At 34.7% G+C, this 60,948-nt stretch overlaps 4 protein-coding genes across 8 annotated transcripts; 2 read left to right on the forward strand and 2 right to left on the reverse strand.

Moving 5' to 3' along the window:
* Positions 1 to 4,416: 4,416 nt before the first annotated feature.
* Positions 4,417 to 6,202, reverse strand: LOC115965621 (LOB domain-containing protein 40-like). Of its 2 annotated transcripts, none has more exons than XM_031084884.1 (3): positions 5,903 to 6,202; positions 4,975 to 5,264; positions 4,417 to 4,905 (listed from the first exon to the last, which is right to left on the reverse strand). In XM_031084884.1, the coding sequence occupies exons 1-3, from the start codon at positions 6,090 to 6,092 to the stop codon at positions 4,609 to 4,611; spliced, it is 777 nt and encodes a 258-aa protein (XP_030940744.1). In that variant the 5' UTR covers positions 6,093 to 6,202; the 3' UTR covers positions 4,417 to 4,608. The 2 variants fall into 2 exon arrangements, with proteins under 2 accessions (XP_030940744.1, XP_030940743.1); XM_031084883.1 differs by having other exon boundaries at positions 4,417 to 4,877; positions 4,947 to 5,264.
* Positions 6,203 to 26,516: 20,314 nt separating this feature from the next.
* On the forward strand, positions 26,517 to 37,536 carry LOC115962978 (kinesin-like protein KIN-14C). Of its 4 annotated transcripts, none has more exons than XM_031081860.1 (22): positions 26,517 to 26,602; positions 28,013 to 28,216; positions 28,307 to 28,464; positions 28,564 to 28,674; positions 28,991 to 29,210; positions 29,489 to 29,619; positions 29,726 to 29,824; positions 30,403 to 30,480; positions 30,566 to 30,658; positions 30,851 to 30,880; positions 31,140 to 31,481; positions 31,558 to 31,639; positions 31,722 to 31,817; positions 31,903 to 32,082; positions 32,279 to 32,385; positions 32,473 to 32,651; positions 32,796 to 32,960; positions 33,050 to 33,303; positions 33,452 to 33,615; positions 35,561 to 36,048; positions 37,045 to 37,154; positions 37,238 to 37,536. In XM_031081860.1, the coding sequence occupies exons 2-22, from the start codon at positions 28,102 to 28,104 to the stop codon at positions 37,276 to 37,278; spliced, it is 3,243 nt and encodes a 1,080-aa protein (XP_030937720.1). In that variant the 5' UTR covers positions 26,517 to 26,602; positions 28,013 to 28,101; the 3' UTR covers positions 37,279 to 37,536. The 4 variants fall into 4 exon arrangements, with proteins under 4 accessions (XP_030937720.1, XP_030937722.1, XP_030937721.1 ...); XM_031081862.1 differs by having other exon boundaries at positions 29,741 to 29,824; XM_031081861.1 differs by lacking the exon at positions 26,517 to 26,602 and adding an exon at positions 27,739 to 27,860.
* Positions 37,537 to 46,811: 9,275 nt separating this feature from the next.
* Positions 46,812 to 47,234, forward strand: LOC115964557. Its single transcript, XM_031083844.1, has one exon. The coding sequence runs from the start codon at positions 46,812 to 46,814 to the stop codon at positions 47,232 to 47,234; it is 423 nt and encodes a 140-aa protein (XP_030939704.1).
* Positions 47,235 to 48,626: 1,392 nt separating this feature from the next.
* Positions 48,627 to 51,091, reverse strand: LOC115965520. The gene is made up of 4 exons (XM_031084764.1): positions 50,830 to 51,091; positions 50,076 to 50,326; positions 49,884 to 49,947; positions 48,627 to 49,365 (listed from the first exon to the last, which is right to left on the reverse strand). The coding sequence occupies exons 2-4, from the start codon at positions 50,246 to 50,248 to the stop codon at positions 49,087 to 49,089; spliced, it is 516 nt and encodes a 171-aa protein (XP_030940624.1). The 5' UTR covers positions 50,249 to 50,326; positions 50,830 to 51,091; the 3' UTR covers positions 48,627 to 49,086.
* Positions 51,092 to 60,948: the final 9,857 nt, after the last annotated feature.

The following is a 60,948-nucleotide window of genomic DNA, read 5'->3' on the forward strand; positions in this document are numbered from 1 at the left end:
TTCCTAGCCAGCCTAATATTAAAAAAAAAAAAAACATTATTTTGTTTTTATTTTGGTCTTTGTCGGTAGATGATTGCATCTTAATGTATTAAGAAACAACAATTTTATGTATTTATAATTTTTTCATATTATATGGATGCTTATTTGGAGTTTTTTTTTTCTTTATACTCCAGCCTTCGCTAGCTTAAAATCCTAGGTCTGTCCCTGGTTTGAAACAATTGAAAATGAGGAACCAATGGGGGCTTAGTCAAATATTTCCCAAATTATACATAAATCAAGCTAACTCTTTTCCCCAACTAAAGCAAATATGAACTAAACATCAATTTAGCACCCTGGAGGTCCATAGCCTCATCTTTAAGCCTAAAAACCAATCACTATGGACACTTAAAAGGCTACTATAAAACTCTTCATTCAGCTTAAAATAAAGCCAACCAGGTTTTACCCTTAGGGCTGAAACTTTAGAGCAAAAGTCCATTCAACTAGCTAACATTCTCATAATTTTGAAATCAGGGGGTGGAAATATGGATACAAAGAAACCTTCTTTCTCTTCCTCACGACCATAGTTTTCAAACCCAGATTGGACCGTACAGTCCGACCCGGTTAACCATGAACCTCTCATCAATCCGGTTCTTTTAACTCTAAGAACTGTTCTATGCAAAAAAAACATGAAACCATTCGAACTTTGGTTGAATCACCCGGGTCTGAAAACCGTCCATGGTTTTCATAGTTCAAATCAAAGCATTAAAAAAAAATTGTCGAACCTCCTTCTTCTTGCGTGTCTCTCTATTACTCTTTTTATTCTTTCTCTTTCCGCTCTCAAATCTTCCATTTCGTGTCTCTTCATAAACTTTGGATCTTTTTTCACAAGATAGAGAAGAGAGGGCAAGATGAGATAGAGGAAATGAAAGAAGTTGTTGATGTTAGGTTCTAAGACTTTAGGAACTAATGTATTAGAAGTTCAATTTGTAATGTGTTGACAAACCATTAACTAAACATAGAGTCTAAGTTTAGGCTTACTCAAAATGTGTTTACTTGTAAAATTGGAATCGAATGATTACAGTAATTATTGGACTAAATCTGCAAGGCTCAATTGATTGAAAATTAGACTTGATCGATTGAACCACATGCAAATTTATTTTTCTGCAAAAATTCCAATTCAGCCCAAGCCCGTTTGATGTGTAAGGTTTTGTGTTTTACTCCAAGTGTAAAAAGAAAAAACCCTAACTACGTTTTAGAAGTCTTTTTGAGTGTTGTGTGTTGAATCTTTTGTGAGATCTAGAGGTGTTTACCTTCATACACACATATAGAGTTGTCAAGATCAAGATTCGGTTCAAGAACTTGATGATCTCTTCAGTTGCTGCATAAAGAATTTTAAAGAAGGTATGAAACCTTTAAGTGGAGTCTGAAGTCACAAGTATGAGAACTTGTGGTTGCAGTGAATCAAAGAAAGAAGTAGTTCGTGGACTCGAAACTGTCATGTGGTCGTGGTAGTAAGTTTTCTACTCGAGATAGTAATAGGATGTTAGTGGTCTAAGTTCTATTACACACACATAGAGTTGTCAAGATCAAGATTCAGTTCAAGAACTTGATGATCTCTTCAGTTGCTGCATAAAGAATTTTAAAGAAGGTATGAAACCTTTAAGTGGAGTCTGAAGTCACAAGTATAAGAACTTGTGGTTGCAGTGAATCAAAGAAAGAAGTAGTTCGTGGACTCGAAATTGTCATGTGGTCGTGGTAGTAAATTTTCTACTCGAGATAATAATAGGATGTTAGTGGTCTAAGTTCTATTGTACAAACTTCAATTCTTTCATAATGGATTTATTTTACCTTGAGGATAGTTAGGTTAAATCATTTCTAGATTTTTTACCGATTAGGTTTTCCTAAGTTATCATATCGTTGTGTGCTTTATATTTCCGCATTATTTACATGATATGATTTTATTGTGTTAATCTAAAATTGAATAATTTATCTAAGTAATTACTTGACTAAATAACTAGGTTAAACAATTTGTGTTAAAAGGTCTAAAAATGTACAGTTGACAAAAAAAAAGGGGGAGGAGGCGGGGGTAGAAGGAAGAAGGAAGAAAATAATTGAAATTCACAAGCACACGACGGAGGATGCTCAAGTGAAGAGAAGAATAGAAATTCAAAGTTGGCATCTGAAACTTTCAAAGAAAGGAGTAAAGAGAAGGTTTGAACTATAAAATGCCAACTTTGAAGCACTTTGCGTGGAGGAGGTGCTGCCAACACATTCTTGGAGGTTGAGCACCTTCATTTTATATTAACACTCTTTACTTTCCTTTATTTGCTTTATTGGTCTGTCCTCCCACCAAAACAAGAGACTCCTTGGTTAGGAAAAAATATCCCAGATATAATAATGGGTTAAAAATTTAAGACTATCATACTTTTTTAAAAAAATAAAAACAGAATATTTATTTATGTTTGCTTAAAATTTAAAATTTCTTATAAGTTCCAGTTAGTTTAACTGGTAAAGTCTCTGATAGTTGTATAAGAGATCTGGGGTTCAATCCTCGCCTACACCAAAAACTGATTGGTGTCTTGATCTGATAATAAAAGGTTATCATCAGAAGCAGATGTCATAAGTTGAAACTCTCTCAAAATTTTTTTTTTTAAATTTCTTGTTTATCTTGTGAAAGTTATGATATGAAAAATACATTTGTAAGACAAATTTTTATATTTATTTGGATTATTTTAGTCAAATTTTCAATTTTATTAATTTTATTTTTTTATTTATATTTAAAATAATTATTATATTAATTATGATGTTATCACGGTCCGACTTCAGTTTGACCTTGGTCCGACCTTAAAAACCTTGAACATCTCCCTTTTACGATTCTTTGAATGATCTAGGTTTGAAAACCATGCTCACGACTTTCTCAATTTCCTCTTCTCGCTAACTATGGGACGAGGTTTTAGACCTATTGTTTTTATACATTTTTCTACACTTTTATTATTAAACTTTAGAGTAAAGGCCCATTCAACCAGGATACATTTTCACATTTCTGAAGTTTGGGGTGGAAATATGGATACATGAGAACCTTTTTTCTCTTCCTCACGACCTCTCTCAATTTATTCTTCTCGCTGACTGTGGGTCGAAATTTTGGACCCGTGTTATTTTTATGCATTTTTCAACATTTTAGTTATTGGCATTTTGATTTCTCACCATTAGCCTCTATTCACTAAATATTGGAATTTTGAGCTTGATACTCTCACAAATAATCACTTCTAAAGAATCCCATGAGATATTTGGGCCATTCTCACATTTTTTGCTCTTGTCGCAAAATGTCCCCTACAATCACTTAATAGTAGTGGGTTTCAAAGTGAATTTAGATGAGGATTAGTTATTTTTTTAGCTAATAGTTATTTGAAGTCAAATGGAACTAATGGGTTGTTTGAAAGAGTTTTATGGGAGTTGAACATGGAATAGTGAGAATTGAAATGTGCATTTGTATTTGAGAAAAGTAAAATGTCATCAATCATTTTTTTTAATTATTTTTTGACAAGTAGAGTTGTTTTGATTCTTTTGAAGGCACAAGCTAGTGAGAGAGTGATCCTATTTTGTAGGAAAAGTTTTGGGTGAAGTTAGAGATGTATTTTTATCAGAGAAATGATATGTCTACAACATTTTTACAACAAATCATAAGTGGCAGGTTGTTACTGGTTGTTATTGTTTGAGCAAAAAAGTAATTTTAGTGTTAGTTTCAAATTTGAACCAATAACAACTAACCACATGTGATTTGTTGTAAAAATGTTGTAGACGTAGCATCTCTCTTTTTATCAAGTTGTCCCCAAGAGTGGTCCTATTTTATAGGCAAAGTTTTGGGTAAAGTTATTGATGTATTTTTATCAAGTTGCCCCCAACTTTTATTCCTACTTAAACGTAGGGTGTAAAAGTATTTTTGAACCATATAAAAATCAAGTTCAAGAAATAGAATTTTATAAGGAATTTTGTGACGTTATTGACCATTTTCCTAAAACATTTGTAGGAGAAATCATTGGTTATTGAATGTGATATTTTAACCTTAAAATCCATATAAAAAAAGGTAACCTATTATAGACAATATAAATACTCATAATTCCTGTAAAATTTCAAGACAATCAAAGATTAATAACCAAATCATCATTTAAATGTTTAAAATTTCAATTTTTATAGTTTAAAATTATGCATTAAATATGATTTTATGAATAAAATAGTAAATAACATCCGATTGATTTTAAATTTTTTTGACATGTGTGTTAATAACATAAAAAAAACACGTAATCCAATAGTATATTTTCAAAATTTTAAATAATGCTTAACATGAACACAACCCAAGAAAATAAATCTATCATTTCTAAAAAATAATTTATATTTTAGAGAGAGAAAATCCAATTTGTATTATAATTTTCGGTAACATCTCTTGTCTACAAACATCTCTTGCCTATAATATACAATTTCAGCCATGAAGTCCCAAGAAACGTAAATTACCCCAAAAAAAAAAAAAAAAAAAAAAAAAAGACTTCATCTATGCTACCAATCTCACTTTTTTATACTCTCTCTAAAAAAAAAAAAAATCACTTTTTTATACATGGACTGAGCCGCTCTTTGCTAATCAAGCGGGTAGAACAAGGCCACATCCACCTTACACGTCTCCCTATCCCAATTCCCAAGGCCCAAACTGAGATCCAAATCCAACTCCACGTCACTACCATCGGCTCGTTCCTCAGACTTAGCCAGCGAAGCCTCCACAGTCTCAGCCGAAACACAGTCAGTCTCAGCCTCAGCTCCTCCTCCACAACTCCGATTCTCACTCGTCCCCAACTCATCATCACGACTCATCTTCTTCACCGGCCCACCTAACTCGTTCCACGTGACACCAGCCAACTCGTCACTCACAGACTCCACCTTCGGCATGTGCTTCGCAGCAGCCGAGCTCTTCGTGACACCAGCCAACTCGTCACTCACAGACTCCACCTTCGGCATGTGCTTCGCAGCAGCCGAGCTCTTCTTGAACCGGCTCCTCCGAGACTTAACCTTGTGAAGCTGATCGGACGGTCTCTGTATCTCCTCCTTGGACACGTGGCGTATATCGCAGGCTTTGAAAGCCGACTCCGAAGAGACTTGCGTGATGGGCAAGCCTTTAAGAACGGCTTCGACGGCGGCTTGGCAGAGCTGCCAGCTCCCGGACCATAGCAACCCGGTTGAACCGTAAATCGGGTTGACTATTCTCCCACAAGCTTCATATAGCAAAGACTTGAATATTGCTGTAACCATCACAAAAATACAAAGAAAAAGAAACATTACATTTCAGCAAACAAATGCAAAACAATAATATTATATAAACGCAACTTTTTTTATAACAAATTTCATAACTGATAAAGTGGTTAACGGTTAATTTCAAGTCGACCATTTTAATCGCAACACAACCCTATTATGAGTACATAAATATTAGTTGTGTCCGCCAGTTAGGTTGAGTTTGAATTGCACTGAAAAATAAAAGTTGGAGCGTTTGTCATTTTTTTTGTAAGTCACGTGCACGGTTCACAGGACGCACCAGTACGAAAAAAAATATTATATTAAATAAAATTGGATCCTATGTTACTATTTACATATTTAAAAATTATTTTATTACAGTATTTTCAGTTTTTAATTATAAATAATATCTAAACAAATCTTTTGATTATATTTGGCTTAAACTCGAGTTCTCATTTTTTAATTTTTTTTTAAATCTTCATTTTTTCAATATATTTTTAAGAAAAAGTTAGATGAGTTGTTTTTAAATGAATACTTTGATCAACTACTGTCAACAACTGTGAAATTTATTGTAAAAATTGTTGTGTGGCCAAGTAAAAACGAATTTGGATTAATAGAAAAGGTGAGATTAAGAAGATTGAATACAAACCTGGACGAAGATGTTCGGGGCCGGCATTGATGAGATTGATGAGGCCGGCTCGACCATAGAACTTGGCTAAGAAAAAAGTGGCGTTGGCTTGGGATTCAGGGGTTTTGATCCATTGAAGGCAGGGTCTAATGGTGCAGCTATCGCTGCAGCCTTTGCGAAGGATTCGACAGCCGTTACAACTCAAACGCATGATTGGTAATGGGGGGCTTTGTTTGTGAAGCAAGAAAATGGGGTGAGAAAATATAGGAGTTTTTTGGTGTGGGATCTGTGTGTGAAGGCCTTTTGTAAGTGAGGAGTGAGAAAGAGAGGACGTGGGTTTGTAATGGGGGCCGCAGTTGTTTTTCCAAGAAAATGGTATTTTAGGCTAACCCTGGTTTTTTGTTTTTTAAAATCAAAATTCTCACTGCTTTTAGTCTTAGGATTAGATAATGATATGCTCTAAGTGTGAAAAGTATCTTGGCACCGGCTTTAGGATTTTCTCATTGACTCGTTGCCATTGCAAAAATATTTTTAATGATTAGAGAAAGACTTAGACTACCTTGATTTTTCAATTTTATATATTTCATAATATATATATGTGTCAATTAGCAGGGTAAATTTTTAAAGGACGAATTATGTCCCAGCTTTTTTTTTTTTTTTTTTTTTTTGAGGAAACCATGTAAAATACTTTTATTCAAATAAGCCTAATAAATCGGCTTGAAGTACATCACGAAATTGTGGGGAAATATCCTACATTATGAAATTATGTCCCAACTTGAAATATTATTTATGGATAAGGATTATTTGACAACAGTTGTAGAAGTTTCTGTTGAATTGATAGTTTCCAAGTTGGCATGCACGTATAAGAAAATTTTTATTTAAAAAAAAAAAAAAAAAGCATATTCAAGGACTCTTTTAAGTCATTTCTATTTTCGCTCAAAATTTGTAAACAATGTGCAAAACTTATTCCTTTTTTTGACTGAAGGAGATAGAGTGCAAAACTTATTCTAGAAGAAAGAAGAAATCTTTTTTTATTACATGCTTCTAGATCTTATTTTAGGATTTTATCAAAAAAAAAAAATTTAATCTTATTTTAGGGATTTATTTAATGGAGGTGGGACATCCTAGCTATTGAATTATTGAACAGAAATCCCAACAGAGAGACGATGATTGAGGGAAAAAATATATATACTAGATACATAGATATCCAAATGATTGTGATCATTTTTCATTTAAGTCTAGTATCTAATATCTAGTTGTACTGAACTCGGATGATAATAGATATCCAAAAGTAGATACTAGATACATATCATTTAAGTCTATATCCATATTTACTTCTATATTTATATCTATTTTCAAGTCATTTAAGTCATAAACTTTAAATAAAACTCTTAAATTTAAAAAAAAAAATTTTAACGTTTCTCGTTATCATATAAATTTTTTTTTCTTTTTAAATCAACCCATAAGTGTAGCAAGACGCAGACTCAAGCCAAGTCCTAAAATAATATTTTATGCGAATTGGCTTTATGGGAGGGGGTTAATGCGGTCAATTCGAATTGTGAGGTACAGCTACTGTAAGGCGTTGATAAAGAGGTAACAGCCATGCAAAACGGTCCAAAAAACACAACAACACAGCATGCAAGCAAGACGTGTCAAAACGTACGTTAGTCAAAGTGCTGACGAGTCGCCACGTAGTTGGCACAACTCCCTTTGATATTTACGAGTAAAACCATACGCGCATTATTACTCACGCGCCACTCACGACCCCACAAAGACGAAAGAGGAGCGAACACGCGCACTCGTCGAGACAAGCGCGTGGATTAAGGTTACGCCGACGTGGCCACGAATAGCGCAGCCCTTGTGTTGTCTCACTCCCGGTTTTGTGGAAGCTGAAAGGATGTGGTTTGATGGTAAAGTGAGTACTATGGGCGCCCGTTGGACTTGGCCTCTGGTTTTTGATCTCACATGCTTATCCAACAACCGTGGAGCAAACGTTTCCTTGACTTCTAAGGATTCTTTGGGGTTTTTCTTTATGTTAACTACTATTCTTCCGTGACCAAATCATGTCCCATTACCTTCTTCTTTTTATTGTTAATCCATTACTTAATAAAGTCAATAAAGTAAACAAAGCAAGAAAATTATATTTGATAAAAAAACAAAGAAACAATATTTTTCCCAATAAATTATAGGTTCAAATACTTGGTGGTAGGAAAAAAAAAAGTTATATTAGTGCTGGGCCTTCATGAAACACAAGTTTGTTAATTGAATGATTGTCCAGACAAAATCCAATGAAGGTGGGTTTGAGACCTAGAATGCAATAACAAAGATGTTTCTCCTTCTAAGGTCACCGACGTGGTGCCAGTCAATGAGCCTCTAATGATAAAGTCAACGTTGTGAGAGAGAGATATAAGAGCATTAATATTAGTGGTACTAAAAAGCCATATTGCTATTTTTAGCACCACAAATCACAAAAGTGAGACTGTAATGGTGGAGTTATTGCTAAAAGATTTGGCTTCTTAGTTACAGTGCATAGTCATTTGCACATTTTTGACTGTACACTATAGCTCAAGAGCTAAACCAATATATTATATTTTATTGCTCCCTCCAATTAAATAATATTTCTTTCTTTCTTTTTTCTTGTTGCCATTTTCTTCTCGTTGGCTCTCTCTCTCTCTCTCCTTTCCTTTTTCTTTTTTTTTTTCTCTTCCTCACTCTCGCCGACCTAAGCCCCTACCCAACACTAGCATAAGTTGCTAGGTTTCTTAGAGTGGATTTCTTGGTGTGGTGGCATGGGTTTCTCGGCGAGGGATTCTCATTATGGTGGAGTGGTTGCGTTGGTGGTGGGGTTCGTGGGTCAGTGTGGCCACGGTGGTGGTGGATGTGGGTGGCAGTGGGTATGGGTTTGTGGGTGGTGGTGGTGGTGGGTTGTTGATTGTTTCGATTGGACCATTATTTTGATTCGTGGGTTGATTTTTTCTGTTGGTTTTTTTTTTTTTTTTTCCTCCTATTGGTTGTTAATTTTTTGGTTAACCTTAAGATTGCCGTGATAGTGGTTGTGGTTTGGAGGTGCCGTGATGGTGGCTGTGATGGTGGTGGTAATTGATTTATGGTAGTAGGTTTGGTGGCTTGAAGAGAGGGAGAAGAGACAAAGAAGGAGAGTGGGTTTGGTGGCAATTTGGCTTGGTTTTGCGAGTTTGTCTAGGTTTTGTGGTGGCTGGGTTTCGTGGGTCAATGGTAGTGTGGTTGTGTTGGCTGTGATTTGTGAGGTGGTTTTTGGCTAATTTGGGTTTTTGGCAGTGGTTGTTCCTGGCTGGCAGTGGTTGTGGTTTGCGTTATTGATAAGTTTGTGTTGTGTTTTTTGGCAATGATTTTTTTTTTAATTGTAGTGGATATATTATTTTATTGTAATGGATATATTATTTTATTGTGTTGTTTATATTATATTATTGTGTTAAAAGCTAAAATAAAACTACTAATATTGGGTGTTTTGTAAAGTAAGAAAGTAAAATAGATAAAATAGTTTTTTGTGGTGCCAAATAGCTAAATTTATAGCTCCATCAATGTTGATGCTCTAATAAGAACAAAGAATGTATTTCAGTGCGTATATGTACCTTCTCTTGGTTCTAAGGTGATCTATATAGATCTATATCTTTCTAGCCGTTGGAGGCCTTCAATAGTGGCTTTAATGCCTTTGGTAACGCCCCTGATGGCTTAATGAGGTGATTTGATTATCTTACCAATGGTCATGTATACACGTGCGTCCATTGGTAATGGCTCATGCATTAAATGCGTGTTTATGGCGTTTTGGTTGTCCAATGATTGCTTTGGATGATATGAATTTATTTGTTCTTTAGGCCCAAATTAGATTAGGTAACATATTACCACATATGTTTTGTTGTGAAGATTTTGTAGGTGTAAAATTACTCATAATTAGCTTATGTCTAGATTTTTACAGAAATAAAACTTTTCTTAGGTAAATTACAATTAACACCCCCTAAGGTTTGTCCTAATGTCAATTAGATTCAAGACTTTTCAAAACTAACCAATTTGGTCCCTAATCACCATGGGAGAGATGAGAAAAATGAATAACAGTTTAAGGTCCAAGTTGGGTTCAAGGACCAAGTTAATCAATTTTGAAAAGTTTTGGACATGGTTGACATTAATCCAACCTTTGGGGTGTTAATTATATTTACCAATTCTTAAATTAGCTTTTTTCGATGAACTTATTTTGATTTTGATTTTTTTTTTTTTTTAAGTTAGATTTGAGCTTATGAATCGAACTTACTACAATTGAGCAACATATTTACAACATCTATGAATGACATGGAAAGAACATGTGTGAAAATATCCTTAAGTTCCTGCACCGCGATCAGCTCCAATATCAAGTTTGCAATGCTAAACTCTTGTGAACTCAACTTCATTATTACTGCCTGGATGGTTGATGCAACAGACTTGAAATATGTGTCGTAAGGCTATGTTTGGTAGACTGTAATAGATACTGTAATATAATAGTTATTCCTATAATTTAACTATTCAATAATTTGGTTATGTTTTTATTATAGGGAATAGTCGTTCCTTATGAATAGCTATTCTTTAAAATGAGGAATAACTATTCATCTCTGAAGGGGTTGCATTAATTTTTAAAATGAATATATTTCCAAATAAACAAACTTTTCTTATGTATTTAACAATTTTGAAAATAAAAAATCATAAAAAAAATAACCAATCTCTCTTTCAAATTTATAAAATATTATTTTTTAGGAAATATAATTATATGAGTAAGATATTTCCTAAAATATATCTTAAGTTTGATTTAAAATGTTTTCATTCCATTGTCTTCGGGATTTTATTATTGTGTTGTTACCAAATAAATGAATAGTAATAAGTATTACGTTACAGCACCTTGTATTATTTGTAATACATATTCCTATTCCTATGTAATTACTATCACAGTCTACCAAACGTGCCTTAAATTTGAAAATCTTAAATTCCGTCAATTATACTATCATTTTATGAGATTTTCAAGATGTTTCATTTGTTAACAAACTATAATAGGAAAATTTTGACACCGCTTTTATGGGAAATTTAAAAAGTTGTCAACAACATTTGCAATTTTATCATTCTTCCAATAAAATATTTCTAAATATAGATCCTAAACCAATGCTCTTAAGGCATTGGTTAACATTTCCCTTATATATAAAGTATCACTCTTACCTGGGTGTTTGAGACATACATCTAACTATCTAAGAGAGATCCAACTTGCAACCTCTAGCTCATTACCACCACAAGTTGCTTACCAAAAACAATTTTGTTATTTTTGTTATTCAAATTATTACAATAAATTAAATTATATATTAAAGATTACTACTTAAATGATGAATATGGATGGTTCAAAATCAATGAAATGCAGTTAACTATACATTTGGTCTAAATTTGATGAGAAGTAGAGAATAATGTGATAACAATGAGAGGTTTAATTTTTACTTTGGGTAGGAAGAGGAGAGTTATTTAGTTGTTTTCCAAGCTTTTTTGTTGTTATGAATTATGGTGTCTTTAGCATGAGTACGTATGAAAACTTGATAAAATTTAACTAAAAGGGAGTGTATATAAGCTAAAATTGTCTAGTTTATCAATTTAGAAGTAATTACACACCCCTCCCTTAAGGTTTGGGGAAATGACACTCTACCCCAAACTTAAAGAGAAAAAACAGTTTCCCCTTTTAACATCCAATTGACTAAACTTTATTAAATTAATATTAAAAATGTTGGAACGCCAGGAACAAGTTTTATTTTGAACCAGTCCAAGTTCATCCGAAGCTTATTATTGAAGGTGCTTGTGGTCTGTTGGAAGAGTAACAAAGACTTATGGTTGCACAGAGATGATGGTTTTTCTGATATGAGTATATTGATGGGTTGAAGCTCTTTCTTTTTTCTTGCCTTTCTGTATGTGGGGCATTTTTTGGGGACATCACAGTCTGTTGTTGTACGTTCACCCAATGCTGGTTTTTTATACACCAAAACCAATTTATTTACTTTTATTTGTTTTTCTCTTATTAATAAAATTTTATTGTCTTAGTTCCAAAAAAAATTAAAAATTAAAAATGTTGCATACTAACCTACCCATTTGTTTAAGGAGAGGTTTCCAAAATTATCTTATTTCATAATTAAAATTTATTGTTTTAAAATTTTAAATAAAGTGTGTGGGGGTTAGTTAGTCAAGAGGTACTATTAAGGCTATACAAATTGGGCCTATGGCCCAATCCAAGGACATTAACTAATCCGAGAATGGGGGCCAGTTAGTCAGGAGGTACTATTAAGGCTATACAAATTGGGCCTATGGTCCAATCCGAGGACATTAACTAATCTGAGAATGGCCAAATGAGGTTATAATAGGAATGGTATAAAGAGAAAAATAAAGATAATACGAGATAAGTCCAACACACGTCTGAGGAGAAAAGCCATCTCGGGAACAAGGATTCGAGGTTAGTAAGAGTGTCATATCACCCTAGACCTTCTTCAAAGTTACATCACAACTAGGAGTTAGACGTTGGACAAGGGGTAAGTAAAGGGAGGCAACAAATATCTTCAAAAGCTACTATCTCCACATTAAATGCATCCCAACTAACTCTCTGGCCGCATTAATGTGGAGGTGATACCTAAACAGTAATCAAGCAGCCTTACAGCTACTATTTGATAGTTCTGGGAGGTGTTGGATGGGACAAGAAGGAGCTCCTAGAATCCAAACTACAAGTGTATGGTAAGGATAACACTAAGATTGTAATATATAGCACGGGAAGGTGACCTAAAAGAGGGATCAAGAAAAAATCATAAAATCTAGGTGATAACATTGTGGATTCTTGTAACTGTGTTCATCATCAAGATATTATAAGATAAGTTTCTCAAGTTGGGCCGAGGATAGATTTTCTTACTTTACTTGTGCTTAACAATCTTAATTCAGCAGTTTTATGGTCCATCTTTTAGAATAAAACTAGTTCTTTCACCCACGCTCTATAAATTCATTGTTTGGACTTGTTGGGTTTAAACCCAATCCCATACTAGGTCTAATCCAAATACTGTCCTTACTATTGTGGGGGTCAGTTAGTCAGGAGGTACTATTAAGGCTGTACGAATTGGGCTTATAGCCCAATCCGAGGACATAAACTAATCTGAGAATGGCCAAATGAGGTTATAATGGGAATGGTATAAAGAGAAAAATAAAGATACTACGAGATAAGTCCAACACACATCCGAGAAGAAAAGCCATCTCGGGAACAAGGATCCAAGGTCAGTAAGAGTGTCATATCACCTTAGACCTTCTTCAAAGTTACATCACAACTATGAGTTGGACGTTGGATAAGGGGTAAGTAAAGGGAGGCAACAAATATCTTCAAAAGCTGCTACCTCCACATTAAATGCCTCCCAACTAACTTTCTGGCCGCATTAATGTGGAGGTGATACCTGAACAGTAACCAAGCAGCCTTACAGCTACTATTTGATGGTTCTAGGAGGTGTTGGATGGGACAAGAAGCTCCTAGAATCCAAACTACACGTGTATGGTAGGGATAACACCAAGATTGTAATATATAGCACAGGAAGGTGACCTAAAAGGGGGATCGAGAAAAAATCATAAAATTTAGGCGATAACATTGTGGATTCTTGTAACTGTGTTCATCATCAAGATATTATAAGATAAGTTTCTTAGGCTGGGCCAATGACAGATTTTTTTACTTTACTTGTGCTTAACAATCTTAATTCAACAATTTTTATGGTCCATCTTTTAGAGTAGAACTAGTTCTTTCATCCACACTCTATAAATTCATTGTTTGGGCTTGTTGGGCTTAAACCTAATCCTATACTGGGTCTAATCCAAATACTGTCCTTACAATTGGCACCGTCTGTGGAAAGAGCTTGACCTATTCTGAAAGAGATTTGGATGCGTTGTCTAAGATAGAAGAATCAGGTCCACAACAAGCAACAACAAGTCCACACCAAGTGGATACTAATTTATACCAGGCAGAATCAAGGGGATCCCAACATGGTAATTCGCATAGGTGCCTTGAACAGAGAGGGGATCATGAGGGAAGTATGCACACAACTCATACCAATAAAAATCAATCTCGAGGGAAGAGCCATGTTTCCCATGCAAAGGATAATAGAGACATGCAACGTGAAATCGATGAATTGAAGAGGGAATTGCGTCACGCTCGGCGAAGACATTCGTCACCCAGCTCCGAGCCGTCCTCTGAGGAGACAGATGGTGCTAGTTATAGATGGAGATCTAGAACTCCACCCAGCGAGACTTTCTCCTATGACGAGGAGTACCACCATAGACGTAGATACAAGAGCCCGCCTCGCAAAGGCTTGGGGAGTGATGCCATGAACATGGCGCTGAGTCAAGTTTCTTAATCACCCTTCACACGAAACATAGAAGGTGCGAGTCTTCCTCGATGATTCCATCAACCCACGTTCACCATTTATAATTGTCGAATAAATCCAGTAGAACATGTCAGCTATTTCAGTCAAAGGATGGCCGTTCACTCCAAAGATGATGCCTTGATGTGTAAGGTCTTTCCATCAAGTTTGGGTCCAATGGCGATGAGGTGGTTCAACGGTTTAAAGGCGAACTCTATTGACTCCTTTAAGAAACTCACCCGGGCCTTTAGTGCTCGTTTTATTACTTGTAGCAGGGTTCCTCAGCCTTTGGGATCCCTATTATCTATGTCCATGCGGGAGGGTGAGACTCTGAAAGCCTACTCAGATAGATACTGGGAGATGTTTAACGAAATAGAAGGAGAGTACAATGATGTGGCCATTAGCACTTTTAAGGCTGGTCTTCCAGCCGAGCATGATTTGTGGAAATTACTAACCGGTAAACCTGTTACCAGTGTACGTCAACTAATGGATCAGATTGACAAGTACAGAAGGGTAGAAGAAGACTAACTGTAGGGGAAAGGAAAGGCTAAGGTAATCCCTTAGGAGAGAAGGGATTTCAGGTCGAATCGGTACAATAATAACCGACCTTGGAAAGACTTTGTTGGGCAGCCAGGATCTGCCAACACCCAGGTGGTTAATGCTGTGTTTCGAGAGCCAGTACAACAGGTGCTGGAGAAGATTAAGAATGAGCCGTTCTTCAAATGGCCAAACAAGATGGCAGGAGATCCTATGAGACGCAACCAGAATCTTTATTACCAATATCATCAGGATCATGGGCATACCACTAAAGATTGTAGAAACTTGTGGGACCATTTATACCAGCTGGTCCGGGAAGGAAAATTGAAGCAACTCCTGTATTATTCTAGTGGACGGGGAAGCCAAACGGGTTCAGAATTCCGGGGAAATGCTTCTTCAAGACTTCCTTTTGGCACAATAAATGTCATATTTGTTGCCCTAGGGAGAACCGGATCTTATCCCTCCAGGGTAATGTCGATATCCCATTACCCAGCCAAGGAGTCTAGTTCAATGCCGAAGAGAAGCAAGATGGGCATCCCATTGGTGTTAGGTTTTTCAGATGAGGACAAACTTGGAACTATACAGCCACATGATGATGTTTTAGTGGTCACACTCAAGATTGGTGGGTACGATGTGAAAAGAGTGATGATTGACTAAGGCAGTGGAGTTGAGATAATGTATCCCAACCTATATAAGGGGCTAAATCTGAAACCTGAAAACTTGATAGCCTACAGTTCTCCTTGGGTGAGCTTTGAAGGTAAAATGGTCGTTCCGAAAGGTTAGATCAAATTACCCGTGCAAACTGGTCCAGATGTGGTAAAGGTGGACTTTATTGTTGTAGATGCTTTCTCTCCCTACATGGCCACTATGGGCAGACCCTGGCTTCATACCCTGGGGGCTGTCTCCTCTACTCTTCACCAGAAGATGAAGTACCCATCCGGAGGCCAGGTTTTGGAGATAGTAGGAAATCAGTCTACAGCTAGACAATGCCTGGTAGCAGCCATCCAACATCGGCCTGAGGCTGAAATCTCGACCACTGCTGATAACGACTTATAGCAATCAGAAACTCCGACGTTGCCCATCAATGGACTAGCTGACGAAGCGAAATGTGAAGATCTAGAGAAGGTAGTCGTTGGCAACGATCTGGAGAAGTTCTTTCAAGTTGGAGCTCAACTGCCTATGCAGGAGAAGGATCAGTTGGTTGAATTCCTTAGGAAAAATGTTGATGTGTTCACATGGAGCGCGTATGAAGCCCCGGGCGTAGATCCAAGTTTCATTTGTCATCATCTGAATGTTAACCCTTCTATTACCCCGAAGATACAGCCACCTCGGTGCCCGTCAAAAGAGCACGCCGAGGCTGTTAGAAATGAAGTAACCAAGCTCAAACAGGCAGGGGCTATCAAGGAAGTTTTCTATTCTCAATGGTTAGCTAACACAGTGGTTGTGAAAAAGAAAACTGGGAAATGGCGTGTGTGTGTGGATTTCACGGATCTCAATAAAGCCTGTCCTAAAGATCCTTTCCCTATGCCTCGAATAGATCAGTTGGTGGATGCGACGGTAGGTCATCCTCGGATGAGCTTTTTAGATGCCTTTCAAGGATATCACCAAATACCATTAGCGTTGAACGATCAGGAAAAGACAGTTTTTGTCACTCCTATTGGAAACTATCACTACAAAGTGATGCCCTTTGGTTTGAAAAATGTAGGGTCTACTTATCAGCAAATGATGACTAAAATGTTCGAACCACAGCTAGGCAGGAGAATTGAAGTCTATATCGATGATATGGTTGTAAAGAGTAAGGTAGCGTTAAGGCACGTGAAAGACCTCACAAACGTCTTTGAAGTTCTGAGGAAGCATAAGTTGCGACTAAATGCATCCAAGTGTTCGTTTGGTGTAAGTTCGGGAAAGTTTTTGGGATACATAATGAGTCACAGGGGAATCGAAGTAAATCCAGATCAGATTAAGGCCATTAATGGCTTACGAGCACTTCGGAATCCTAAGGAGGTCTAGAAACTGACCGGGATGACTGCTGCTTTGAACCGATTTATATCCAGGTCAGCAGATAGGTGCAGACCATTTTTCCTTTTACTGCATAAGTGGAAAGGATTTGAATGGACCAAGGAGTGTGCTTTAGCCTTTCAACAGCTTAAAGAGAACCTGTCTCGACTACCCATCATGTCCAATCCCGAAGTGGATGAGGTTTTGTTTGCTTACCTGGCAGTAGCCTCTCACACGGTAAGTTTTTTTTTTATACGAGTAGACGGTAATATCCAAAGACCAATCTATTACGTAAGCAAGTCGCTTCACAAAGCCGAGGTTCGGTATTTATCACTGGAGAAGGCCATTTTGGCAATAGTGCATGCTACACGGAAACTCCCCTACTATTTTCAGGCGCACACCGTGGTTGTTTTAACTCAATTACCACTCAAATCAATACTTCAGAGCGCAAATTATACCGGGAGGATTGCTAAATGGGACACGATTCTAGGAGCTTTTGACATCAAGTACATGCCTCGTATCTCTGTAAAAGGCCAAGTCCTTGCCGATCTAGTGGTCGAGTTTGCTGGATTTCTTGAAGAAATAGTGCGAAGCAGTATGGCATGGATGAAAAATTAGTTGGCTTAATCTCCGCCCAATACCCTTCGCCTTGGAAAGTTTATGTAGATGGAGCAACAAACTAGCAGGGATCAAGAGTGGGGCTAGTTCTGGTATCCCCTGAAAATATCACCATTGAAAAGTCCTTAAGGTTGGGATTCTCAGCTACAAACAACGAAGCGGAATATGAAGTTTTGTTGATGGGAATGGCGATGGTCCAGAAAATGGGTGAAAAGGTAGTGGAAATGTTCTCAAATTCAAGACTGGTCGTAGGCCAGGTAAAAAAGGAACTGGAAGCCTGGGATACAAAAATGCAAGAATATTTAGGTCAAATTAGGCATATACAAACGAAATTGGAATTCTTTGACTTATCGCATATCCCAAAAGTGGAAATATACATGCAGACTCTTTGGCTACCCTTGCCACTTCCTCGGCACAGAATTTGCCCCGAGTGATAATTGTCAAAGACTTATGCACCCCTACCCCAACAAAGAAAAATTTGCTCCAGATCCATCAAATCAAGCTAGGGTCGAGCTGGATGGATCCTATATTGCTGTTCCTTGAAAGGGATATATTGCTTGAAGAAAAGTCAGAAGCTGAGAAAATACGATGGAAAGCTCCTCAGTTTTGGTTATCCGAGGATAAAAAGCTGTATAAATGTTCTTTTTTCTGGACCATATCCGCTTTGCGTACATCCAAAGGCATCAAAATCACTCCTAGAAGAACTATATGAAGGAATCTGCGGAAGTCACATAGGGGGAAGATCCTTATCTCACCGGGCCATTTCTCAAGAATACTAATGTCCAAGTATGCAAAAGGAGGCACAAGAGTATGTTAAAAAGTGTGATCAATGTCAGAGATTCGCTCCAAACATCCATCAGCTAGGAGGAGTTCTTAACCCTTTTTCCAGCCTTTGGCTGTTTGCTTAATGGGGCTTGGATATTATAGGTCATTTCCCTAAGGCACTGGGAAATAAAAAGTATCTGCTGGTTGGCATAGACTATTTCATCAAGTGGGTCGAAGCTGAACCTTTAACTAATATCAGAAACGTGGATGTCAAAAGGTTTGTTTGGAAGAATATCGTTACTCGATTTGGGGTTCTCCATACCCTCATCTCAGATAATGGCCTTCAATTTGATAGCAAAGCCTTCAGGCAATACTGTTCTGATCTGAGGATAAAGAATAGATATTCCACTCCAGCCTATCTGTAAGGAAATGGGCAAGCTGAAGCTATCAATAAGGTTATAGTAAGCAGACTTAAAAAGAGATTGGATGATGCAAAGGGAAGATGGGTGGAGGAATTGCCGCATGTCCTTTGGACGTATCGAACAACGCCTCACCGGTCAACCGGGGAAACCCCCTTTTCAATGATATACGGGGCCGAGGCTGTAATCCCTCTGGAAACAGGTTTCCCAACGTTAAGAACAAATGCATTTACCCCGGATGACAATGATGGGTTACTAGAAAAAAGTTTGGACTTGATCGAAGAGCGAAAGGAGAATACAATGGTCCAATTGGCCTACTACCAGTATAAGCTCAATCATGTAAAGCTGAGGCCGTTGGCCGTGGGAAATCTGGTACTGAGGAAAGTTTGGGGAACCACCAAGAATCCAGTCTGGGGAAAATTGGGGCCTAATTGGGAAGGACCGTATCAAATAACTTCGGTGGTAGGAATAGGTGCATACTATTTGAAGGATCTAGATGAAAAAACTGTACTCCATCTTTGGAATGTAAACAATCTAAAAAGGTATTATTATTAATAAAAACAATTCTGTTTAGTTTTTCCTTTAATTTATTCTATGTACCATGTGTTTCCCTATCTATTGAAGTATTAAATAGAAAATAAGTTATGTTAGGTTCCTCGGACCACAAACTTAATGGAAATTAATACCCCTTGACATCTATTGAAGTATTAAACAGAAACTAAGTTATGTCAGGTTCCTCGGACCACAAACTTAGTGGAAATTAATACCCCTTGACATCTATTAAAGTATTAAACAGAAACTAAGTTATGTCAGGTTCCTTGAACCACAAACTTAGTGGAAATTAATACCCCTTGAACTGAGTTATGACCAAATTTGTAAGCCAAAGTAAAATCCATGAGCATCACTTAAAGCATTTTAAGGTACCCTGGACTTGCCTGTTATTTAAACGTTTGGATGTTTTCTCAGAGTTGGAAACTTATTAGAATTGATAAATTAAAAGCATGTCTTGATAGTGCTGTGGATTTAACAGTCATAATCTACTCGGATTCTAAGTTAAAATATATAAAACTATGTTTTCCCTCATATCAACAAACTTCGCTCTTCTATGGCATATGGTTATGAACAAAGAACAATTAAAATGAAAATTGCATAAATAAAAGATAAAATAATAATAACCCATGTAAATTTGGAAAGGTAAAGTGTACATCTCATTAAAACTTGTCTTAAAATAAAAAATAAAAAAATAAAAAAGAAAAAAGAAAAGGAATTTCATTACATTAACTATAACTACCCTATATAAAAATAAAGAGTTATGGTTTTAACTTTATTTGGAGCTTGTTCTTGGAGGCTTTGTCAGTTGCTTCAGGAGGAACCACTTTTTCTTTTTCCTTGGGGACCTGTCCAACAGGTATGGTAGTTGAACCTAAAGCCTACTCAAAACTTTGGAAAGCTGCCCCATCCTGAGGAACCTCCGCGGCCTTGTCCGATGAGGTATCTTTAGGAGCTTCAGGCTCTTTGGAATGCTCTTGCTAACTAGGAGGACGAAGATCTTGAGTCTGGGCTTCCTCGGCGGGGTCAGCAACTATAGAAGCCGCCTCATCTTGGCTGGAAGGAAGGTCCGAGGCTTGTATGCCTAAAGGGAAATAGACATTTCCTAGCCTTCTTAGCTCAGAAAAAGCCTCAACCCCAGCTCGGTTGAGAGCTTCTTCCCAAGTCTAAGCACAGTAGGCTCAGTATATGGCAGGGACCTCTGCCCGGAGGGTATCCTCAGTCTCGACCACACCGATGTCGTAGCCATGCTGTTCAGCCTCATCCCTCACCTTCTTGACCTTTATTTTTGCCTTCTCCGCCTCAGCTTTTACTTTTTCGGCCTAATCTTTGAGCCTTTGGGCATCTTCCAGTTGTTTCCTAAGGGTTGCCATTTGTTCCCTGGAAGCAGCATTGGCCTCACACAGACGCTTCCTCTGATCCTCGGCTCGTCTGTGTACGCTCTCTAGAGCCGAGTCAGCACTCTTGCGGGCATGTTCCTCATCAGCCAGCTTTTTCCTCAATTCTACATTGCTTTGATCAGTAATGTTAAGTGTCTGCACAGCTGCTACCCGCCTCTTTCTCTCACCATCCAGTTGTTGGTAGCAGAAGTTGGTTATTTCCTCAAGCCTGAAAGTGGCTTGGATAGCCTAAAAAGAAAAGGGTCAGTAACATAACAAATAATAATAATAATAATTATAAGTAAAAAAAAAAAAAAAAAGAGGGTTAGCATTATACCATGCCCAGATATCTCTTACAATTAAGGAAAACCTCGTTCTTCCTGATATTCCGCAACTCAGCCATATCCTTTGGAAGTAACAAAGCCTCCTTCAAGGCCGAAGTAACATGGCACCCAATACCCCCGTTGAAGTCCCTGAGTGAGGCATCATCTCTCAAGGGCTCACCGCCGAGCATGGGTGCTGGGAGCTAAGCCTGAGACTCCGGAGGCTGAGTATCTGCCCTTTCCACGCCTAGTTATTACGCATGGCTAACTTTTTGCTACTTCGCAGCTTGTTGAGCCTCGTCTTCACGAGTAGGACGAGATCTCCCGGTCTCCACCACATTTTTACCTTTCTGCTCTCTCTTCCTCTTCAAATCAATAGGTTCAGGCCTAGAGGGCAGAGATGGCTGAGGAGGAGGGAAAGGAGATTTGGGAGGAGGAGGAGGAAGTTTGGGCTAGGTGGACTTCCCCAGTGCACCTTTTCCAGGTTGATCTTTTATTAATTCCATCAGACTCCTCTGAGATTTCCTCTGGATACCCATTTCATCTGATATACTCTCGGGGGATAAAGGCTGGTTGAACGCTTCGAATTTGTCCAAGTCTGATACGTCTACGATCCCCTCTGAATCTTCTTTTTCTTCTTCCTCTTCTTCAAGAATGAGTTGGGATAAGGATGCTCCTATTGAAGGGGTGGCAACAAAGAGTGGTTGAGTACGGGGAGTGCCTTCAGGAAGTGGAATACCCTCCAGAACAATGACCCCTTGGTAGGAAACACTGATACGGTAGAGTCGAGGATTGTTGGCTTTTATCACGTACTTTGGGGCTTGGAAGGCAAGAGAAATGGGTGTATACCCGAGAATCAGGTGTGCCTCTCACAGTTGACCATCAGCTTCGTTTACATACACCTCGGCCCGTAAAATCCTATCTAAACTCTCTTTGTTAACTAAACTGAGCTTGGGTTTAGTAGAACTCTTATCTGCAAAATCATTGAATTAAAAAAAAATTTTGTCAGAGACAGGGATGTTGGGAAATAAAAGAGAAATGCAAACCAAGACACATAAATCTACGGCTATACCCCCACCTGGTTTTCCCTCCTTAATTGGACAAGGTAGGCCATCGTGCCATTTCCCAGAAAAGATTAAGAAATCCTCCTTTAAGTTTTTGTTTGAAGTGGGGAGGCACTAGATTAACCTTAGTTCGGGATGCCTTGACTTAAGGTAGTATCCCTGTCCCTTCAGATGGTGTAAGTTGTATACCCAATTCACGTCGTGGTAAGTCAAATTTAGGTTCATTCACTCGTTTAAAGCTTCTATACTCCCCAATACCTTAAACATATTTGGGGCGCACTAAGTGGGAGATAGTCTAAAGAACCTAAGATAGTTCCTAGTAATGGGGCCCATAGGAATGGTCACCCCTCCGTCTATGAAGGCGATCATGGGTATAACCACCTCTCCTGTTTTTCTAGCATCTACCCATTCCCCCTGGGCAGCATATCTCATGCCCACTGTTGGTGGGATCCTATACTTAGCCTTAAAACTTTACATACCCTCCTCGGACTCAACTAAACGTTTGAACTTACCCATTTTTCTAAGAGGTTTTGAAGAAAAATTAACAAGTTTAAAACGAAAACTAAGAAGGTTTAAGAAAACTTACAGGTTTAAAAAAGGGGTCCTCAGACAAATTTCTAGTATTTGTAGAGCACGGGAAGATGAGAGAGAGAGAGACAGGTTCAATGTATGAGATCTAGGACTGTGTGATTGTTGAAAGTAGGAAAAGGAATTGATTTGAAAAGCTATTTATAGTGGCGCAGAAGTTACAAGCGGGAAAGTTCCCGCTCGTAAAACTAGAAAAATCCTCCACCGTTCGATTTGCATCCTACCATTGAACGTGGGGGACAAAGGTACCGCCAAAATTTAATGATGGCACGCTCTGGACGCTGAAACGTCAGGAACGTGCCTTGAGCAGGTAAAAAGGCATTTAGGAGATTAGGAATGCAGAATAAAACCACAAACAAGATGGGTTGAGGACATCAAAATCATCATTTCCTCCCGAGGAATCGAAAAGCAAGATTTTGAGAGGTTATTGTGGGGGCCAGTTAGTCAGGAGATACTATAAAGGCTGTATGAATTGGGCCTATGACCCAATCCGAGGACATTAACTAATCTGAGAATGGCCAAATGAGGATATAATGGGAATGGTATAAAGAGAAAAATAAAGATACTACGAGATAAGTCCAACACACATTCGAGGAGAAAAGCCATCTCGGGAACAAGGATCCGAGGTCAGTAAGAGTGTCATATCACCCTAGACCTTCTTCAAAATTACATCACAACTAGGAGTTGGACGTTGGACAAGGGGTAAGTAAAGGGAGGCAACAAATATCTTCAAAAACTGCTACCTCCACATTAAATGCCTCCCAACTAACTTTCTGACTGCATTAATGTGGAGGTAATACCTGAACAGTGACCAAGCAGCCTTACAACTACTATTTGATGGTTCTAGGAGGTGTTGGATGGGACAAGAAGGAGCTCCTAGAATCCAAACCACACATGTATGGTAAGGATAACACCAAGATTGTAATATATAGCATGGGAAGGTGACCTAAAAGGGGGACTGAGAAAAAAATCATAAAATCTAGGCAATAACATTGTGGATTCTTGTAACTGTGTTCATCATCAAGATATTATAAGATAAGTTTCTCAGGCTGGGCCGAGAACAAATTTTCTTACTTTACTTGTGCTTAACAATCTTAATTCAACAATTTTTATGGTCCATCTTTTAGAGTAGAATTAGTTTTTTCACCCATATTTTATAAATTCATTGTTTGGGCTTTTTGGGTTTAAACCCAATCCCATACTGGGTCTAATCCAAATACTGTCCTTACAAAGTGTATTTTAAAATATTAGTGTGAATTTTTCTTTTCTTTTTCTTTTTTCAAAAACTTATGAAGAAATTTGTCATTACAAATGTTCTGGTATTTGATTTTTCTTTTTCTTTTTTCTAAACTTATCAGTCATTTTTTTACTAACTGTGATTAAACTTATAAAGAGATTCTTATAAAAATTTAGACTATTTCATTACTAATATAAACATAAGAGGATTCTAAATATATATATATATAAACAAATTTGGGGGGTGGGGGGGGAAGTGTTAATTTCTTCAAACCTTAAAGGAGGCGAATGTTTTTTTCCTTCAAGTTTGGGTGGAGTGTCATTCTCACAAACCTCAAGGGAGAGGAGTGTAATAACCCCCATCAATTTATTGCCAATTATTTTAAGTTGTTGCTCTCTCTCTCTCTCTCTCTCTCTCTCTCTCTCTCTCTCTGTGTGTGATAATTTGATAGTTGGAGGATGAAGTATTTGAACAATGGACGTCTCTATTGCAAACAACAGAAAGTGTCAATTAAGTTATAGGACTCCTAACTTTTCCATTTTCTCTTGGATATTTATTAAACTTGCTCTTTCTCTTTCCAATGGATAGTATGAGTGCTAACAGTTTAAAACTTTCAAAAACTTTCATTTGTTTATTTGGTAATTAGCAATTAATATTACCTTTTCTAATTAGTTTGTCACATTTACTTTTTTGAATTAATTGATGATTTTCCCTCTTTAAGAAAAGTAGAATTTTATCTTTCTCAATATGATGAATACTAATCATCTTTACCTTTTTTTTTTTTTTTGAGAAAAATCTATACCAATCATGGTATGTCATATGTATGATTTTATTTTTTATTTTTTTCATTTTAAACTTCAGTTATTTTCAAAGGAAAGTCAAACAAATACATAACAAATTGTAATTGATAAGGATTTATATTATGATATGATCTTATGATCCAATCCACGATATCCTCTCAACCATCCTGTTTTGGATACCGATTTTGAAAGTTGTGATTTAAGAGAGGCAATAGGCAACAGTGATATTAAAATCACAAGAGCAGTCATTTTAGTCTCCCTAAAATAGGGTAAAAGATCAATTTAGGGAATGAACCCCAAAAAATCCTCCCATTGGCTTCCTTACACATAGGCCCGGCAAACAGGTCAAGGTTAATCTAGTTCAGGAAATAAGTGGGCTGTGAACGGGTTGTGTTAGTCAGGTCATGGGCCAACCCATTTTTTTTACATGCAACAAAAAGAAATAACTAAATGTAAAAAAAAATAAAAATATATATATAGTTAAAAAATACATAAATTTTTCAGTTTATACAATTCAAAGGTCACTAATGATATTATCACCATGAAAATTAGGTGAAAGAGATGTTGGTTCATTTGTAGTAGATAAGACTAACAATGGCAAGGATTTCATGGTTTTATTACATAAATTTAAGGTTTAAACTAATACTTTGAGCCTTTTATCACACGAAAGGGTGTTTTTTTTCACGCGAGAGGTGTGGGGGAGAAGAAATACATCAATTTCATTAAATCAAAGATGCCAAATTGGCTTAAACAACATTAAAAATTTCTAGTTGCACTTCTTCCATCCAGAAAAGTAAATTAGGCAAAGAGATTTGCCCTTTTAGCAAGAGAATGCATTACAACTCAATTTCTTTGAAATCTTGTTACTATGTGGTCAAACTAGACATAAAATTTTCTAGTGGTTGTTATTTGATTCAATGTAATCATTACCTTTGGAAGACTATCGTCATGTTACTTTTACTTAGTTTAACATCTTGAGTGATTTAATTTCTATCTTACATGGTCTAATTAAAAATGGGTCTAGTTGTGAGTCAAAAGGGTTGACCTGACCTAACCCGGGAAAAAACAAGTTGAGTATGTGTCAATTCATTTTTACCTCACGTAAAAATTTATTGGGTTCGAGTTGGGCAATTTCCCTCTGGTTCAGGTTCGAATAATGAGTCCAAGTCCAATTTTGCCAGGTTTACCTTAAATCCCCTAAGTTAACATTTTACTATAGGGATGAAATATTGTGCATTCCCCAAATCCATATTTTATTATTTTTTGTGTCTTGGTAATTGATATAAAGAAAAATGGGTGTGTTTGAAAAGTGGAAGAAATAATAATATAGAAATAAAGAAATAATATTTTAATTAATGAAAAGTATAGGATAAATCAAATGATGTGAGAGCTCTAAAAAATAATAAATCTTAAATTGCAAGCTGTTACCGTTATTATTAATGAGCAAAAAAGTAATTTCAGTGATGGGTTCTAGTTAAAACCTCTAACAATTTATCACCTAAAATTTGTTATAAAATTGTTAAGGGCATAACACTTCTCCAAAAATTTAGATAAACCATTGTGAATGTTCTAAGCATCAATACTCATGAGCTAAGACTCCAACATGAATTTTATCCTAACAAAGAAGAAGAAAGAAACCAAGCAAGCTTAAACTCCCACAGTGCCTAGATTTGTTGTCCCCAGCTAATATAGGACCATAGATAGCAGAGAAATTTCCACATTTCACTGACAACAAAGGTATCACAGAACAGGAGACAGAGCGTCACTCTCGGGGTTTGAGACACATGGCAAAGTTCCCAAACTATATGATCGAGACGTAGAGAGTGTTGTGCTCCCATTTTCACGGACCTCTCAATTTTCATTACAATGCCAACGGTACAACGAATACAGAACAATACAGAGCCATAAAAACTCACTAAAATTAAATAGGAAACAAAAGCTGTCTCTCTATATCCTTACGTGACTAACCTTAATTTACCCTCAACATTTATCAACGTGCATAGCTCATAGCTCATACCTTGGGGTTTCCTCAGGTTGGTTTTTGTTTGCATATATATATATTTTTAAATTTCTTTTCATTTTTTGGATGTTAATTGTTTACAAGAATTTATGTGTGCCATTTAGATTTTAATTGTTTCATGAACATTATATTACCTGGTCGTTTTATTGTACATTCTTGGGATCATTGTTTGGTATCTGGGTTTAATGTTTATGCTCTAGTTCGTGTCCATGCATGTGGGGTTGTGACATATTCCTGCTATGAGGGGATGGAGGATGTTGATTTGTTGTGTAAATCTTGAATTGGGTTCATTGTATTTTCAAAATTGTGGGATATAGTCTCTTGGCATTTCAAATGTCTGTTTTATTGTCCAATTCCAAGCTTTTGATGTTTTTTTGGATTTAATCTGGTTGAAGTTTTTTCCCTTTGGAATTGGTTCCTCCATTTTCCCTTTGCAAACGCACATATAAAAATTATTGTGATGTCAAAATATTTCTTGCAATTTGAATTTTGGCTCTATGTGAAACCTTGAGCATCCAATCACCTCTCCAAGAACCTGCAAAAACGGGAGTTTTGTGCTTTGGTTAGGACCTTTTTTTTATGAAACCTTAAACATCCCCAGTTGTGATTCGAGTGCAGCTGTAGCAGTTTTTTAATTTTTTAAAATCTTTTTCCCCTGAAGCTTGTAAAGTTCGTTTACAGCTTGTAGAGTCTTAGCAAATTGAGAGGCCATACTTTGCTTTGCAGTTTCTCTTAATGGTCAGTGTCATACTTTTACTGCAATTATTCAAAGTTCTGTGAAAAAGTTTCTGCCATATGCAGCTGAGGTGAGTTAATTTTCGCTATCAATGACATACATACAAATGCTAAAATGTGCGTACGTGCACATGTTTCTGAGCTTGTCTTTTGAATGGATAGTGGAGAAACCAAAAATCTCAATAAACTTATTAGCTGTGCTATATCTCAACAAGTACTTAGTGCATGACTTAACTATATTCAAAAACCAGTGTTGGTAAAGCAAAATGTTCAAACAAAAGTTTTATGTGTTTGAAAGTTGTAACAAAAGAAGTTTGTGAAATTAAGGGAAATCCATAGACTGTATTCTGCAGAGAGCTTCAGGAAGCAACTGATTCAAAAAAGTGGGAAAGTTTAGTTATTAATGTTCTGACAATAAATTTTATGAGTTTGAGTTAACCAAAAAAAATTGCTATTTATTTGTTTGAGTAAAAGATTTCACTAGCCAAGTTACTGGTAGCAAATCGTTTCATTATGTAGCCTATTGCATCTTCTTGGTATGATTCATACTGTCAACAACATGATTCTTTTTTCTTTTACTTTTTTTTTTTTTTTTTTTTTTTTTTTGGGGGGGGGTGGGGTGGGTGGGGGTGTTTTGACAAGTTGTTTTGAGAGGGGAATGGAAATTTACCATCTTTTCGTATTTCAGGACTTCTTTTGTGAAGCAGTGGAAAATCAAATTTTCCCTGTTTTCATAATCGAGCTCCGACTCTAGATGCCCTGCTTAAGCATCTCACCATGAAATCCACATTGGATCAGTTTACAAAAGAAAATGAAGGGTTTAGCAGCTCAAATGTAGCAGCTAATGGGGATATTTCTGAACAAATAGTAAATAATAATGACGAGGGTGAAGGTAAAGAAAGATGATTTTTCCCTCTTCACTTATTTGCTCATCTTTATTTATAAACTAATTTTTTTTTTCCCTTCTATTTCTTTTTTCCAGCTAAGCAGCGAGCAATATTATTGGAGTGGCTGAATAATACCCTCCCTGATCTAAACTTACCACTAAATGCTTCAGATGAAGACTTGAGAATGTGCTTGATTGATGGTACTATTTTGTGTCGGATCTTGAATATGCTGAGAATTGGTTATGTGAATGAGGTTGTTGAAAACTTTCTAAATTTTTCTTTAACCAAGTCATACTATAAATTGGAAATTGGTTGTTAGGTTTCTAATTCTAACATTCATTTTCCATTACAGGTAGGTGATTCCAATCAGTCAACAGATTTGCGCACACAAAAAATTAAAAGGTTTCTGGCAGCAATGGGAAACTTGGGGATTCCCAGCTTCAAGGAGTCAGACTTAGAGAAGGTATTTAACTAGTAAATGCATACAGACACATGCTTGCTTTGTGATATAGTGATGTACACATAACACGGTATTAGGTTATGAAATTTGAGCAAGTCATAAAATTTGTGCTCTAAGTAAATATGTTGCCATGTGTGAGTGTGTAACGCAAACATTCTATCTTTGTTGTCATATATTGATTCTTACATGTATATCTATAAAAAAAAAAAAAGGAAATCATTCATACAAATGTTATAGTTTCCATTCACTTGTTAGTCTTTGCTTAGAGATCGATCTTACTTTTCTAGCCCCTCTCTCATTTTTGAGTTATATTATGCAGGGCTCTATGAAGAGTGTTATTGATTGCCTTTTAACACTTAGAGCACAATATAAGCCAACTATCACTACAAAATCTAAATCTGGAAGCCCTCGTGGAAGTGGATCTCCACGTGGAACTGGATCTCCACGTGGACAATTTTCTGCTTTGACTGGAGAAGATAGATTGAAGGCTGTCTCTGAGTCTAAACTTCAACGTACTTCGCGTAGTCCTATCATGTCAGGTAAAATTGTTCCCTCTCTATCCCTCTTCCCCCCTCCCCCTGTATGTGTATGTGTAACTATGTGTACATAAGTTTCAAGATTTCACAACTAATCCTCTTTTAGCTTGCACGCTTACAAAATATTGAACATGAATAAATCTCAAGCTGATTTAATGTTGTGTGAACAATGAGTGCAAGTTTCCCTATGCTTAAACATTAGCTATAATATTGGTGTCCTTTTTATCATTCTGTTTTGTTTATTCAAGTAGTTGATGTTCATGATTTTCGGTATCAAACAGAGCCATTTGCTGCAACAGTACATAGTAGTGGAGGACATAAGTTCCATGAAGTGTTTCAAGTCAAACCAGGACGATATGCAGACCTTCCTGCTGCAAAAATTTCAGAGATGATGAAATCAAACAGTCTAGATGTAAATTCTTGAGATCTTTTTCTTGTCAGATAACCTTGATATTTGGTCAGTTTTAAAATTCCTTTTCTTGGTCCTTTAAATTTAATGTCTTTTTAATGTGTTTCAGCATCTCTTGTTGCAGAATGCCCCAACTCAATCACTTTTGAGCGTTGTGAATGGAATTCTGGATGAAAGCGTTGAAAGAAAGAATGGTGAAATACCTTATGTACGTCCACCGGAGGAAATACGTGTTTGAATATTATTAATGCATGAGTCTATATATATATACACACTATTAATATCAGGATTCTTTATTTGATTTTCAACATTTTGTGTACTAAATTTTTTTTACACAAAATCTTAAACTTTCTAAAATACTCCTATCTTATAGTTAAATAATTTTAAATTAAAAAATACAAATTGGTTAAGAGAGTAATTTACTGTTCCTAAGTTTTAGGCTTTTTCCTTTACCTTCTCAATTCGGCCTAAAATTTAGAACATGATTTCTATCTCATTTTAAAATATTATTCTACTTTACCTTACCTCTTTAAAAAAAAAAAATATATATATATATATACACTGTTATTTATATATCACTTTTAAATATTATAACTCTAAAAATAAATAAATAAAAAAGAATATTATTGTACGTGTGATGAGTTTAGTATATAAATATATATATATGAGTTTAGTATATAAATATATCTATATATATATATATATATGTCCATTAGCATGTATTTTCATATGTGCATGCATAATATAATTCTAGAACTGTGTTCTAACACTATTGTCATTGCTCAGCGTGTGGCATGCCTTTTGAGGAAAGTTGTGCAGGAGATTGAGCGACGCATATCAACCCAAGCAGAACACTTAAGAACTGTAACATGACTTATGGTTATTTTTTTAATATCTTACAGTTTTTTTCTATCACCTTGTTAATTTCTTTATGTTTTTGTGCCTACAGCAAAATAATCTTTTTAAGACTCGTGAAGAGAAATACCAGTCTAGGATCAGAGTACTTGAAACCCTTGCATCAGGGACTAGTGAAGAGAGCCAGGTATGGTGAATAATATAAGTCAGCAAGTTGGACTTTGACTGACACATATGTGAGTCATTTTTTATTGTGTGACCAACCCTAATAAATCTATTGTACTATATAGCTGATCCCAAAGTTTTGGAACTAAGGCTTTATTGGTATTGTTCATGCAAATAATTTTCTTTTCTAAATTTTTTTTTTTTTTCATTGCAGATTGTTATGAACCAGCTTCAGCATATAAAGGTACAGTTTAGAGAAAATAAAGCATGTAACTCTTTTTTATTTTTAACTTGAACTGCTTGTATCATCTAATGTACAATAATCTAATTTTTCATTGACACTTAAAACTTGTTAGAGCATGCAATAAATGTGTTACTTGTGAAAAGACGTTGACATTTGACAACGATCTTATGTTGTATGCATATTTTTTACAATAATTCTATTATGGATCTTATTTTGTATGCATATTTTTTACAATAATTCTATTATGGATGTTTTGTAGACAGAGAGGACCAAAATGGAAGAAAAGAAGAAATTTGAGGAGGAAGATTTGGTTAAATTGACGAAAGAGAATGAGAACAACAATCTTGAAATTTCAACATTGAAGCAAGAACTTGAAGTAGCCAAAAAGGCATATGAATTGCACTGCTCGCAAATGGACACACAAGCTAAGGATGCTAAAACAACTCTTGAGGAGAGATTAAAAGAACTTGAGCACCTTTTAGAAGATTCTAAAAATGAGATGAAAAAGCTTGAGTCATACTCTGAATCAAAATATCAGAGATGGAACCAGAAAGAGCAAATCTACCTAAGCAATATGGAATTTCAGTTTGGTGCACTACAGGTATGCTTTTAAGTGAGAATATTCTTTTAGCTTTGAATGGAGTGATGTTTAACTTCTAACTTTATGAAACATACAGGAATTGAGGTTCGCTTTTACATCCATTAAACAAGAAATTATGAAAGCACAAAAGAGCTATTCCGAGGAATTTAATCACCTGGGTAGGGATAGTTATTTGAAATTCAAGTATTTTTATGCTGTTTGTGATGGTAGTTTCTCATAAATTAACTTTACCTTGCTTAGGAGTAAAGCTCAAAGTAATAGCAGATGCGTCTGAAAACTATAATTCAGTTCTTGCTGAAAACAGGAAGTTGTTTAATGAGATTCAAGAATTAAAAGGTGACACTACTTATTTTGGCCATATTTCATATTACATTGTATGCAAGTACAAATTATTAAATTCGATCTAAATTTATTTGAACAGGAAATATTAGAGTGTATTGTCGGATAAGGCCTTTTCTTCTTGGACAAAGAGAAAAACAGACGATCGTAGATTATATTGGTGAAGATGGAGAGTTGGTTATAGCAAATCCCTCAAAGCCAGGGAAAGACAGCCATCGATTGTTTAAGTTTAATAAGGTCTTTGGTCTGGCTGCAACTCAAGGTTATTATCACTCTCTATATACATTAGATACGCCTTTTTTTTACACTATGTTATATATAAGCATTGCCTAATTGACTGACTGATTAATTTGATGTTATTAGAATGTTAATTCTTAAATAACTAGTTTATGTATGCATATTTGTTTTATGGTGAGCATTGCATAGCACAACTCATTCTCTTTTTTAAATGATGGCAGAGGAGATATTTTCTGACATCCAACCTTTGATACGATCGGTACTTGATGGCTTTAACGTATGTATATTTGCTTATGGTCAAACTGGTTCAGGAAAAACTTTCACAATGGTATGAACTCTTGGCGTATTTTACTTTTCACAATGCATTTAGTGCTAGTTCCAACAATCCTAATGAAACAAAGTCCTTTCTAAACAGACTGGCCCAACTGGAGCAACTAAAGAGAATTGGGGGGTCAATTATCGAGCGCTCAATGACCTTTTTGATATCTCTCAAAGTAGAAGAAGTGCCCTTACATATGAAATGGGGGTTCAAATGATTGAGATATATAATGAACAAGTACGCGATTTACTATCAACTGATAGTTCTCAAAAGAAATATCCTTTTATTCATCCTTCATGTCTACTTGTTTTCGTTTCATCTATGCTTTCTATGCATATACATCCTTTTATAACTTAAATGAAGACACATAGAATTCATGATTTTAGTATGTCGATCATTTGTTTCCTTGATTTGCGCACACTTGGGATTTTGACACAATTGCAACCCAATGGGTTAGCTGTACCCGATGCTAGCATGCAACCTGTAAATTCAACCTCTGATGTAATGGAAATAATGGATGTGGGACTTAGGAACAGAGCTGTCGGTGCCACTGCCCTGAATGAAAGAAGTAGCCGGTCTCACAGGTTAATAGATCTTATCTATTAAATATAAGTATCTCTCAATCATAATTTTTCAATTTTGTTGTAATATTCAGTTAGATGTATGTGTACAGTGTTGTCACTGTTAATGTTCGTGGGAAGGATTTGAAGACTGGTGCTGCTTTGCTTGGTAATCTTCATTTGGTAGATCTTGCAGGAAGTGAAAGGGTAGATCGTTCTGAGGTAACTGGAGATAGACTCAGGGAAGCACAACATATAAACAAATCACTATCCGCCCTTGGAGATGTCATTTTTGCTCTTGCTCAAAAGAGCCCTCATGTACCTTACCGAAATAGCAAGCTTACTCAAGTCCTACAAAGCGCTCTGGGTATTTCTTTGTTAGTTATCTTCTTTTAGTCACAAGTGGCCTTCAATTCCTTGATAGATTCTATAAGACGTTAAATTTGTCTTTATAGCTTGCATTAGTACCTATGTTAAGAGTTCATCTGAAACATATATTGATTTTAATATCTCAGGTGGTCAAGCAAAAACTCTTATGTTTGTGCAACTTAATCCTGATGTGAATTCATATTCTGAAAGTCTAAGCACTTTGAAGTTTGCTGAGAGGGTTTCTGGAGTTGAGTTAGGTGCTGCACGGAGCAACAAAGAGGGTAGGGATGTCAGGGAATTAATGGAACAGGTGCTTATAAATTTATTTATTTGTTTGTCTCCTTTGGAGGAACTTGATTAGAAGTTATATTACCATTGGAGTTATAAGCACATTCCCTTCTTGTTCAATTATGGTTAAATAATTAAATTCATCATTTTCTAACAACTTAAATTTTTGGGACAGTCGGTAATTTATCATAGTATGTTGCTAATAGGGATCACCAAAGAAGAAATGCAAATAAACTAAATTAGAATAAAAATTGAATCTTTTAAATTGAGGAAAATGTTCATGGTAAGGCACTGTTGCATTTATCAAGTTGGTTTGAATTTTGAATATTTGGTGAACATAGTGTTGTCAATTTACATGCATATGTATATTCAAAACAACAAAAGTTTGTAGTTATCGATAAAAATTTTATTAGTGTCCTAAAGAAAGTAAAATAACTTGCTCTTGTGAAACTTAGTTTTAGAATTTGGGGAACATGACATTCAAATTATCTTATGCAGTTTTGTGATTGCTATAGCAGCAAATTTGCATAGGAGAAGGAATTCCCATACAAAATAGCTTATTGTGCTTTCCTTGAATCTGTTTAAATATCATTTGAGGACAAACCAATGTCTTCTCAATTATTAGTGATAAAATTTGACTGAAGTTTTAACTATAAAGTATTAGTCCCTTATTGTTAAGTATTAGTAAAGTATTTGTTCTCAAGTTTGAATAGTGAATTGGATAAAATATATTTTTTTATTAGATATACATCAAATGGTGATAATGTGTTGGTCTGTCATACTAAATAACATTTAGATGTTGAAAATTATTTTGAACAAAATTTAGCTACAAAATAATTTTATTCAATAAAATAAATATTACTACATATTTTAAAATTTTAACAGTTAAATTACATGTTTTTTACGCTTTTAATACACATGTCAAATTTTGTGTTAATCGGATTTTATTTACCATATGATCTATAAGTTTATATTTTATACATAATTTTAAATTACAAAAACTTGCAATTTAAACAATTTATTAATGACATAGATATTGATCTTTAATTTTATAGAAATTTTGCAAGTATGAAGGATATAAGAAAATATATAATCAAATAGTAGATTTGTCAAAATTTACCTCCAATAAAAAGATATTAAGTAACTAAACTTTGTCCATTTATTTTTATTACGAAAAATTATCCATTCTTTTTGGAAACATATGAAATGTGATTATACATACATACATACATATATATAAATATATATATATATATATTTATCAATATTATTCATATAATATTTTTCCCTAAATATATCATATGCTTATTCAAAATTATAGAAGTTCAAGTTTGAATAATTGGTCATGCAATGTGGTGAATAAATGTTTTTTCTTTAGCATTTCTAAAGTTTAGTTAAATAAATTTATTTACAAGAAGATTATGATGGGAATTACATTTCCACAAATCTCATTCTAGCAACTTCTACTATATGAGAAGGAATTTAACTGAAAGAACTTATTCTAAAATCAAAATGGACTGAAGGAGCAGAGAATCAATGACTTGGTTTTTTTTTGGGAAGGGGTGGGGGCATGGTATTGAGGGCTACCTCAACAACACTTGCTTTAGTCAACATGCATCATTTATGTGCATGTGTTCAGGTATTGTAAAGAGACTTCATATGCATTATCTATAGCTTACTTCAAAATTTTGGGAGATTTTGCAAATTATAAGTTTGATTTCCTTCATTGTAAGGCATTCCTATTTAGAATGCATGGTATTGAGGCCTACCTCAACAACACTCTACAAGACTTTTAGCCAATATGCATCATTGATGTGAATGTGTTCAGGTGTTGTAAGAAGACTCCCATATGCATTATTCATAGCTGACTCCAAAAGTTTGGGACTAAAACTTCTTGGTGGTTGTATATTTTTTTTGAAGATCATATTTTGTGGTCATCACCTAATAAGTTTCTGTTGACAATTCAGGTGGCTTCTCTCAAAAGCACTATTGCTAAAAAAGATGAGGAGATTGAGCAGTTGCAATTGCGTAAAGGTTTAAAAAGTGTGCATCCTGGTTCCAATGGTGAAAAGCGTGGGACAGCTATGAGGTATGCATCTTCCTCTCCAAGAAGAGAAACTGTAGGTGGGACTACTCCGCCAAGCCAAAAGCCATTGGGTGGGAAAGGACTTGCTATGAAATCAGCTTCTGATCCAGACTTTTATTCAGAACAAAGTGATAAGCATTCTGAAGATGATTTTCAGAATTCAATGGATGACTTTAAATACCAGAATGAACTTGTCAGGCAATCAAAGGTTGCCGGAGACACTGAGATCATAGGACTTGGAGATGCAGATTATGATGAGAGATCAAGTGACATATCTGATGGTGGTCTTTCTATGGGAACAGATACTGATGGATCTGTTGAAAGTGCTTTTACATCTGAAACCACAAAACGGTCAGATATTCCGGAGAAGTAAGTATTACTTTTCTTTTTACAGCTTTGGGTGTTGAATTTAAAATTTTCAGATATTAAAAAAAAAAAAAGACAAAACTTAAGTAGAGTAATTAGGTGATATTCTTTCTCCTCTTACAGTTCGGTCATGTGGCAGTACTTAACTAAAAATACACTTTTATCCCCTACAAAATATGATATCGAAAAAAATAATTATTGAATATCATTTTGCTCTCTTGTAATATTTAGAATTTACTATAAGAAGAAAGTTTTGTTTGTTTAAATTGATATTAATAACTTTGGACTGAAATCAAATGTGTTAATGAGACATTTTGATGCTTAAAAGATTCATATCATCTGCTTTTGGCGTTGAATAGACATTGACATGGAGTTTGCACAATATGGCATAGAATTTAGATATTAATACATTTTTTCTCTTTATTAATTGACAATATGCTCTAGCTGTTAGAGTAAGGTGGAGGACGAGATCATGGTTTCAAAACTTACTGAGTGTATGTGTAATTATCATTTATCAACAACAAACTCTACCTTTTCTGTTCATTAGTTTTTCTGCTGTTCATTGTACAAACATTTCATATGCTTTTGCCAAATCATGAATCATTATTTCATCCTTGTCCATCATGAATCATTAAGTCAACCTTGTTTAGAAAAAAAAAAAAATTTAAAAACATCATTAAGCAACTGCCTGCATTCTCTTGTCCACTTCATCAACACAATTTAATTAAATTTTGTAAAGTAGGCTACTAAAAGTACCAATGTTTATTATAAAGACCAAATTGTCAATGAAATTACATTCTGCTGTTCATTGTACAAACATTTCATATATAATGTTTTTTTTTTGGGTGATAATTTATACATTCTGGCATACATAGGCTAGTTATTAGTACTCAACTAAGTCCTAGTTTTTTTGGTAAACTACTAAGCCTTAATTTCAACAGTATAATAATCAATGTGAATTTCCACTCCTTTTGTTAATCCCATTTCTACTTTTTGCAGGCCTAAATTAAAAAAATTGCCACCTAAAGTTTCTCGAGCCCCATTGAAACCAGGGCGAACTGCATCACCTACAACTTCAAAATCAAAGCCCTCTCCAAAGATGTCACCAAGTACGTAAAGTTAATGCTTTTCACACGAATTGCTATTATTCTAAGTTGACAAACTCATAGCCTAATACTCGTTTTTCTTGCAGAGTTACTTACATTCTCCACAAATGTGCCATTCAGATTTTAAAAAAACTGGCGACACTTCTGCACTCAAGCCTCCTATTATCAAACGATGGGTGTAAAGTAGAAGGCATACATTACTTACACACAAAAAAAGATGTAAAAATTATCCACATAATTTTGTACATTCTGTTCAATAATTTTGCATTGCCACGTAAGTTTTGTAATTAGGATTCCTCGAAGGCTTGTCTCTCCTAGTCATTTTTCATTACAACATATCTGGTTCACATAATGGGCAATCTTGTATATTGAAAACTGAAAAGTAGCAAAGTTTTTTTTTTTTTTTTTTTTTTGAGAGAAGCAAAGTGTATTTATACCAATCATATTTTCTCTTGACATCAAACTTACATCACTCACCTCTTGGAGTATGTGTGTGTGCATTTATTGTTGTGTTGGAGTATGTAGATGTGCATGTTTACCTTAGTGTTGTAAACTACTAGAATTTCCATGGTAGCATGAAACCTAGGATTTTTTCCAAGGGTCCAAGTTAAACATAACAATTAAGTAAAAAAGTATTATTTATATGTATCAAGTATGTCTTTTAACCAGATTTAACATATGTAATTGTTTCATACATAGTATAATATATATCAAAATAGTATTTTTATGACTAAACAAATCTTTTCTTTATAAATTAGGTTTAACGTAATAAAGTTTTGGTTTGCACAAAATTATTTATCATTGATTTTGCTCTAAATTTCTTGGCAATCACTCTGTCTTGGAAAAAAGTAACACCTTTAAGGAAGAGAAAGACCTGAATCTATGACTATATTCCTGACCTTAGCAAGTCAAGAGGCAGTCCTACTAGAGATCAGATTGAAAACTTCATATAATTAGCTACCTTCCTCAGGTTTATCTATCGATTAGTTAAGGGTCTTATGACATAGGGGGGAAGCACCCTTCCTTTACAAAAGGGAACTATTGGTTAGTTACACAATTATTTAGGGAACAATATAGGACGAGAATTCCTAATAGCTAGTCGAGGAATGACAACAACTAACAAACAAGCTACTAGATACTAAGAAAACTGCTCATAAAATTAAGAGCATAGAGATCAGAGCTTGCAGGTAGCATACGGGGAAGGTGAAAGGGAACCTAAGCTTCTTCTCGAGCCAATGTCATTGTACACAATTAAGTAATCATTCAAAAACTCATGTTTTATCTTATTCTAAATTTTTGTTTTGACAACTTTAATGGCTGAAAATAATTTTCTCAATTGGGGATCATGCAGCTCTACTTCCTTAGCTATGAATCTTTGAACCCTTTTAAGAATTCCAAATCTAAAATTTCAACATATGGGATAGATGATTAGACAATAACTCTTGAAACTTGAACATTTTTCTATCTTAAAATATGCATTAGGGGAGGAGGGTTTACCCATAATTTACCCCTACCTTGAAACCTGAATATTGAATTTAATAAACTAATTTATAGTCAAACTTAAAAAATAATAATAATAATAAATGTGAAGCGTAATTTACTTTTGAGTTATGCTTTTATTTCTAGGTACTTTTCAATTACTTTTATCCCAATTTACTTTCCGAAAGTGGAGGTTTTGGCTTTTAGAAGAGAGTTTTAAAAAAGAAGCAATTGATTAAGTGGAATACTTTGTGTCAAACAAAAAACAAAGAAGCTGGCCTTGGGGTGTAGGATTTCAAGCCAAATGAATAAGGGCTGTTTTGGTAAGGTAGTTCAAATAACAGTTTTTAATATTTAAACATTGAAAACTATAGGCTAAAAAAAAAAAAACATGTTCGGTAAAGGATTTCAATGAATGTTTGAGTTATGTTTCTCATTTTAGGTATTTAAACACTAAATTTAGAAAATTCCTCTTGCCAATTTTCAGTTTTCAATTAGCATTACTCAATGACATTTTTGTAAATATTTAAAAAAGTGTAGGATCCACTTGATAAGACCTCACATAGCTACAACTCTCTTTCTCTCACGGCACACCTCATCTTTTTCTCTCTTTTCCTCCCTTCTCTCTCATGTGCACTCTTCTAATAAATATTAATAAAATAATTGTACATGTCATAAAATTACCACTTTTTAAAAAAAGAAATACATGGACATACCAAACACACAATTATATTTTTTTCACATTTTAAAATATGTTGTTTGAAATATGATACCAAACACATTTTTTGCATTATGAATACTTTAAATATGTATTTTCACAATACTTTTTAAATCACAATTTTTACATTATTTTAAACAACAATACTTAAAAGCTACTGTCAGAGGCCCGCCCTAAGGCCAAGTAACTATGGAGAATTGCACAAAAACCCAACCTTATACTTTCCAGAAAACTTTTGTCAGGCAAGTGTAGGGTACGAAATGGCAGTGAAATCTCAATAAACCACCCAAATTGGTCCCCTACAGCCAAGAGCAATAAAAGACTATGCCCACAGCAGATTGACAGGGTCTCTGACCTCATTGACGAGGAACAAAAGTTCTGGAAATTCAATTTAATGTTTCAATTGTGTAGTCAGGAACATGCTCAGCAAATCCACCAAATCCTCCTTTCTAAGAGAACCAATGCCCCTGACCAATTGATTTGGCCCAACTCTAAAACAGGACAATACAATGTCAAGGAATGTTGCCATTTATTGTACAAGCAAAGCAGGAAATGTAATGATGCTAACCCAGGCCAAGCTATTTTCATTATGGGTTGCTTACAAGTCCATGAGCCCATGGTGGGTGTACTGTTCAAAGATTCCGAATACACATGCACCCAAATTCTCACATCTGCATTTAATATTGATTTAATCACAATTAATGTACATTATCTCAAACTCACAAAATTAGCGTATCCAAAAACTATCAATTTATCACCACAGGATGCAGTGATCACTCCACAAATATAAACAAGTCTCCAAGAATGAGTTTTACACACATATACATTTAGATTAAGTTAAAATATAATTTCTATCTTGTATAAATAAAATAAAATAAATAAAGAAACCACCAACTCCTCTTATAACAACAAACTATATTGTACTAAATCAACCAACCTACCCAATTCAGCACAAAACAAAGCCAATCCAACCTTCCATGAGCTTCATAATCCAATGCAAAGATTTTGCTAATACTCACTATTTTAAGCAAATTTTTTTCTTTTTCATAAAGGATTTCTTCTAAACTCCAAGTTGTTATAAAAAGAAAGGCCAGCAAGGGTTGTCGACATTAACTCATCCCCACCGACCCTTGTGCCTCCTTTAATTTTAAATTCAAACATTCTATATTTCTTACAATTTAGGTCTGAAATTCGGTTCCACTAATGGAAATTCATTTTTTTCTCTTCTCCTAATTTTTGTCCGAGTTTGAATTTAGTGAGGATGGGGTGTTTTACACCATCTGATAAAAAATTGTCACATTAGCTTTTTACTTAAAACTTGTTAGTTTTAGATCCATGACAAAACACTGTATTTAACTAATTTTATATCCAAGTTGATTATTAGATTAGTTATGGGGGATTTAGGTTAAACATATAATCATCAATATCATGCAAGTGCAGAAATATAAGTGAGACAAGATATGATAACCTAGAAAACCTAATAAAACAAATCATTCCAAAGGAAAATCCTAGAGTGACTTGACCTCATCAATCCCAAGGTGAATAGTTTCACTATAAGATACAAATTTACAAATAGAATAACCCTATTCGTAGTAAACCTAACTACAATTACTGAATTGAGCTCTAAATCCCACAAACGTTCTGATAGTGAACAACTGGAACCTCCAGCCCACGTACTTCAATGTCCCATTGAAGATTTGAATCCAGTACACTTGATAGCTAGAAGATAGCAACTTGAATCCACTGATTCAATGAGTGTGTGAGTGATCATCAGTAGGAACTTTGAAAGAGCAATAGACACAAACCCTTAGATCTCAAATTGAGCTACTGTAAAGTCCCCAAAAAACGTGCCCTAGAGTTTCTCTTAAATACTTAGTGAAGTAGGTCTAAAACTCTATACTACTAATGGGCTGATGGGATGAAGAAACGATTCTGACATACGACTTTCGATCAATCGAACTTAAGTTTCGATAGGTAGAAACTGTTAAAAATCCAAATCCCTAAATTAGCTTCATTCTAGTTCTTGCACACTAAATACCAACTTCTTGAGTATTATCTAATCAATCTTATAAACTCTATGAACTCTATCTATACAAGTTTGTGTTCACGTGTTTGCCAACAAAATTATACAAGTATAGAACCTAACAAAACTCAATACATCCTACCACACCTAATAACATCACATTATGATGTGATATGTCCTTAGTGGAGGGTGTGAAGCAAAAGATTTACACCACGTCCTCATAAAATATCAAATCATAGAACTACTTCTTCTGGCCCTAATCCCTGTCCAAGATCAAGTTGACATGATAACTCATGTCAAGGAAGATAATAGTAAGATACCACCTAGCTATCGTCTTCATCTAGTCCATTGTCCTTTATCGAGGTTAAGGTTTCAATTTCTGGTTCAAGAATGAATGAAATATTTCATTAATAGTGAGATAAATATCCAAGCAAAGGGATAGAAGGCCTCTTGGGTTATGAAGGCACCATGGTCAGCAATTAAACTAACCCTGAGAGGGGCGCCTTACGTGTTTACTTAAACCATTCATGAACAACCACATAAATATATGCAAGTCTATTCTTAAATAAAAATTCATAGAGAAAACTTTGTCTCTCTACAAAATTCTAATCTTTGATTGTTTTATTATCAATGATTATTAATTTGTTTCTAAACCAATCCTAAAGGGTAAATATTTAGTTGATAAGAAATGCATAAGAATGATGAGTAATGCAATTAATTGAGATCATCCAAAATGTTGGGGGCCTGATTTGTTAAGAGAGTTTGATGCACTTCATCTCAATCAATTCAACTACTTTGACTTAGGCCCTTTTGTAGTAGTACTCTGGTTATTTAATATATTATAAGCCTGTTTAAAAAACTCTATTTACTAATTTCGTGTTCGTGTGTTCTAATAAGTATTATTGTTTCCTCAAAAAAAAAAATATATATATATATATAGGGATGTTTATCCCACATTGGTTGTGTGTGTTAGAGTTTCAGTCTTTATAGTTCTAGGTTACTACTACAAAGGTTAGACCATTTTGTAATAGTACTCTAGTTATGTAATATATTATAAATTTGTTAAAAAAACTCTATATACTAATTTCGCGTTTGTGTGTTCTAATAAGTATTATTGTTTTTTCAAAAAAAAAAAAAAGACTTATTTCTTCACATATCTATTGCACCTCATTCAGTTTGAAGTTTAGTTAGTTTTCTATTACGATACAATCAAACTCAAATTCTTGAGCGCCACAACCCCCCCCCCCCCCCCCCCCACCCCTCCTCTCTCCAAAAAAAATATAAAACTCAAATTTTCAGAAGTATTTTGCTTCTTGTGAGGGAGATGATAATTTACAAAAGTAAGAAAATAGTTTTTTAAAGAAAAATTATTTTTGAGGGAGGAAAAAGTTTTTTTTTTTTTTTTCTGTAAATAAGGAAGATAGTTTTCAAATTGGGACTCACATATTTGAGCATTCACATTCAGGCTTCTAAAAAAAACTTTATTTTACAACCCAAAAAGTTACTTTATCTATTTTAACACTCCATTTAAGTATTTAACAATACACCCTACATCTCATCTCCTATTTTAACATACAACACATTAACATAATATAAACGACTCATCTTTCTTCCTTCTCACCCATGTTTATCTTCTCTCTCTTCCTCTCTACCTGACTCTACCCCTCTCTTAGTCTCCCTTACACACCACCATAACCACTGATCAGTATCGCCACCACCACCAACCACAAAAACCACTAGCCACAACTGCCACCAGATAAAGCAATCTACCACCCAAAAAAATGACCCACCACTACCACTACTCTTAAAACCAACAACCCACCATCGTCACTGCCAAACAACCCACAAAACCTAGCATCTCACCAAATGCCAATCTCCAACATGATCCACAAAACTCTTAACCCACCAAATGAAAACCCACATCTATCTCCACCTCAAAGGCATCGATGTTAAGGTCTAAAAGAGAGAAGTATGACAGAGAGAAGTGAGAGTGACAGGATATAGAGAGGGATGAGAGAGAGTGTGAGAGAGAGGAGAGAGAAGAAAAAAGAATAAAAAAGGAGTAAAAAATACTGCAATGAACTTCTACTAATAAAAGCTTATTGTAGCTAACTTCTACATTTTTTAGGTATAAAGTCCTAGATGCTGTAAGCGCATTAGCATCAATTGTTTTAAAATACACCATTTTAACATATCAAAAAACTACTTTATTATTTTAGCACATCATTTTACAATACAACCTACATCACATCTTCTATTTTATTATTACAACACATTAAAATATCCTTTAAAAAACAACCCATTGTTATTAAAATCAAAAAAACAAAAATTACAAATCCCAACCACCGCCACCACCATTCACAACCAACCACCACACCACCACCCTCACAACCCGCCACTATTGCAAAAATGCAAATCCGCCACCACCAACAACAACCAAAATTAACCCAACCACCATCGACCACTGTAAAAATAACACAAAATCAACCAACCATTACCAATCCAAAAAGCCCAAAATCAACCCAAAACCACCAAAAACCTAAAGTTAGATCAACCCAAAATCACCACCAAAAAAAAACCAAAATCAACTCAAATTCCAAAGAATGAGGTAGGCGGCACCGATAGCGTGGCAGGTTCTAGAGGCGTCAACAACATGGCGAGAGGTTGAGAGTGAGAGAGGGATAGTTGTGACTGTGAGAGAGCTAGAGGCAGAGGAAGGAGAGAAAGAGAGGTAGAGGAAAAAGAGAGTCGAGGAAGAGTGGCTGATGAGGAGAAAGGAGAGTAAATATATATATAAATAAATAAAACTAAGTAAAAAAAAAAACAAAAAAATAGCTTGGTGCAGCACCCTTCTAAAAAAGTAAAAGGTACTATAGCACCATGCTCTTTTTTTAGCATTTGGCATATGTCATGAAGTAAGGATTTTGGTGTTTGGTAAGCCAAATGCTAATAATTTAGCATTTGGCACACCTATTGCCAAGACTCTAAAGTTTTAGGTGTTTGTGGTGCTAAAAAAAGCATTTTGGGAGTTTTACAATCTCAGATGCTAATACTACACTTTTGAATTGAAGGAAAATTAAGTGTGTTTTTTCTAGCAGCTTATTTACATAGTTTTTATAAAATATATGATTTTTGGTAACTTTTATATTAAATGTATTAAAAACAACTAAAAACTAGTTTATTTGATAATATAAAATAAAAAAAATAAAAAAAATAAAAAAAAAAGCTAAAAGTTATATTATTGGTCAAAAAGCTAAGACAAAGTAAAAGGCAACAAATCCCAAACATTGTATTATATTTTTGGGAAAAAATAAACTTTATGTTTTTTGTCTTAGTTTTTTTTAAAATAAAAATTAACAAAACTAACTTTAAAAATAAATAGCTTTTAACTTCTTCTTTTTCCCCCATATATTTGACATAAAAGTTACCTGAACTATATATTTTAATAAATATTATAAATAAGCTACCAAAAATTACAAGATTTTCATATTCTAAATATCTAACTTAATTTAGAAAAAAAAAAAACTATAATATGATTTCGTAAAAGAGTATGATATAAAGTTTTTTCTTTTCTTTTTTTTTTTATAAAAAAACCTCACTATCTTAAAGAAAAGTAGTCAAATGATGACAATTGACAAGTGAAAGGAGCGTCATTCACTCCAAACTGATTTACAACAAGAAAAACGAAAAGAAGAAGAGAAAGTAATAGATAGATAGATAGATAGATTCCACAAGAGACAGTTTCCTGTGTGATGGGCTTTTTGTGTGTGTGAGTTGTGACCCACACCTAAACCGAAAGAAAAGCGTAAAATAAGAAGATAACGCGGCAGATGCTATGCTGTCAGCGCGCCTTACGGATAGCAACGGCGCAACTGTATATGTATCTGTCTCTGTCACTGGGTCCGCGTTGGGACTTGGGATTATGAGGTGTTAAATGACTTCCAACCCTTCTTCTCATCCCGTTCCAACCACTCACCAAATATCAATCTTTTATTAAATTTTTATAAAACAAATATATATATATATATACACACACACACTGGCGGATTAGAATTTGATGCAATATCTAATATTACATCGGGTGCAATTCATCCAAATCATTCATAAATTTGTTTACTTTTCACTTTTTTAAATTTTATTACTTATTTATTTTAGTTTTTATCTTAACTTTTTTTGAATCAATGGTTGAAATTGAAAATTACTTTTTGCAACTATCGATCTCAGCCATTCATAGGAATTGAATTTGGTGCAATACCTAGGAATTGCATCAGGTGCAATACTCTAGATATTGCGCCTGATCTCAATTCTATACTAGCCTTATCATACACGCGTTTTGTGCGTGCGACGATGCATTTTATTTTTATTTTTTGGACTTACGCATTTTACTCATAGCAATTTTATTTTTATTTTAAGAAAAAGTTGTATTAGTACTTAACTAATGTGAGAGAGCAATGTGGAAGTGGAAAAAAATAGTTTAGTGATATAAAAAAGGTACATTTGTGGAAAAAAAAAAGTTTTATTTTTTACTTTTTTCAAAAAGAAGAAGTTGTATCAGAACTTGACAACTAATATGAGAGAGAAATGTGAAGGTGGGAGAAAAAACTTTTTTTTTTAAATTTAACTAAAACTTAGGAGTCTTTAAATTACTAATTTTACATGTATAATCCTATGACTTTAGCCTTAGAAACGGATGAATTTGAGGTTATTATGGGCATCTAAATTGAGGATCTCAAATAAGAGAAGTCTCTTAAATAATAGTATAGATATTATGAGGGGTTGATTAGTGTAGCTTCCTTACCTATGCATAATTATAGTAGTTCTTAACTACTCTCATACTAAGACCTCATTTTAATGAAGTATAAAGAACATCAACCCTCCTAAAATAGTTAGGAGGGTTGACTAGTGTAACTTTCTTATATGGGTGTAACTATATTAGTTCTTAATTGCTCTAAAATTAAGAGGGCACTACCATCATATTTTGCAAAAAAAAAAAAAAAATATTTTAGTTTAAGAATTTAATTATTCTATTTTATACCACCACTTTTTAAAAACACTCACATCACATTATTTATTCTAAATTCTATTTTCTTTAAATTTATTCTTTATTTATTATTAGCTTCATAAAAAGAGAGAGAAATTTGATGAGAAAAGTGGTGAGAGAGAAAAAAAAATTTAAATAACGATATACACAATTACTATAACAACTTTTCAAATTTGCAAATTTTAGTTTAATTGTCGCGGATAGTATTGGGGATGGAATGTGTAAATTTGACACTTTTTACTATTGCACTAATGCAAATACTCTAAAACCTCATTTTGACCAAGTAAAAAAGGTACCAACACAGACGCATATTAGAGTCCTGTTAGCCCAAGACGCAAGCCTCCTCAGAGCCCGTTTTGCAAAATTAATTTCGACGGAGCTGTGTTCCAGGACCAGAAAATGGCGGGTATTGGAGTAGTGATAAGGAATCCTAATGGCATTGTCATTGGTGCACTCTCTGATAGGATTTTCCTCCCTGCCACAGTGGACGTAGTTGAGGCTCTTGCCTGTAGAAAAGCAATCTCCTTAGCTTTGAATCTTGGTATTGAGGATGTAATTCTTGAAGGTGATTCTATGACTATTATCCAAGCTCTCAACTCAGATTCTTCCTGTGCCAGTTCCTACGGCCATATCATTGATGATATCAGAGCTTGTGCTCTTCTTTTCTCTTCTATTAGTTTCTCCCATGTTAAAAGACAGGGAAACAAGGTTGCTGATAGTTTGGCAAAACTAGCAAAGTTGTCCCGTTGTCCTTGTTTTTGGTCTGATGGTCTCCCTAGGGACGTCCATTCTCTTGTATCTGCTGACAGAGTTTTCTGTTGATTTATTGAAATCTTGGTATTGTTTCTCAAAAAAAAAAAAAAAAAAAAAAAAAAAAGACGCAAGCCATTAGGCCCATTGGTACCAAACAGGCAAATACCATTTCTATTATTATTATTATTATTATGTAATGATTAATGCGAGGAAATAGTGCCAGGGACATGCTCTTTCTCACACCCCAAATTTATGTCATGTTTATGTATTTTTAATTCTTGATTTTCTCACACCCAAATCTACTCGTCATGCTTATATTTTAATTCTTGATTTCAGCTTTATCAATAATACGAAATTATTAAAATCAAATCAAAAAAATTGACCCATAAACAAAATGTGAATTTGGGTATAGGAACTGCAGATATATATATATATATATATATATTTAAGAACGTAGCTATTGTCGATAAAGCTGTTGTCACTTTGTCAGCCTTTAGTTTTAAGACCCATTCAACCTTTTTCTCTTCAAACATCGCATGTCCAATAGTTATCCTCAACGTCAAGCCTATACACAACAAACAAACAAACAAAGTCACCACTCAAATTGTTTAGCCTATATTAGAATATCCCCCCCCCCAAACGTCATTGTTGGCTACTGGCATCTCCCTTTGACAAATTCCTATTCTGGGTGCTAATCGGCACAGCTCAAAAGTACTACGCACAATTTTATTTAGAAATGAAGACTCAAGATAAGTTAAAATATTGAAAATGAGTTTTACTTTATTCAATCGGCGGTGAAGTCTTTGAATTTTCAACCAAAAAAAAAAAGTCTTTGAATAAAAAATTTGAAAATTAATTTTTGTTTACATTAAAAATTAATTGATATTTTAAATATCATGAAACAATTATTATAAATTGAAATACTATCATTTTTTAATAAAATATTATTTTGATTCTTAAATCTTAACAAAAATTTATTTTTTTGTCTTTAAACTTTAAAAATTTAATTTTTCATCCTTAAATTATTGAAAAGTCCATCTCGAAAATATTTCACTCTACTATAGCATCAAAGTATGCGATAATCACTCCATATGTTTGTCAGGTATAGGACACAAGGACTATAATTCAAGGCTCGAGCTTCTTCACTTCTGTTCTTTATTTAAATTTTAAAGAAGATTTTTTTTTTTTTTTTAATTCCTAAACTATTGAAAACACCTATTTACAAAGTTTTAAAAGTACTTTCTAGAATCTAAAGTCTAGAAAAAAAAAATCTTTAGAAAATTTATGAAAAAAATATATTTAAAAAACACACAAATATCTTTTCTTTTTTAATTTAATTATTATTTATATGGCTTTTATGACTGAGTCTTTAATACCATTCCACTACGGAATTAACTTTATAATGGGCAGCACACGTAAAAAGGAAAAGGCAAGAAAGAAGGGAAAGAAAGAACGAAACAATAAGCAAAATTCCAAATACTTTTTTATCCTCATTTTCCTCCAACTTACAATTACAAAGAGGAATAGAAAGACGATACAAGAGATTACAGACTCCCAACGAAGCTTCCTAAAAGTCTTCAAACTCTTCTGAAAGGCACTGAAAATTAAAAATAAAAACAACCTAAACAAAGAGAAGGGAAAGACTTGCTCTTTCTTTCTCTAATAATTTATTCCTCAAAATTAAACCACCTCTCTCCCAACACCTTAAAATTTACATGATGATACATCTTCTTTAGACTTTTTAATACACAAAAACCCAACAACGAACAAAACAACCATTGACCTTGTATTTACACCATCTTTCATTTCACTAAAAACATTAACATTAGCTCCTCTCTCTCTCTCTCTCTCTCCCAAAATCTCCATTGCTCTTTGAACATAGGGGTGATTGATAGTAATTATTTTTGCATTTTTCAATTGTTTAAGCCACAGCTGAGATGCTGCAATTTCTCCTATCTGTGCTGAGGCAATCAAAGCCTTCAACTCGAACTGGGGCCGGTGTGTGGCCGAATTTCATCCGGACACATCCTCGGCCTTTCCGGGCAGAAGGCGAAGGAGGTGCTTGAGATAAAGCAATGACATTCTCCTTGCCAAAATGCTCATCTTGAATTACAGGATTAGAAGCCCTGCTTGGGGGAGATCCACAGAAAAACGGTGGTGATGAAGCTGCTTGGTTACAGGATTTCTCAGCACAATTTCCCTATAAAAAGAACAAAAATTTTAAGGCCACAATTAAATTTAAGGTAGATGAGAACTTTGTAATAAAAAGTTACCAATATTTGAGCTCACAAAATCCCAGAAATAAAATTAATTGATTAAAAAAAGTTCAGCAATGAAAAATCAAAATTAGTTAGCTATCAGCAACTCTCTCTCCAAGAAAAGAAGATAAGTACGACAACATCTAACATGTGTCCGAGCTAATCTGAACCATCCATTTATTTACCCTTGTTTTTTTTTTTTTTGGGGTCTTGTTCTATTTAGGCAGTTACCATGTGTTTGGTTTCTTAGAAAATTGAGGAAATTGATTAAAATAAACAACCTTAGGAATTGGAAAAATTACGATGTTGTTGTCAGCTCAGCGTTCTAATCTAGCATGAATTTTTCAGAAACAATAAAATAAACATCTAAAATAACCCACAAATCGGAACACACAAAAGAAATAATACTAATAAGCAAAATTCCACGCACAGAGAGAGAGAGAGAGAGAGAGATATGAACCTTTGTGAGAATAATATCCAAAAGCTCCGCTCCTGCTTTTGAATCTCCGATCTCAGTTTGATGACTGAAAATTTCACAGCAAAAAAGACCAACCCCAAAATCAGAAAAACAAAAAAGCAAAAGCAAAAAAAAAAACAAAAACGAAAACAAAAACTTGTTTTTCATATAAAGGAAAGAGGGATTTGAACATACATGATGGGCCATCTGAGAGAGGGTCTGAAATGGTGGTCGTGAAAAGAAGGGTCGGAAAGGCCCAACCGGCGAGGCTTTGGGCACACCACAGAGTTATCTCTATCCTCCACGCACCACCCTCCTAGTCCCAATCCCATGCTGTTCTTTTGCTGATACATGCTCATCCTGTTCATCTTTTCCTTCTTTCTTTTTCTTTTTTTCTCTTCCAACTAAATCTTTTAACTTTAAGATCTGCACCCTTCCAACCACGCCTGATCCACACAAACAAAAAATTTTGCAAATCTTTATCTCATGATCATAATTAATTAATACCCATAAAAGCAATACAATAATTCTTGTACTCAATTTTATAAAAATCACAACTTTGACAAATAAAAAAATAAAAAAATACCCTTTTCTTGGTTTTCTTAAAAAAAGTACAAAGAAAAAAAAAAATTGTCTAGGCTTTTACCTAAGATATCTGCTGTTTTGAGCTCTAAGTTATGTTTTTTTTTTTTGCTTTTAACTACAATAACAAGAAGGTGTTGGTCCTTATTTTCTGGAGTGGATTATGGATTTTTAACAGATTAGCTAGGGACAGCCACATATATTCGCGTGTTTTTCGCTTCTTTCTAGAAACCCAAAAATTAAAACCAAAAAGAAATGAAAAACCATCAAAAATTCTTCTAGAGTTTCAAACTGACCTTGAACTTGTAATCATGTTTAAAAAAAAAAAAAACTATGTAGATCTAATCCAGAAGAAGAGAAAGCTGACCTGGGTTGCCTAAGAGGCTCCTCCTGAAAAAGGAGGAGGAGGATTTCAGGGAAGAAAAATAAAGAGGGAAGAGACGAAGAGAAAGGCCGAGATTTTTAACAATAGAGATAGCAGAACTGCAGAAGAGAGATAAGAAAGTGGGTTGGTCCAGTATTCATACAATGCTTGGTAAGAAAAAGAGTGTACGAGTTTCACTCATGTGTGTGCAAGTGCTTTATTTTTAGTATGAGATCGGATTTAGTAACCGTTTGATTAGGTTTCTGTGGCTTGGGTTTTGTGAAAGAGGGGAATCTATTGGATTAGATATATATGGGGGAATCAATTGCCTTTTCCCTTTATTCGCTGATGCAATATATAAAGAGATCTGGTTTGGTCCCACACGATGCATGCATGTTCTCTTTTTTTTTTTTTTTTTGGTATATTTTTTTTTCTTTTTTTAAAAATATTTCTAATAAAGATGATACCATGTTTTAGAATTCTACAAAAATAGAAAGACTCCAAAGTCCAAACATAGAAACATCTCCTTGAAAAACTTCAACTAAGTATTGATGGATGGCAATGAATATATTTAGCCATGGCTAGCCACACCCACACGCCTCTGCAATCCCCTTATTGTATGCTAATCCAAACTATTCACTTGCCTCCTCAAAATTCAAATATTTGAATTCATTAACAAAATCCATATAATTAACGGCTCATATAATTAATCAATCTACCTTAATTAAGCCAAAATCCAAGGGAGGATTTAGAATTTGTGACACTATTAGACAAAATAATTCCTTTCTAAACACATCCAAGCCTCCCTTAAACCTCCTTCTCAAAAAAAAAAAAAAAAACCTACCTTAAACCTTTTATTATTTCTTCAACTTATAAATTCTTTTCCTCCTACTTTTTCTCATCACCCTCGACAACTCTTCTTTTTTTAGAAGAATGCTTGTACTCGTATTCCAACAAGATCTGCCATTTTCTCACTCCTCCCGCGACAATGTCCCTATTGCCCCCTCTGCTTAAACTCTATTACATCTACTTTGTGGTTGCCATTGGTCTCGAAATGTATGGCATCACCTTCACCCCCCAAATCCCTTTGGACCTTTTCTCTACTTCTAACATTTTTGATTGGTGTTGCACTAATGCCACGTGCAACTATCTTGTAGTTGACAAACCATGGAATTTAATATATATATATATATATATATATATTTTTTTTTTTTTGGCATCTGACGAATATGGATATCTGGCAATAAATTGATTTTCCAATAAAGAGTTGTCCCAATTTCGAATGTTATTCACATAGTTAAGCATAATGTAATGGAATATTATTTTTTCCCTCTTGGTCTTGGATTTGATACGCTTAAATTAATCCCCCCTCGACAACTCTTCTTTCTTTGGAAGAGTACTTAGAGCATTCACAGCAAATGTTACAAAAAAAATGTCATTTTGTCACATCAAAGGCCTACTTTATTATTTTACCATATCATTTTACAATATCTCATTTATCAAATGTTCTATCATTCAATTCTATACATTAAAATAATATTTACTACACATTAAAATAATATATTATCTCCTTCCCATTATCATCAACGGCACAACCACCAGCCACCAATATCCATTGCCGCAACAACACCTCTATTGCAAACCAACCACCACAATTACTTACCAATATGGCAATATCAAATCAACCCAAATTGCATCAAAAAAAAAAAAAAAAAAAAAAACCCATAGATTGAACAGATTACAGCAAAAAAACCTACAAAAAAAACCCAAATTTCAAGCTCACACCGCCAAGCACCACCAAATCTACCAACCACTGGCCACTGTTAAAACCCACCACTAAAGACTAAACCCATAAACCCCGGTGGCAAACTCTACTGGCGACACCCATTTCGCCGCAGTATATGAAACCAACCCATCACTATCGAAAACCCGGCAACAACTCAACCCAGAACCCGTAACCCCAACCAAATTGACCCTCCCATCCTCCCCAATGGTCACGCACTCAGCCCCACCGTCCTTCACATTGACACAAGACACAGCCCTAACGTGCAGCTCCTTCGCCGGCACCAAGCACTCGGACTCGAGTGAGGCATCGACGGCAATGTATTTGGTTTGTGGGAATCTGTGGATTTGAGGTGGATCTCGGAGAATGGGAAAAGAATAGAGCAAAAGGGAAGAAGGAAGAAGAAATAGTATGGGAGAGTGGAGATGGAGGCAGTGAATCTGTGGCTGAAGGAGAAGATGAAAGTGATATTTTAATTGGGATGAGAGAGAAAGATGAATAAAAATAGTAATAAACCATATGCCATTGTTTGTCAGTATCGTGCCAAAATTGTGAGGGTGCTATAGCATGTTGCAAAAGTTTGACTTTGGTGTGCTAAATATTTGGCATTTGGCACATCTGCTATGGATGCTCTTATACTTGTATTCCAACAAGAGTCATCATTTTCTTAATCATCCCATCTTCTTCAACAATGTTTTTGTTGCCCCTTTTCTAAAACTCCATTACATTTACATTGTGATTGTCATTGGTCCCAACGTGTGTGACATCAACTTCAACCCCCAAATCCTTGGGAATATTTCTCCACTTCTAACAACTTTGATTGGTGTTCCACACTACCGTTACATGCAATCTTAACCAACCATAGCCTTTACTATTTATTTTGCATATGAAGAATATGGATATTTGGCAATAAATAGATTTTCCTTAGGGTACGTTTGGTACACTGAATGGAGATTACGTCACAAATTGTAATCTTTATTACTAGTAATAAAGTGTGTTGTAATGTAATAAATAAACATATTCATTAGTTTGGTTGTGAGTTATAACATTATAATGAAACTTAACATTTATTTTAGGAAATATCTTACTCATACAATTATATCTCCTTAAAAATTTTTATTTTTAAATTTAAGAGAGATATGTGTTATTTTTTATGATTTTTTATTTTTATAATTGTTCGATGTATATGGAAAGTTTGTTTATTTGGAAATATATTAAGTTTTGAAATTATTGCACTTACTAAGGAATAGCTAATACAACCTTTTGTAGGGGCCTTTTTTGTATGATATGATATGTTGGGCTGCCTCCTATGGTAATGGGCTGGGCTGCCTCCTGCGGTGATGGGCCCTAGTGTTTCTGAGTAAGGGAGCTGGGGCCGATCCAATTGTAACTCAACTTGGACCGGTTTGTGCACAAACTTATGCCTTATTTGCCAGGAGCAAGTTTACGGCAAGCAAAACTGTTGCAGATGAGTCACGGCAGGCAGATATAATAATAACTAAAATAGAGTACTTTGACTTATTTAAATAAATGGCTATGTATTCCCTGCTAATAAAGCATGATTACAATCATAATGATATCAATCACAGAGAAGAATGACGAAAATAATACTGGCTAATTTAAATGGGCATAAATTATGTTTTAAACTTAGTCTGCCGCAGTAAAGTCAAAGAGGAGAGAACGCCTCTACTCAATGCAAATAACCCCCCAGGAAAAGGATCCTGCCGTGGGGATTAATGGCTTTGAGGGAGTCGGACCTGAATGGTTGTTGCCCAAAAGAAAGAGTCATTGTTTGCATTTTGGGAAGAAGGTGAGATTTGGAGGGGGAGAGAGAGAAAACAATCTATGGGTGCATGCCCTATTTGAACCAACTCTCGTTTTTCTTAGTTTTCCTTTCTTTTCTTTTTTGTTTTCTTTCTTATCTTTTTCCTTTCTTCTTGCTCTGTTTTCTCCTTTTACTCAAGAAAATATACTCTTTTTTTTTTTTATGATCCCCCCTATAGGGCACGGCAAGGACCTTTTTATAGCGCCTCCCGTGGCTAGTGTTTTACCGTCTTGTCCCTTAACCGCCTTTGTTTAGTCTGGGCGTACTGGCCGACCACCAGGACTGTGCGACATCCACCCTCACCAGACAGAGGCGGGTTTTGTTTTGTTCCTTTGTATTCCTGCCACGGTATTAATGCTTTCTTTCTCCACTCTCAGAGCATGCACCAAACGGTTCCCCCTCAAACTTGCCTCTTTTGGAAGGTCTATCATCCCAACAGGACGTACCTCTCAAAAGAGGCTTGGGCAAGAGTAGTAAATAGATATTTTCCCCTCTCCCCACTACCAAACCACACCCCCTTTACCTCTTACCTTTGGCCCATGGCCCCACCATATCCTATATTGGTTGGGTACAGGCTAGTGGTACTTGGGCCTTGCGCGTGCTTCCCTTTCAAATTTGTCCAAAAGTCTGTCTGTTGCTCATGCGTCTGCCACGGCCTGGAGACTCTCTGTCTGCGTTTCTTGGCCTTTCATGTGAGTTTTCCTTTGGTTTTTCGCTCCATTCAGGCGCTGGGCCTCGTATGATAATGGGCTTTACATTTCTTTGGTGCACTTCTGATTCTCTTTATTGCCTGCCACGTCGAATTGTTATTCCTGCCGCAATGACTTAATCCTGCTGGATCTCCTTTTGGGCCAGCCGTTTATCCCTTTTCTCAGTGGCCTGTTATGGGCACTATTTTTGCTTTTACCCATGGGCTCATATGTCCCTTTGGGCTTTTCCTTTGGGCATCCATGGCCCGATTGCTTTTTTTAGGCTTCCTTGGCCCGTTTGCTAATTCCACACTCCCATGGGCTTCTCACTAACTTCATTGGGTTTCCCCGGCCTAATAACCTTATCCTTATCTTTGGAGTTCTTGGGCCTGCGATGGCTGTTTCTCACTTTCCTACCTCATATTCTGCCCATGGGATGCTATTTCTTTCTTTCCTGGCTTCCTTGAGCCCGCTTGCCTCTTAAAGACCCATTTATTTATTTGTTGGGCCTGTGATCCATTATTCCCGCCGCTTAGGCCTAATGGGTTTTTTGCTATTTATCTTGTCAATTCTTTGTGGCCCTTATTATTGGGCTTTTCTGTCTGCTGGGCTTCCGCAAATGGCCCTCAACACCTTTTAAAGAGGAATAGTTATTCCTCATTTTGAAGAATAGCTATTCATAAGGAATGACTATTCCTTATAATAAAAATATAACCAAACTAAAGAATAACTAAACCATAGGAATAACTATTACATTATAGCGCCTATTACAGTCTACCAAACATGTCCTTAAAAGAAGTTGTCCAAATTTTAAATGTTCACACAGTCGAGCATCATGCAATGGAATACTATTATTATGTTTTTAACACTACTGAATCAAAAAATAAAACTCTAAAATGGATCTATTGGTCCCCGCCTTAAAAAAGTTTTTATAAAACTAACTATCAACTACCTATGATAGCTCAAGAAGTAATCTAGGACCCTCCAAACCTGGGGGTCTTATTCGAGATCATTTTATGGCAACTGGATTTTGGGATTTTTCTTGTAATATTGGATTTACAACAAGCCTTGCATCTAAATTACGTGCCTCCAGAAATGGTTTACCTTTGGCATGACAACTTGTAATTTCATTTTGGAAATTGAATCTCTATAAGTTTTTACTTTCCTAACCGCTAGTTATATATATATATATATATATATGAGATGAGTTCAAGTTACACCTGGTATAACTCTAAAGAGTTACACATTTTTTAAACTATTGGATTTAAGTAGATCCAACGGTCAAAAATACCCTCATTAATACTAATATTTTGATTAGGATCTCATTAATTATCCGTCATTTATTATGTTTTATATCTATCTCTAAACCCCAAAAAAAGTGTTATATTTGACTCTCTCTCTACGTTTTTCTCTCTATCTCTTTCTCCTTCACTGTTGTTCCACCTCCATGGATAGATTGCCGGCAGAAGAAGGAAAAAAAAAAAAAAAAAACAGCAGAACACTGAAATTGAAAGGAACACTCACTTGTTTTTATCAATATCTCAGGTCGTGACAATTGAGAACATGCATGTTACTGTATGTAAATTGGAGAATTCTATGGTACATGGTACATACTTTTCTAATTTTAACTCAAAAACTGAAGGATGCCTTGAATCTGTTATAACAAGTAGCTTAACGCTCCAATGTATTCTGCTAACATCTTTTTTCTTTTTTTCTTTTTGGGTTAAAGTACATTGGTTATGGCATTATTATTTCAGTTTCTTTTTCTGGGAAGGGAATGGATAAAAGGGTTTTATTGATTTCAGTCCAAATCAAGTGAATTTCTTATTTAGATTCAAATTCTTATTATGAGTTAGCCATTTAAGATTTATGTAGTGCTTCTCTGTGAATGTTAGTATTTATATTTGGTGGATTTTTAAATCAGTTGGAATTATTTTTGCAAATTCTTGTATCCTATTACTCGAGAGCGATGGCTGGTTCGATGTAATATTGAGCTACATCTGTGTTTTTGTTTTGGTTCTTTGACAATCTTGGGTGGGATTTGAATTTTTGAGTTTATTTTATTTTATTTTATTTTATTTTTGATAATCAAACAAACTTCCATAAAACTAACCAACAGAAATATTGGCATCTCCCTTACAAGCAGCCTCAAGAGAGAGTGGAAGAGTAATTTATTGAAACATAAATCTAAACATGAGTTCAAGGACAATTTTTGAGTTTATTGATTGATGATAGTTTGGGAGACATACATTGTTTGCGCACAATCGATATCAACTTTAGAGTTTGGTGTCTTCTTGGGAGGGAAGAATCTCTCTTCCACCACCAACACCTCCTCTGTTGTCAGTTGTGCAAACTCTTGATTAATGCAAGTTCTTGCTTTCTGTTTGCATTTACTTGTTTTCCTTCTCTATCTCTTTTTCTTTGTTTTCATTTTTGTTTTCCTTCTTACAAACCTCCAATGTCAGTGTTCCGCAGTTATTTATTTATTTATTTTCCTTCTTCTGCCGGCAATCTATCCATGGAGGTGAAACAATGGTGAAGGAGAAAGAGATAGAGAGAGAAACGTAGAGAGAGAGTCAAATATAACATTTTTCTTGGATTTAGAGATAGAGATAAAATATAATAAATGAGGAATAATTAATGAGATCCTAATCAGAATATTAGCATTAATGAAGGTCTTTTTTTGACTGTTGGATCTACTTAAATCCAATAGAGTTACACTAGGTGTAACTTGAACCCATCTCTCTCTCTCTCTCTCTCTCTCTCTCTCTCTCTCTCTCTCTATATATATATATATAGTTAAGTTCAAGTTACATTTGGTATAACTCTAAGCAATATTACATCACTTAATAACTTATTATTGAATTCATATTTTGAAAATTCAATCATTGAATTACATATTCTATATATTCTTAACAAGCATACCAATTTTCATGTCAATCAGATATAATTTATCATTCGATCCATAAACTCATTTTTTATACATTATTTCAAACTACAAAGACTTGAATTTAAACAATTGATTGATAACATAGCTATTGATATTTGATCACCTTGAAATTTTGTAAGAATAAAGAATATACAAAGATAATATAATCCAACGGTGGATTTGTCAAAAATTTGCATCCAAATAAAAAATATTGAGTGATATAACATTATTTAAAGTTACACTATGTGTAACTTGAACCCAATCCATATATATATTGGAGAAAAAGCTAGTTATTATATCTTATTTTCTCTTAATGCTTTAATTTCTAATCGATGGAAAATCCTCACTAGAGCTTGGAATTTTTATCCATGTAGTATGTAAAACGTGAAGCTAATAAGTGCACTATTTTAAGACTTACCATCTTTGTATTTATTTTTTTATTTTTTTTTGCTACTTAAGGAAGTCCAAATGTTACCTTCTCCTAGACTACTCTAATATGAACTAGGCGAAAACCCCATTTTGGGGTCACAGTTAATTTAGTCCCTATATTTTGGTAACAGTGAATTTGGTCTATATTATTTTCAATTTATGGTCAATTTAGTCTCTAAAATTGGAATATTTAGATGGGAGGGGATCTTACCCCTTTTATAATTTGTTTCCCAAAAAATAAAAACTTTATTTTAATATCTATTTTGATAGGAAAAAAAATTACACAATAATTTGTTTCCCAAAAAATAAAAACTTTATTTTAATGTCTATTTCGATAGGAAAAAAAATTACACAATCAAAGTAAAAAAAAAAAAATTGCCAATAATTGTATCAAATATTCAAATACAATAAAAAAAAAATTATCCAAAAAATGTGTATCAAATTTTTACACATCTTAACCAAACAAAGCCAAAGCTGCCAAAGCCTTGACAGAAGTATAATAAAATTATTTGTGAGGAAAAGTGTTTATGCTTAGCACAAAAGGGCAAAGGGAGGAGCGGTGAGGATTCTCCTCCAAAGTGGAAGAGACAAACGTATTTACAGATGGAGAATACGAGTGGGAACCACACCCCCTTCACCTTTCACTTTCACTTCCTCGTTGCCGGCTCTGATTCCACCACATGCCACTGACTAGGGCTTTTCAATTCCATTAGTCAGCCCATTGTTTTTGTTTTTATAATCTTTCAGTATCAATAGGGAGGATATACCTACCCAACCAACCTTATCACTTAGGTGCTCGTAGGGTGATTACTCATTGAGTACTTTTTTTTTAATATAAATTCTATAGAATTTAAACTTATAAAGCACTAGGTTAAGATTGATTTTTATTTTTATTTTTAAGTTATATTAACAGTATTTTTAAGATAATTATTAATAAATTATTTTTTAAAAATTTTTACATAACTTTTATGAAAATGTAAAAAGTCGTCAAAAAAATTAATACCTATTTTCTTTTCTCATAAAATTTATTTCAAAAAAAAAAATGTCATAAACCAATGTACATACGTTTTATTGTTTTTTTTTTTGGAAGGATGTACATAAGTTAGCTTTTCCTTTTCTTTTCTTCTTCTTCTTCTTCTTCTTCTTCTTTTTTTTTTTTTTGTTATAGGTAAGATTTAAACCTTTTTTTATATGTAAATTTTAAATTATAAATATTTTATTTGACTAATAAAATTTATCAGTTGCATTCTATTTTTAAGTCGTTGTTATTAGAGTAGGGAGCGGCTCACCTCAAGTTATAAACTCTCCTGATTCTTCCTATTTTAATATAGATGAAAGACATTTTTTTTTTGAGTAAACAGTAATACTTATTAAAACACACACAAAAGTAATAATAATATTTTAAACTAGGTTTATAATACATTATATAACCAGAAGATGAAAGACACTTGGGAGACTAACAATCCAAAGGAAAAAAAAAAAAAGCCACGTCAATCTTTTTTAATTTTGTCTTTCTTTCTCTCATTCTCTCTCAATCACTCACAACCTTCAACAAGCAAAGTTAGTAAACCCACCGTCACACACCCAACACCCTTGGCAGTGGAGGGCCATGAGCTATTAGAAATAATGCTAGAGACACCATTTGAGAAGTGTGGCCAACATATCAAAATTGCTACCGCAAATATCTAGAAGCTCAACAATTTTTTTGCTTGATTTTCTATTCCTAATTTCCAACTTCTATATCTCTCCCTCTTGCCACTGATTTCATCACCAATGCGTGGTTAGTTTTCTCTCTTTTTATTTCTTGCATTTCATTTTTGTGATATATTTAATGGATGTAAGTGAACTTTGGGTGATTGATAAAATTTCTTTGATTTTCATGTTATGGGTTTTTCTAGGTTGTTCATGGGGTTTCTTTTTGAGAGAGAGTTATTGCTCTAATTGGCTTTTACATCTTATGGTTTTTTGGATGTGTCCAAAAATTTTTGATTCAATTTGGATGTTGCCTTCTTCTCTGGTCCAACAAGGTGCTGCCACTTAAATAATATTCCCAAGTGCAGGATTGTCGTGAAGTAATAACTCAATAAGTCCGAGGTCAAATCCACAGGAAAAGGGAATTGATTAGCAAATCACAAGAGAATAAAACTAAAATAATAAATTTTAATTGAGGAGATTTTGATGGTTTAGTAAAGGTAATTTAAATTGAGAGGAATAACAATATATTAAGGTGCTAAGGTTTTGGGATCCACACACAACACACCTATTGATAGTCTTAACAATATTGATTTTATAACTTGACTAAAATTCATACGAAAGATGATTTTAGTCAGATGATTTAACAATAAGAACTCAAGAATTAATTGTCTGAGATAGTTTCATGAAATTGATTGATTTTAGGCAAAACAAAACTAGTGAATTAATTCGCAGGGAATACTAAGCATTTAACATTCCCGGAGTCTACAATAAA

This window comes from Quercus lobata, chromosome 10 (genome assembly GCF_001633185.2).
Source record: "Quercus lobata isolate SW786 chromosome 10, ValleyOak3.0 Primary Assembly, whole genome shotgun sequence".
In the NCBI taxonomy this organism is placed as follows: Eukaryota; Viridiplantae; Streptophyta; class Magnoliopsida; order Fagales; family Fagaceae; genus Quercus; species Quercus lobata.

Coding starts and splice junctions, on each gene's coding strand:
- LOC115965621 (XM_031084884.1), bottom strand. CDS start 6,092: ATGCGTTTGAGTTGTAACGGCTGTCGAATCCTTCGCAAAGGCTGCAGC. Junction 5,265..5,902: donor CCCCGAACATCTTCGTCCAG/GTTTGTATTCAA, acceptor TGATGGTTACAG/CAATATTCAAGTCTTTGCTA. Junction 4,906..4,974: donor CTGCGAAGCACATGCCGAAG/GTGGAGTCTGTG, acceptor CACATGCCGAAG/GTGGAGTCTGTGAGTGACGA.
- LOC115962978 (XM_031081860.1), top strand. CDS start 28,102: ATGAAATCCACATTGGATCAGTTTACAAAAGAAAATGAAGGGTTTAGC. Junction 29,825..30,402: donor AGAATGGTGAAATACCTTAT/GTACGTCCACCG, acceptor GTCATTGCTCAG/CGTGTGGCATGCCTTTTGAG. Junction 30,881..31,139: donor ACCAGCTTCAGCATATAAAG/GTACAGTTTAGA, acceptor GATGTTTTGTAG/ACAGAGAGGACCAAAATGGA.
- LOC115964557 (XM_031083844.1), top strand. CDS start 46,812: ATGGCGGGTATTGGAGTAGTGATAAGGAATCCTAATGGCATTGTCATT.
- LOC115965520 (XM_031084764.1), bottom strand. CDS start 50,248: ATGAACAGGATGAGCATGTATCAGCAAAAGAACAGCATGGGATTGGGA. Junction 49,948..50,075: donor TCTCTCAGATGGCCCATCAT/GTATGTTCAAAT, acceptor TGAAATTTTCAG/TCATCAAACTGAGATCGGAG. Junction 49,366..49,883: donor TGGATATTATTCTCACAAAG/GTTCATATCTCT, acceptor TTCTTTTTATAG/GGAAATTGTGCTGAGAAATC.